The following is a 72,089-nucleotide window of genomic DNA, read 5'->3' as shown; positions in this document are numbered from 1 at the left end:
CTTTTGGTGAGATATTCATAAATCCATTACCTATTACAAGGTCCTGTAGATGTTTCCCTACACTGCTTTCTAAGGTTTTTATGGTCTTGGCTCTTATATTTAGGTCTTTGATCCATCTTGAGTTGATCTTTGTATAAGGTGTGAGATGGTAATCCTCTTTCATTCTTCTACATATGGCTATCCAGTTCTCCAGACACCATTTGTTGAATAGGCCACTCTCTCCCAGTTGAGAGGGTTTGGTGGCTTTATCGAATATTATGTGGTTGTATATGTGAGGTTCTATATCAGAGCTTTCAATTCGATTCCATTGGTCTATATGTCTCTCCTTATGCCAATACCATGCTGTTTTCACCACCGTAGCTTTATAGTATGTTTTGAAGTCAGGTAGTGTGATTCCTCCAATTTCGTTTTTCTTTTTCAGTATGTCTTTGGCTATTCGGGGTCTCTTTCCTTTCCAAATAAATTTCATAGTTAGTTTTTCTAGTTCCTTAAAGAAGGCTGCATTGATTTTTATTGGGATTGCATTGAATGTGTAGATCAATTTTGGTAGGATAGACATCTTAATAATGTTCAGTCTTCCTATCCATGAACAAGGAATAGTCTTCCATTTATTTAGGTCTTCTTTGATTTCCTTGAACAATCTTGTATAGTTCTCAGTGTATAAGTTCTTTACCTCTTTAGTTAAATTTATTCCTAAGTATTTGATTTTTTTATTTACTATTGTGAATGGTATTTGTTTCTTGATTTCCTCCTGATCTTGCTCATTATTGGTGTACAGAAATGCTACTGATTTTTGCGCATTGATCTTATAACCTGCGACTTTACTAAACTCATTTATGAGTTCTAGAATCTTCGTTGTAGATCTCTCAGGGTTTTCTATGTATAGGATCATGTCATCTGCAAATAATGAAATTTTGACTTCTTCCTTTCCAATTTGAATGCCTTTTATTTCTGGTTCTTGCCTCAGTGCTCGAGCAAGTACTTCTAAGACAATGTTAAATAGGAGCGGCGACAGTGGGCATCCTTGTCTTGTTCCTGAGTTTAGAGGGAAGGAGTCTAGGATTTCTCCATTGTAAACAATATTGGCTTTAGGTTTTTCATATATACTCTTTATCATGTTCAAAAAATTTCCTTGTATTCCAATCATTTGGAGTGTTTTTATCAAGAAAGGGTGCTGTATTTTGTCAAATGCTTTTTCTGCATCAATAGATATAATCATGTGATTTTTTTCCTTCAATCTGTTTATATGGTGTATTACGTTGATTGATTTTCTTATGTTGAACCATCCTTGCATACCTGGGATGAATCCCACTTGGTCGTGGTGTATAATTCGTTTAATGTGTTGTTGAATACGATTAGCAAGTATTTTGTTAAGTATTTTTGCGTCTAGGTTCATTAGAGAAATTGGTCTGTAATTTTCCTTTCTTGTGATGTCTTTGTTTGGCTTTGGTACTAGGGTAATGTTGGCATCATAGAAGGAGTTGGGTAATGTTCTTTCTGTTTCGATGGTTTGGAATAGTTTCAGCAGGATTGGTGTCAGTTCTTTCTGGAATGTTTTATAGAATTCACCTGTGAAGCCATCTGGCCCTGGGCTCTTCTTAGTTGGGAGATTTTTAATAACTGATTCTATCTCTCTGCTTGTGATTGGTTTGTTAAGATCATCAATTTCTTCTTTCGTCAATATGGGCTGCTTATGTGTTTCTAGGAATTTGTCCATTTCCTCTAGATTGTCATTTTTGTTGGAATATAGTTTTTCAAAATATCCTCTTATGATAGTCTTTATTTCTGTGGGGTCAGTGGTGATATCGCCTTTCTCATTTCTTATTTTGTGTATTTGCATCTTCTCTCTTTTTTTCTTTGTTAGTGTTGCTAAAGGTTTGTCAATTTTGTTAATCTTCTCAAAAAACCAGCTCTTGGTCTTGTTTATCTGTTCAAGTGCTTTCTTATTTTCTATTTCATTTAGTTCTGCTCTTATCTTTGTTATTTCCTTCCTTCTTCTTCCTGTTGGGTTACTTTGTTGTTGTTTTTCTAATTCCTTCAAATGTGCAGTTAGTTCTTCAATTTTTGCTCTTTCTTCTTTTTTGATATATGAATTTATGGCTATAAACTTCCCTCTCAGTACTGCTTTTGCTGCATCCCATAAATTTTGGTATGTTGTGTTATCATTATCATTTGTTTCAAGGTAGTCATTGATTTCTTTTGAGATTTCCTCTTTGACCCACTGTTTTTCTAAGAGTGTGTTGTTTAATTTCCAAATCGTGGTGTGAAATCTGGGCTTCTTTCCCTTGCAAATCTCCAGCTTGACTCCACTGTGGTCAGAGATAATGTTTTGTATGATTTCAATCTTTCTGAATTCGTTCAGCCTTTCTTTGTGGCCTAGCATATGATCTATCTTGGAGAATGATCCATGTGCGCTTGAGAAAAATGTATATCCTGCTGTGTTTGGGTGTAGCGATCTATATATGTCTATTAGATCGAGCTCCTCTAATATACTATTCAGATGTTTTGTTTCTTTGGTGATTCTCTTTTGAGATGTTCTGTCCAGAGTTGATAGTGGTGTATTAAAATCCCCCACTATAATTGTAGATGTATCTATTCTTTCACTTAGTTTTTCCAGCGTTTGCCTGACGTATTTAGAGGCACCCTTGTTAGGGGCATAGATATTTATGATTGTTCGATCTTCTTGACAGATTTTCCCTTTGACTAAAATGTAGTATCCTTCTTTGTCTCTCACAATTGTTTCACATTTAAAGTCTATTTTGTCTGATATTAATATAGCTACTCCTGCCTTTTTTTGGTTATTGTTAGCTTGTATGATTGTTTTCCAGCCTTTCACTTTCAATCTCCATGCGTCTCTGGGTCTAAGACGTGTCTCTTGTAGACAGCATATGGATGGGTCATATTTCCTTATCCAGTGTCCCAGTCTGAATCTTTTGATAGGTGAGTTTAATCCATTGACATTCAGTGTTATTACTATCAAGGAATTATTTGTGTTAGCCATATTTTGATTGGATTTGTGTTTGTCATATTTTGTTTGTATATTTTTTTTTTGTCTGTTTTGTTGTTGTTGTTGGTCTTATACTCTCCTCCAACTTTGCCTTTCCTGTTTTTTCCTTTCTTCCTGCAGAACTCCCTTTAGAATTTCTTGAAGGGGAGGTTTCTTGTTGGTATACTCTTTCAGTTTCTGTTTGTCTGCGAATATTTTGAACTCTCCATCATGTTTGAATGCTAGTTTAGCTGGATAGAATATTCTTGGTTGGAAATTTTTTTCCTTTAGTACCTTGACTATATCATACCACTGTCTTCTTGCCTCCATGGTTTCAGAAGAGAAATCAGCACTTAATCTAATTGAGCTTCCCTTGTATGTGATGGTTTTCTTTTCTCTTGCTGCTTTTAGGATTTTCTCTTTGTCTTGAGCATTGGATAATTTGACAAGTATATGTCTTGGGGTGGGCCTGTTGGGGTTTATGACTTGTGGAGTGCGCTGTGCTTCTTGGATATGTACATCTGTCTCTTTCAGTAGATTTGGGAAGTTTTCAGCCATTATTTCCTGCAACACTCTTTCTGACCCCTTTCCCTTCTCTTCACCTTCTGGAATGCCTATAATACGTATGTTTGAGCGTTTTGCATTGTCATTCAGGTCCCTAAATCCTAATTGGATTTTTTCTATCTTCTTATTGACCCCTTCTACTATCTGTTTGATTTCTGATGTACTGTCTTCCACATCACTAATTCTCTGCTCTGTCTCTTCTAGTCTGCTGATATTTGCTGCAAGTGTATTTTTGATTTCTTGAACTGTGGTGTTCATTCCCATCATATCTGTTATGTTTTTGCGTATGTCTGCAATTTCCCCTCCAAGTGATGTCTTCATGTTGTTAACCTCTTTCATTACTGCATCAAATTTGTCGGTGATAAATGTTCTGAGATCTTTCATTGCTTGTGCCAAGTTTTGCTCCCCTTCGTGATTGTTGGTTTGTTGATTGGATTCAGCCATGTTTTCCTGATTATTGGTTTGGTTCGTAGATTTTTGTTGCTTTCTGGTCATCTCTTTATTTTGACGAATTTAATCAGTTCCTTAGCTTCTTTGTCTGCTCTTGGAGGTTAATTAGTTGTTATTTTTGCACAGGTGTTATATCTTCTCTTTGTCACTTTTTTCTTCTTATTCTAGTTACTTGTTGTTGGTTAAGTTCACTTTAGAGGAAAGTATTAGTGTTGGGGAAAGGCAATTGTGTAAGCAAGGGAAAAGTGTAAAGTTGTATTGGTGATGTATGTTAATAAAGCAGGAATATGAGATCTGGAAGGATGGAGGTTAGATTCATGTAGATTGTATAGAGTTATAGCTGTAGGTAGAGTACCTTTTATGAAGTTGATGACTGAATTTGGGAGGAATATGGTATGAACTACACAGCTATTGTTTTCATGAGAGAGGGAAAAAGAAAAGAAAGGTAATAGTTTCAAGAGTGGATAATAGACAGAAAACAGAACAAAGGTATTAGAAATTAAGAGTTAGACACTTTGTGGATCAAAGAACGGGAGGTGGGGGGTGGAATATAGGAGAGACAGTAGATGATAGTGGATATCAAGATGCAGGGGAAGGGGGATAGTGTAGGTAGCCTAAATCAGTTCACACAGAAATGAGGCAGTGGAGGATGGGAAAACCCAGCAAATGTGAGGTGTTCCCTGTAGCACCTATTGTATACTTGAATTAAAGTAAAAATAAGTGGAAGATGAGGGACAAGAGGGAAAGAGAAAACCGAAAAAAAAAAAAAACAAACTAATTATAATAAAGAAAAAAGAAAGGCAAGAAGAAAGGAAGAAAGAAAAAGAGGATGGGCAAACAGTGGGGAACGGATAGGGAGAAGAGAGATACAAGTACACACGTGTCACAATTGCAACACTATCTAAAACAACAACTTCCCCCCACTTTGCCCTAAAACCCCCCCGTCTGTCTGCCCAAATGGGTCTGCAAGCACCTCCCTTCCCACAAACCCCCAATAGGCCGCCCAGGGCCCACGAACTCCCCAGTACTGCAGAAGCTCAAAAAAAAAAAAAAAAAAATTAAGTAAAATTAAAAAAAAAAACAAAACAAAAAACAAAAAACAAACAAACAAACAAAAAAAAACAGAAACACCTCCGCAGGCCCGGCTCCGCCCGCCGCGGAGGCTTGGACCGGCTCTGCCCGGCTCCTCACGCCGCCTTGGCCTGGCCTGGCTCCACCCAGCTCCGCTCGCTACAGTGGCCCAGCCGGCTCCGGCGTCCACCTCCCGCCACCGCGGCCTGGACCGGCCCTGCCCGGCTCCGTACCCGCCGCGGCCTGACCCGGGCCCGCCCGGCTCCAAACGCTACCGCGGCCCGCAGCCGGGGCCTGCACCGGCCCCGCCCGGCTCCAAGCGCTACCGCGGCCCGCAGCCGGGGCCTGCACCGGCCCCGCCCGGCTCCAAGCGCTACCGCGGCCCGCAGCCGGGGCCTGCACCGGCCCCGCCCGGCTCCAAGCGCTACCGCGGCCCGCAGCCGGGGCCTGCACCGGCCCCGCCCGGCTCAAGCGCTACCGCGGCCCGCAGCCAGGGCCTGAACCGGCCCCGCCCAGCTCCAAACGCTACCGCGGCCCGGCTCGGCCTGGCTCGGCCCCGCCCGGCCCCGCTCACCGCAGGCACAGCGCTGCCCGGCTCCGGCGTCCGCCGCTGCGGCCCGGCCTGGCTCAGCCCCACCGAGCGGGGCTAGATGCCTCGTCTCCGCCTACCCAAGAAGGGAATCCTCTACAGGTAGCTGGGATCTCCGTGTATATTTCACAAACGAATCCTCTCTGTTACCTTCCCTCCAAATCGATGTCCAGACACCTCCGGACCAGCAAAAATCCCGAAACAATCCGGTCCCAAAGAGTCTCCAACGCCGCCCAGCCGATTCCCTGCAGAAGACTCTAACAGGGATGTTCACTCAGCCGCCATCTTGCCCCCTCAAAAAAAAGTATATTTTCACAATGCTCAAATATCTCTTCTTTTATGTATGTTTGGCTGTGCATCAAGCCAACCCCAAACTTACTTGTTAAACAAGACTTGTTTATTACATCATGAAACTGGTGGCCAATAGTGTGATCTGATTCAGTTGTGTCATTCATATGAAGGGTTTGTCTTACTCATACAGTTGCAGACAACTGGTAGTTTACCTGGATCTTTATGGTCTAGATGGACCAACTAAGTAGTAGTATTGATAGGCTAACAGCCTGAGTTGCTCCAGCACAACAGCTCTGAGTTGTTCATGTGGGGGCAGCTTTCCAAGAGTATAAGAACAGATGCTGCAGGATCCTTTAAGGTCTGGGTTCAGATGATCTACAATGTGCCATATAATAATGGTGAACCAAGTCACAAAGTCACACTGGATTCAAATGATTGGAAATAAGATTCCACCTCATTGTGGAAGTTGGCCCTTGTAATACACAAATATATTACATGTAGTACCCTTTTCTCACTTGACCATTGAGCTTATCATGACTCAGTAAGCCACTTCTACTTCTTCTTTAAAACAGCTTTATTAATGAACCATTGACATACAATAAATTTCATATAACATGTGCCCTTTACAGGCATTCACCCTTAAAACCATCATCAAAATAAAAATTTCTATGTTCATCATGCTGAAAAGCTTCTTATTGAGCCCCTTTGCCTTCCATGTTCCTCCCCATCACTAGGAAACCCTTGATCTAGCTAATGACATTCTAGACTGCTTTGCATTTTCTAGGAATTCATAAAAACTGGATGGTATAATTTGAACATGTTTGTCTCTTTGATCTCAGCATAATTATTTGGTATTTATCCATGTACTCATGTCTATCAATATATGGTTGTTGAGTTTTATAAGCACCATTGCCACAATTCATTTGTCCTGATACTCACTGATGGATATTTATGTCCAGTTGTGGGTATTACAAATGATGATGGAATGAAATTTCATTTACAACTTCCGGTATATATCTTTCATAATAGCTTTATTGAGCTATGATGCATACATCACATAATACACCATTTTAAATGAATATTTCTTTTAAAAAGTTATATTTATTTTCTTAAACTTACTCACATGTTCAAGTATCAACACAGCTAATTTTATTTTATTTATTTGTTTTTTAAAGATTTATTTATTTATTTATTTCTCTCCCCTTCTCCACCCCCCCTCCCCCCACTGGGTTGTCCGTTCTCTGTGTCTATTTGCTGCGTCTTCTTTGTCCGATTCTGTTGTCGTCAGGGGCACGGGAAGCTGTGTTTCTTTTTGTTGCGTCATCTTGCGGTGTCAGCCATTCCTGGGCAGGCTGCACTTTCTTTCGCACTGGGCGGCTCTCCTTACGTGGTGCACTCCTTGTGCATGGGGCTCCCCTACGCGGGGGACACCCCTGCGTGGCATGGCACTCCTTGCGTGCATCAGCACTGCACGTGGCCCAGCTTCCACGGGTCAAGGAGGCACAGGGTTTGAACCGCGGACCTCCCATGTGGTAGACAGATGCCCTAACCACTGGGCCAAGTCCGCTGCCAACACAGTTAATTTTAGAAACTTCACATCAAAATTAATTTATTTTCTTATTTCCATTCATACACATATTCACTCTCACAACAAAAAGCAAAGCAAACAGTAAACTAGTTTCCAATTCTCTAGGTTTATTTGTACTATATATTTCAATAAAATGGATTCAAAGAACATAATGTCATTGAGGCTTTTTTCTCTTATTATATTTCTGAGTATAACATTTTTAACATATCAATATTATTGATACATATTAATAAAGAAAAAATCCATCCATAGTGTACAATCAAAGGTATCTGATACAATCACACAGGTGTGCATTCACCACTACAATCATATTAGAGCATTATTATTATTAATAATAGTAACAAACAAAAACCAACCAAACAGACAAATCTTACCATCTGTCAATTTATATTTTACCTGCCCTACACAGTTGCTATTCTCTTTTCTTCTTTCTAGTATATTGGTATTTATATTTTGTAAAATTTGCTTTATATAGGTAATATCACTCACATTCATATTTACATGAGGGTTAACTATGTTATATAGTTGCATGCTAAATTTTTAGCTTTCATTCTAGTAATATACATGGTTTAGACTTTCCCTTTCAACCACTCTTATACCTATATAAGAGCTTTTCAAATCACAAAAACCATAATAAGCTCTCACCATTTACATTCATTTACAAAGATTTACAAATAAACTTTTTACCAAATAGGCACAGATTAACACTCAGTCTTCCATTCTCTATCCACCCCTATTTTCTGGTGACCTGTATTCTATCTATTAACCCCATGACTTTACATGATATATTAATTCATAATAGTGCAATCATACAGTATTTGTTCTCTAGTGTCCGGATTGATTCACTCAACATAATTTTCTGAAGCTTTATCCATGACTTCGTTTTTTCATTTCTTTTTACTACTACATAAAATTCCATCATGTGTATACCCTACAATTTGTTTGTCCATTTATTGTTTGAGGGACACCTGGGTATTTTACAACTTTTGGCAATCATGAATAATGTCACTAAGTACATCTGTGTGCAGATAACTATTTATCTCAATTCACTCAGCACTTCTGGGTATATAACTAGTATTGATATTCCTTGTTTACATGGAAAGTCTATATTTATCTTCCTTAGGAACTACAAAAGTCCTCCGCCGTGGTTGTTCCTTTTCTACATTCCCACCAACATTGAATAAGCACTCCTATCTCTATATATCCTTTCCAAAGTTTACATTTTTTCTGACATTTTAATAGTGCCTGACTAAAAGTTGTGAAATGATACCTTTTCATAGTTTTGATAAGTATTTTCCTAATTGCAAGTAATGTTGAACATTTTATCATGTGTTTCCTCACTATTTGTATTTCTTCTTGGACAATTGTCATTTCAAGTCTTTTACCCAATTTTAGTCATGTAGTTTTTATTTTTATTGTTGAGTATAGTATCTCTTTACATGTCATGGATATTAAACCCTTATCAGAGATGTGATTGCCAAACATTTTGTCCCATTGTGTTGGCTGCCTTTTCAAGATATTTGCTGAATTCTTCTGCCATTTCATCTTAAAATCCACTGATTATCTAAGAATGCATTCTTTAATTTCCATATATTTGTGAATTTTCCCTTGTCTGCCCACTATTAATTTACAACTTTATTATCATATGATCTAAGAATGTGTTTTGTATAATTTCAATCTTCTAAAATTCAGTGAGTCTAGTACTGTGATGCAACATATGTTCTAATTTGGAGAATTATCCATGAGCACTTGAAAAAGAATTATATCCTGTTATTTTGGGATATAGTACCCTGTAGATGTCATTAAGTCTAATTCATTTATTATATAACTCAACCTCTCTACTTCTTTATTTACCAACTGACCAGATGTTCTCTCCATTACTGAGCATGTTGTATTGAAATCTCCAACAATTATGGTAGAAACATCTATTTCTCCCTTCATTTTTGCCAGTGTTTGCCTCGAGTATTTTGGTGTTCTCAGATTAGCTTCATAAATATTTGTTATAGTTATTTCTTCTTGATAAATTTTTCCTTTTATTAATGTACAAAAACCTTTTTCATCCCTTATGACATATTTTCACTTGAAATCTATTTTATCCAATTTCAGGGCCACTACTACATCCATTTTTTGGTTACTATTCACATGGAATACCTTTTTTCATAACTTTTCACATTTGTCATAGTTATTTCCTTCCAATGGTGTGACACTTTATTAGACAAGATATAGAAGACTCATATATTTTGTAACAATTTTTGTTTGTCTCTGAAGATTTTGAGCTCACCGTAATTTTTGAAGTTGAGCTTTGTTGGATACAGAATTCTCAGCTGGCAGATTTTCTCTTTTGGTACCCTTAATACATCACACCACTTTCTTCTTTCCTGCCAGGTTTTTGATGAGACATTGGCACTGAATCTAATTGAGGTTCCCTTATATGTAATGCTTTGTTTTTCTCTTGCTTCTTTCAGAATCCTCTTGTATTTCTGTAATTGTCATTCAGAATGTCAATATCTCAGTGTAGGTCTAATAGGATTTATTCTGTTTGGGATGTGTTGTCCTTCTTAAATATTGATATTTATGTTTCATAAGGGCTTGAAGTGTTTTGTCCTTATTTCCTCAAATATTCTTTCTGCTCCTTTTCCATTCTCTTCTCCTTCTGGGATGCCAGTAATGTACGTATTTTGTGTTGTCATTCAATTCCCTGAGAAATTGTTCCATTTTTTCAATTCTCTTCTCTTTCTCTTTTCCTATCTTATCAATTTCAAATAATCTCTCTGAAATAACTAATTCTGACTTCAAGCAATTCAAATCTGCTATTATGTTTCTATAATATAGTTTAAACTCATCCGTTGAATTAGCCAGCCAAAGGAGTGCTGATGAAAAATACCAGAAGACTTGGCTCCTATAAAGGGCATTTATTTGGGGTATGACCTTACAGATATCAGGCCTTAAAGTATAAGTTACTTCTCTTATCAAATTCTATTTTCACTTGTTGGAGAATAATGGCTGCTGATGTCTTCAATGGTTCAGGTATTGAGTGTTCCTCTCTTCCTGGTTCTTGATTCTCTTTAGGCTCAGGGTTGCTCTCTTCCTTTGTGTGCTTATATACTGGGGTTCCAGCTTAAGAATTCAGCATCAAACTTCAAATCAAAACTCAAACATTAAAAACCTCCAGCATTAAAAAGTTCCAATTCTATCCTTTGCCATGGCTTTTATCTGTGAGTCCTCACCTCCAAGGGGTGGAGACTCAACACAGTACTGACATGGCCCAATCAAAGCCCTAATCGTCAAGTAATCATTCCCAGAAACAGAACGGTTTACAAACATAATCCAATATCTATTTTGGGAATCCATAACTATATCAAACTGCTACATCCATCATGTCTTTTGTTCCCATAGGTCAGTTACTTTTCTTTGTGAGCTTTAAAATTGTTCTTTATGTTCACCCTGTGTCTTCTCTATATACTTGACCACTTTAGTAATATGTTCTGTCAATTATTTTAATTGATTCCAGAGAGCTGTGTGATAATCACTGATGATTGTCTCAAATCCAGCATCCCTTCAGGATATTTGTTCATTTTCTTGGCCTAGTCATTGGTTCCTGTTTCCAAATATGACTTGAATTTTTTTTCTGATGTCTAGGCATCTGATTATCATGGTGTTTATACTCTGATGGGCAATTTCTCTCTGTTGCTTAACGGTTTGTTTGCTTTTTTCCTCAGCTCTTCTTTGATATTTGGTTCAACTTATTTTAAGTCTTTAAATTTGCCCAGTTTAAGCTATCAAAATTGGGTGAGAAATCACTAAGAAGACACAGGTTTTCCATGAGGAATTAGGGAATCGAAAGACCCAAAATCATTTTTTGCTTAAAAGATTCCAGACATTGCAGCAGATGACATTCTTCAGTGCACCTTATGACAGAATCCTTTGTGTCCATTTTGCTATTGTTTGTTCTGGCTAGAACCGAGGCTCAAAGAGGGATCTGCTGGCTGAATTCACTGAAGAGATGACCCCTGACTCCAACTCCCTTTTCCCAAGTAACAGCTGTCAGGGAGGAAGATGTTTTCTCCCCTATTAGTCAGCTGCAGTAACCAAGGACTTTTATCCAACTTATTACCTTTGGGGTAGGTGAGAGGAGCCCTTCCCAGCTGCCACAGTTTTGGTAACTCCTATTTGCTGGTTTGGGTTCTTCATCTCTCTGAACCTCTCCCTTTTGTGAGCTGTGTAGCACTGCCCTGTACTGTTGACCTCCAAAGCATTTTCTGAGATAGCTTTTCAGCTTTCTCCATTGTTTCTGTGAGGAAGTTGAGCCCTGCCTTGATGCTCCAAAGCCATCTTCCTGGAACTCCTTTCTTAACAAAATATTCCCTTGTTTTCTTTTTACAGTTCACTTCGTTTTGTTTTACTTATTAGAGATTTTGTAGGCTCTCAGAACCAACATATATACAGTCTAAATATAAATGATAATGTAAACCATAATGGAACCATGGTTGGTAGCTATGTTTCAATATCTAGACATCAGTCACAGCAAATGTAACATCCACATGTAAAAAGATCTTTGCTGGTGAAGGGGGAAAAGAGTTTGATGTTGGGTACATTGGAATTCCCTATAATCTATGTGTGACTTTATTGTGACCTAAAACTTTTTTGAAGGCACATATTTAAAAAAAGGATATAGACCCTGGAAGAAATGAAAGAGATTGCTTTATTTACTGAACTTACATTGCAACACCTGTTACAGTGATGAAAGGTAAAACATCAAAAATAATTTTTTATATTTTTATTTTTAATATCCCAATTTATTTAATACTTTATTTTAGTTTTTCTAAATTATTATGTATTCTATTTCTAATCCTAAAACCTATCATTGTTATTTCATTTTCCTATTAACTGAATTTTGCAATATATTAGACTTCATTTTTGAAGAAGTTTTGGATCCAGAGGGCTTCAACTATGGTGGGGAGGTGTCCTGATGTTCGGTGTCATTGTTGGGGGATGCATGAGCGTGAAGGAGTTCTCCAGGGCATGTATATTGAGTGTACAGATATGTTTGTATGTTCATTGGGTATTGGCATAGGGAGTAAAGTTTCACACCTCAACTGAAGGACTGTTGAGTTCCCATTAAGAGAAGCAATCCCCCAAGTAAAAGGGCAGAGACCAGTGAAGAAAGATGGTCCAATGATGTGCCATTGATACTGATGCCTATGGTTATAAGTCTGTGCACTTGAAATTTCAACTAGGCCTAGAGCTGCAGGGTGCCTAAGAGTTACCTCCTGAGAACCTCCATGTTCAAGTGTGGCCACTCTCTAAGTCAAACACAGCATATAAATGTGTTACATTCCTCCCAGCATGGTACATGACTCCTAGGGTTGAGCCTCCCTGGCTCTAATGGATTCCTACCAAGCACAAGCTGGTGATGAATGAGAAAAAGACCTTGAATAAAAGGGGGAAATGGTAAAGACAAATGAGTATTTTATGGCTCAGACTTCAAAATGTGTCAGGAGGTTATTGGAGAGTTCACACTTATGCACATCTCACCAGGATCTCAGAGACAGTCAAAGTAGATACAACTGTAGGTAGGGGTGATCCTGAGGGCTATGGAGACACCCAGGTGCTGCAGTTGTGACCAATGGCTCTGAAGTTTAGTGCCTTGTCAGTGGGCCCTACTTTGGAATTTGTGCTCCTGAGTGTGAAAGAGTTGGACTCAGCTATGTTCCTCTTTGCATCTCCTTCTGTCACTTTTACTAAACCTGTGGTTGGTGCTGGGTTTCATGTATGCTCATGAGGCTTGAATCTCTGGACTGTCTATGTGCCAGCTGGGCCCTGAGCCTCAGCAGAGTAACACCACCTCTCTCCAGTTCATTGGACTTACCCAGGTCAGCTATAAGTGAGGTGAGGATGGTCAAATAACACACTAGGGAACTGAGAGAGTCTACAGGTGCCAACAGTAGAATTCCATCCAACAGCCATGTGGACCTAAGCCCGTGGAGTGGACATAACAATCCAAGGGTCTTAGAATGGAGGCATAAAATATGGCTTAGAGTGGTCTTATTTATATTCTACTATGGAATTATTGTAAATTGAATATTTTCTGATTTCCTCCTCAGATTGTTCAATATTAGCTTACAGAACCATTATGAATTTTTGCATGTTGATTTTATATCCTGTCACTTTGCTGTGTACACTTACAAGTTCAGGTAACTTTTTCATTGACATTTTAGAATTTTGACTAACAGTTGTGACAGTGGGCAACTATTCTTGTTACTGATGTTAGAGGGAAATCTTTCAACATTTCCCCACTCAGTACTGATATTGCTTGTGGTTTTTTCATATATGCCCTTCATCATATTGAGGAATTTTCCCTTTAATCCTATCTTTCAAAGAGTTTTTCTTAAGATAGGACACAGGATTTTGCTGAATGCTTTTTCTTTATTTATCAAGAAGATAATATGGTTTATTCCCTTCAAGATTTTAATACAGTGTATAATGTTAATTTATTTTCTTATCTTGAAATTTCCTTCCAGACCAAGAAAAAATTCCACTTGTTCATGGTGTATAATTATTTCAAAATTTTGTTGGGTTCCGTTTGCAAGTTTGTTTAATTTTGAGAATTTTTTTTGTCTATGTTCTTTAGAAGGATTGATCTGCAGTTTTCATTTATTGTAGTAACTTTATCTGGACTTGGTATTAGGGTGGTGTTGGCTTCATAATATATATTGGGTAAATTTTCCTCCTACTACATTTTTAGGAAGGGTTTAAACAGAGTAAATGTAGGTTGTGAATTTCTGGAAACTTGTCCATTTCAACTAGGTGGTCTAATATATTGGCTTACAGTTCCCACAATATCCTTTTTGATGATTTTTATTTCTGTAGATTCTGTCATAAGTTCTTTACTTTCATTTAAGGTTTTATTTATTTGCATCTTCTGTTTTTCATTTTAATTTATTTCAGGGTATTTCAATTTTCTTGATCTTCTGAAAGAAATAGCTTCTGATTTTGTTTTATTTTTTGGTTCTCAATTTCATTTATTTTTGCCCTATTTTTCAAATAATTTCTTTCTTTCTGTTTGCTTTGCAAATCATTTGCTGTTTATTTCCTATTTACTCCAGCTGTCCATTTAGATCTTTGATTTTAGTCATTTATTCTTTTTTAATATAATTATTTAGGGCTTTAAATTTCCTTCTCAACACTGCCATCACTATATCCCATAATTATTAAGTTGTTTTCTGATTTTCATTCTTTTCAATGTATTTCTTATTTCACTTACAATTTCTTCTATGACTTGTGTGTTTTTAGGCATTGTATTGCTTAGGCTTCACAAATCTATGAACTTTCCACTTTCCTATTATTGATATTCACTTTTATTGTTTATACTCTTGGAAGACACTTTGTACAATTTCGGTCTTATTATATTTACTGAGACCTGATTTTAACCCAAGTGACTTTCTATCAAGTTGTTCTATCTAATGATATGAGTGACATGTTGAAGTCTCCAACTCTTATTGTGGAGATTCTATTTCTCCCTTCAGATTTGCCAGAGTTGTTCTCATGTATTTTGGGGCACCATAGTTAAGGGCATAGATATTTATGAATATTTCTTCCTGATTGATTGTCAATTTTATTAATTTATACTGGGGTTCTGCAACTCATAAGTTTTTTCATTTAATGTCTGTTCTATCTGATATTCATATCGCAACACTCACTTTTTTTTGTTTATTGTTTCTGTGGAGAATCTTTTTCCAACCTTACAGTTTCAATTGGTTTGTATCCCTGGAATTAAGTGAGTCTCTTGTAGACAGAATTTGGATGGCTGATTTTGTTTTTGTTCTTGTTTTTAATCTATTGTGTAAACCTATATATATATTTTTAGGATGTACCAGGGATTGAACCTGGGACTTAATACATGCAAGCAGGAGCTCAAACACTGAGCTACACTCACACAGATCAGGCTTTATTCTATTTTCCTCTATTTTTAAAAGAGCTTTAGATTACATAAATGTTCCATAAAAAATATGGGGGAATCCAACATACTCTTCTCTCTCCCTTTCCCTCTCCCACATTGTTGCCCATTCACAATATCTTTTATTAGCATGTAACATTTGTTACAATTAATGAACACATATTGAAGCATTGCTTCTAAGCATGGTCTTAGTTTAGATTATAGTTTACCCTTGCACCACACAATTTTAAAACTTTTGACAAAATGTATCATCGACTATCTGTCATTGTATTAACATGCAGAACAACCTCAATTTCCTCAAAATGCCCCATAATACACCTATTATTCCCTCTCCATTCCCTCATTACCTCTTCACTGTCTTATATCAATGTTACAAGAAATTCATTACTAGAATAATAATAAGTCTACTTTAGACCTAGATGCATTACTTCCTTGTGTTTGTTCATTCTTCAGTCTTGAGGATTTGAGGATAATGAGGCCCACTCTGTTTCCAGTTAACAGGTGGCTTAGATCTCATGGGTCAGATAATGGAATTGTGCCTTGCACATGTAGTAATAGATTCTCTCAGTTCTTGTGATGGTTGTTGCCCATCATCATCCATTTCTTAATTTTCTTAGGGGAGTCTGCTGAATGGGATAATAGGGGTTAATTGCAACTATGCTGAGTTTCAAATCTTAACTGGAAAATAAAAAATTCAGAAGATTTAATCTTTGGGACATATATTTAATAGGTATAATGCTAATTATAGGTTCCAATAAAAGGGATAGAAGAACAATGTGTAGGAAAATTGTACATGATTCTCAATCCGATACATTGGGGAGATAAGATATCATATATTGCATGGTGAGGCCCACTGAAAGGATGCCAATTTCTTAGGTTTGTCTGCCCACCGAAAGTACCTGGAAGCCTCTAGTGTCCTCAGGTGCACCTGTTTGATGCACTTTTTACTGTAGCAGTCAGTGAGGTCCTCCTGAGAAATGCATAAAGGTAACATATTGAATGAAGTCCTGACTCACTTTGGAGTCTCTTGACTTTGAAATTTATTTTTATTTAATATTTCCCCATTTGGTCAAGATCTTTTTCCAAATACATCCTTATTTGGTGCTTGATAATAGTCCCTCAATGCCAGGGAGTCTCATTCTTGGGAGTCATATCACACATCCAGGGGAACGTAGTAAAATTATTTGCTGAGTTTGACAGAAAGATGCCAAATTTGAGCAACAGAGAGGTCTTCAGGAGGTAACTTTTAGACAATATATATTCCTAGGTTTAGTTTCAACTGCCAAGAACAAACTTCATAAATACAATCATCAAAATCAAGGGCCTGGGGTGTTGGTCTTTGGTCCTTCACTTGATACTGCTCATGTACTCAAGAGATTCTTTCCACTCTATGAGAGAATGTATTAGAACTCCTAAGGATGGAAATTTAATATTCCATCAGTTATTCTGCAGGTATTCACCTGCTGAGACAACACCATATGCCTTCATGAACACATTCACATTCATGGGGTACGCACCTTGTGCACTTCTCCCCATACATCCCCACAATGCTGATGTCCTGCACCAATGATCCACCCTGCCAGAGTTGCAACTCTTCTGCAATACATAATCTCCCCCAAAACAAAGCAAACCAAAAACATAAACACATACATACATATATACATAATTTTTTTTGCTTATATATCTCATCGCTGTTGGTCTGTTTTCTTTTCATACATTGACAATTTCTTCTGCATGTTCTCCCAGGGTCTTATTTATTTCACTTAACTTCCAAAAATTTTTGGTTACAGAAAGTCACATAGAAATATAGGGGATTCCTATATTTCTGCCACCCCACAACCTCCCATACCAATAATATCTTGCATGAATAAATTTCAGTTATTACATTTGATGAACAGATATTGAAGAATTGTTACTAACGATGGTCACTGGCTTACATTTGGTTTTATTTTCCCTTTTTCATTTTATAGGTTCTGACAATATGTGTAATGGCCTGTATCTATCTTGGCAAGATCATATAGATCAATTCCATTGCCACCAAAATGCCCTATATTCCACCCATTCTTCTCCCCACTCTCCTCAGAACCTATAGCAGCCATTATTTTTTCAATTTTTGAAGAATTAGGTTCATAGTTACATAAATTCATATTGAGGGCTTGATATGCAGGTCTGTTTTCTATTATTAGGTACTGCTTAAGTTCTCAAGAGGTTCTTGCTCCTCTATTTGAATCTGTAACAGTACTACCTAGGATGGGAATTTAATATATTCTAGTTTATGGCATGGTTCTTCACCCACTGAGATAATCCAAGTTGAGCACACTCATAAATTATAGGATCTTGCCCCAGGGGCACCCTTTCACACACACACACCCTCAACTGATGCCCTGCAATAGCAGCCATTCTATGCCATAGTTTTTCAAATATAAAATATTCCTACCATTGTAGTTTCATCCACGGATCTATAAATCAACAGAGTTCATGTGTTCCTTCTTCCAACACTCCCATCATTTTCATGGATAGTTCATCCCAATACTCCCATACCCTGCTCACCTTCACATCCCTGAAATACCAACCCCACTCACATTCCTGCACCACTATCACTCACTTCCACTGACAAAACACCCCCTTATATCTTACCATGGTTTTTCCCCATATTGAGAATCATCTGAACACACTCCACCAACTTTCTTTCTCCTGATAACCTATCTTCCAGACTCTACCTCTGTAAGTTGCCCAGTAGGCTTAGGTCATATCACTGACATCATGCAATATATGTCCTTCAGTGACTGGCTTACTTCACTCAACATAGACCTTCAAGATTAATCCATGTTGTCACATGTGTCCATATTTCATTCCGTCTTGCAACTGAGTAATACTCCATTGAATGTATATACCATATTTTGCTTATCCATTCATCTGTTGTTGGACATTTATGCTGCTTCCAGATTTTGACAATAGTGAATATTGTTGCAATGAACATTGGCATGTGCATATCTGTTCATGTTTCTGCATTCAATAATTCCATGTATATATCCAGGAGTGGGATTGCTAGATCACATGGTTATTCTATAGTTAGCTTCTGGGAGGAACTGCCAATTCTCATCCACAATTGTGGCACCATTCTACGTTCACACTAATAGTGTGTGTGTATTCCCATTCCTCCTCAACTTCTCCAACACTGTAGTTCTCAGTTTTTAATAGCTGGCCAGTCTAATAGATGTAAAATGAAACTACATTGTATTTTGGATTTGCATTTCTTGAATATCTAGTGTTAAGCATTTTTCCTGTGGATATTTTTAATATATTTTATTTTTTAAAAGACAGAGATTACAAAAATATTACCCATAAAATACAGGGGATTCCCATGTGCCCTACTCCCTAGCCCTCCCACATTTTCTCATATCAACATCTTTCATTAGTATGGTACATTTGCCACAACTGAAGAACAGATCTTGCAGCATTGCCACTAAGTGAGGACTATAGATTATATTGTAGCTTACACTCTCTCCTGCACATTTTTGTAAGTAGTTACAAGACACACAATGGCCTGTATCTGTTATTGCAATGTCATTCAGGACAATTCCTCAGCCCCAAAAATGTCCCAAAATTACACTTCTTTTTCCTTCACTCTCCCCTTAGAACCTCCAATGGCCACTGCCACCATATCAGTGATAAGAGTTCTTCCATTGCTAGGATCACAATAAGTTTATTGAAGGATAACAGGAAGTCTATTTTAGTCCATTGTTTATCCCACAATCCTGATGATTCTGCTTTGATGATGCCCACCCCAACTCTAATTGAGAGGGGACTTAGATCCCAGGGGCAGATGGATGGGCTGTCTTGCTTGCAATTGCAGACTCTCTCTGTTTCTTGAGATTGTTATTTGAATCATCATCTCTTTGTTATTTGTCCTGAGTGAATCCAATATTCTGGAGAGTAGGTCTTGCAAACCTGTTGAGATTCTGGGTTCAACTTGTATGTAGACAACCCAAAGATTTAAGTCCCTTGGACAAACATCTATCAACTCTAGTATTATCAGTTCAAACAGAAGGAGCAGAAGAGGTATAGTTAGGGAAACCACCACTGAGTCCAACTTATCCATGTGTATTTCTTCTTTGGAATTGTGTCTATTCAAATCTCCTGTCCATTCTTTAAATGGTTTGTTTGTCTTTTTATTTTTCAGATGTAGGATTTAAAAAATATATCCTTTATATTGGGACCTTATAGGCTAAATGGATCCCATATATTTTCCCCAATTGGGAAGGCTACTTTTTCACTTCCTCCACAAACTCCTTTGAAGCACAAAAGTTTTAATTTTTTGGAGGTTCCATTTATTTATTTTTTTCTTTTGTTACTCATTTGGGTGTAAAGTTTTTGAAAGTTTATGAAATCATTTCCAACTACTAGATCTCATAGTGGTTTCCTATATTACCTTCTAGTAGTCTTATGATCTTGTTTTTACATTTAGGTCTTTGATCCAACTTGAGTTAGCTTTTGCTTACTACATAAGACAGTGTGTTACTTTTTGTTTTGGATATGCATATCCAGTTTTCCCCACACCATTTGTTGATGAGGCCATTCTGTCCCAGTTCAGTGAGCTTGGTAGGCTGGTCAAGTATCAGTTCATTTTCTAAGTGAGGATCTATATCAGAACTTTTAATTTGGTTTCATTTGTCAGAGATCTATCCTTGCAGATTTGACTACTGTAGCTTTGTAGTATGGTTTAAATTCAGGAAGTGTGATTCCTCCAATTTTGTTTGGCTTTTTATTTCAATATATATTTGGCCCTTCGGATTCCCTTGCCCATCCAAATAAGTTTCATAATTAGTTTTAAGAATTCCATGAAAAGTTCTGCTGCAATTTTCATGGGATTGCATTATATCTATAAAAAAAAATTTGTGTGGGACAGATATCTTAATGGTGTTTCATCTTCCAATGCATAAACATGAAGCATTCTTCCCTTTATTTAGATCTTAGATTTCCTTTAAAAATTTTGTGAAGTTCTCTTTGTACAACTCCTTTATGTCATTAGTAAAATTAATACCTGACAATTTGATTTTTCTATTACTATTGTAAATTTAATTTTTTCTTGATTTACTCCTCAGATTGCTTATTTTGAGTGTACAGAAAAGCTGCACATTTTTGTCTGTTAATCTTATATCCTGCCAATTTTCTGAACCCATTTATCATCTCTAGAAGATTTATTGTTGATTTTTCAGGGCTTTCTATGTAGAGGACCATGTTATCTGCAAATGGTGAAAATTTTACTTCTTCATTATCAATTTGGATGACTTTTTTTCTTTTTCTTGTGTAAGTGCTCAAACAAGTAATTCTAATACAGTGTAATGTAAGAGAAATGACAGTGGGCTTCTGTTTCTTATTTTGCATCTTAGAGGGAAATTCTTTAGCCTTCCACATTGAGTATTATGTTAGCTGTGGGCTTTTCATATATAAGCTTTATCATGTTGAGGATGCTTTATATTTTGATTGGGGAGTTTAATCCATTCACATTGAATGACATTACAGTATATCCATTATTTACTTCCATGATTTTATTCTTTGATTTTATTATGTCATATCTTCTCTGAGTCCAAGTTTCTCCACTTGTTGTTATCCTTCCCAGCCTTCTACACTCTTCTGCAATACTCTTTCCCTGTCTTTTCTTTCATTCTCTAAGACTCACTTCAATAATTCCTGCAAAGGCAGACTCTTTTTTATGAATTCTCTTAGTTTCTGTTTATTTGCAAATATTTTAAAATCACTTTCATATTTAAAATACAATTTTGCCAGAAAATGAATTCCTGGTTGTTAATGTTTCTCTTTGAGTATCCTAATAATATCATTCCACTGCTTTCTCTTCTCCATGACTCCTGACGAGAAATATGCACTAAGCATTTACTGGACATCAATTATGTGTGATGTTTTGCTTCTCCCTTGTTACTCTTAGATTTTTCTCTTTATCTTTGAAGTTTAAGTAGTGCATGTCTTGGAATAGGTCTATTCTGTTGGGATACACTGTGCTTCTTGAACATTTCTTTAATGAGAGTTGGGAAATTTTCAGCCATTATTTCTTCAAATACTCCAACTGCTCTCGTCCCTTTTCTTCTCCTTCTGGAACTTCCTTGAAAATTATTTGTTTTTGCTTATGCTATGCTTCTACTCCCTGAGCCCTTGCTCAATTTTTCACATTCCATTCTCTATTTTCCTTCAATTTCAGTTGATCTGTATTCTTTCTTCCATCATTTTAAGTAAACTGTTGTATGCTTTTAATGTGTGTTTTTGTTTTTTTATTTATTGAAATATTATCACTCATATATATACAATAAATATATAAACAATAAATGTATAATAGTTGTGAACTTACAAAACAAACATATATAACATCAAATAAACATATATAACATCTCACCCTACCATCAACAACTTGCATTGTTTTTAAACCTTACTAACTAATGGTTAAAGGGCATTGTCAAAATATTACTACTAAACAAAGTATTTTTCCCTAACCAATCCGATTACTATTATCTTTATATCATTTATATATGAACATACATAAACAATTAAGTGTATAGTAAAAGTTGTGAATTTACAAAGCAAGCATGCCTAACATCATACAGGGGTCCCATACTTCAACCCTCCACCAATACCTTGCATTGTCATGAGAAGTTTGTTGCAAACTATGAAAGAACACTGTCAAAATCTTCCTACTAATCATAACTCTTATCTTACATTTGGTGTGTTTTTCTTCCAACCCACCCTATTATTATTTTTTAAATAAATATTTTTTATGACAGAAGTTGTAAACTTACAAAACAATCATGCACATGTGCAGGATTCCCAAACAACACCCCTCCATCAACACACCACAATATAGTGTGTCATTTGCTACAGATAAAATAATATCATATGATTATTGCCATGTCCATAGTGTACATTTGGCTCACATTTTCCATACTGCCTCAGTATCAACACAATACATCTTTTGCATAGAGGCAAGACTATTATATTATTACCACTAACCACAGTCCATAGGTCACTCCAGCTGTATTTTTCCCATGCTTCTCCACATTCCCAACACCCAGCAGTAGTGATATACATTTGTTCTAGCTAACAAAGGACACTCTTTCATCTGTACCATCAACCACAATTCTCACCCACCTCTTAGTTTACTGTGCTATCCAGTTCCTAGATTATTCTCAAGCATTCTGTCAATTGGCATTTACATAACTAGACTACCATTTTCAGTCACATCTCCATTTATAAACTAGCTCTTATTCTATGTTACTATCCACTCTATACATTTCCACAATTTTACAGTAAAGCTAATTAAAACTTCTACATACATTAAATATCAGTCCACTCAGTCCTTCTCTTATCTCTTTTAAGATCCACCACCTACCACCAGGTCTTGAAGATATTTTCCAATAATTTCTTCTAGAAGTTTTATGGTTCTTGCTTTTATTTTTAGTTGTTTGGTTTTTTTTAATCTATTTTGAGTTAGATTTTGGATAAGGTGTGAGATAGGGATCCTCTTTTCTTCTTTGAGCTATGGATATCCAAGTCTTTCAGCGCTATTTGTGAGTGGATTGTTCTGTCAGAGCTGTGTGAGTTTGACAGGCTAGTGAAAAAATCACTTGACCAGACCTGTGAGGTTCTGTTTCTGAACCAAAAATTTTTTTCCATTGATCTATTGTGTCTATCTTTAAGCCAGTACCATGTTGTTTTTACCACTATAGGTAGGTATTATGATTTAACGTCTGGAGATGAGGGTTCACTTTTCCTTTTTATGACGTTTCTGGCTATTCAGGACTCCTTACCCTTCCAAATAAATTTAATGACCAAATAAATTTAAATAAAAAATTTCAATTTTTTCTTTAATGCTGCTGTTATTTTTTTATCAGGATTGCATTAAATCTGTATATCAATTTGAATAGAATTGACATCTTAATGATATTTAGTCTTCCAATCCATGAGCATGGAATGTTCTTCCAGTTATTCAGGGTTTTTAAAATTTATTTTAACATTGAGTTGCAGTTTTCTGAATACAAGTATTTTACATCATTAGTTAAGTTTACTCCTGACTATTTGAGTTTTATCTGTCATATTTTATTTTCACCACTCTTTTGACACTTTTAGTTACTTTTATTGATACAATCTTCATTTCTAGACTCTCTTCCAGATCTCTCTCTGCTGTCCTTTCTTTTCAGGCTCTAGCACACCCTTTAGTATTTCCTGAAAATCTGGTCTCTTGCTTAGAAATTCTCTCAGTTTCTGTTTATCTGTGAATATTCTAATTTTGCCCTCATTTTCAAAAGACAGTCTTGCTGGATATAAGATTCTTTCCTGGAAGTTTTTCTCTTGTATTATCTTAAATATATCAGACCACTGTCTTCTTGCCTCCTTGGTTTCTGCTGAGAAATCAGCGTTTAATCTTATTGGATATCCCCTATATGTTATGCATTGCTTTTCTCTTGCTGTTCTCAGAATTCTCTCTTCATATTGGCCTTTGACATTCTGATGAGTCTGTGTCTTGAAGTTGGTCTATTTGGATTTTTTTGGATGAGAGTACGTTGTGCTTCTTGGACATAGGTATGTATGTCCTTCAAGAGGATTGGGAAATTTTCTACCATTATTTCTTCAAATATTCCTTCTGCCCCTTTTCCCTTCTCTTCTCCTTCTGGGACACCCATGACATGTATGTTTGCACATCTTTTGCTGTCATTTAGTTCCCTAAGACCTTGGTCAATTTTTTTATTCTTTTTTCATCTGTTCTTTTGTATGTTCACTTTCAGAGGCCATTTCTTCAAGCTCCTCAATCTGTTCTTCTGCCTCCTCAATTCTGCTATTATATGATTCCAATGTCTTTTTAATTTCATTGATTGCATCTTTCATTACTATAAGATCTGCTATTTTTCTATGTATGGTTTCAAATTCTTCTTTCTGCTCATCCAATGTCTTCTTAATATCCTTAATCTTTTTAGCCATCTCATTGAATTTATTAAGGAGATTTGTTTGAACATCTATAATTAGCTGTCTCAACTCCTTTATGTCATCTGGAGATAACTTATTCCTTTAACTGGGCCATAGCTTCCTGGACTGTAATTTTTTGTTGGTGTCTTCGCATCTGGCTTACTAGAGTATTTTTTCTGGGTGTGGTTTTTTCTTTAGTTTAAGGCTTCCTATCTTTTCTCCCTTGCTGATTGTGTAGTAGTTGCCAAGCATGTGGTTGGTGCCATAAGCTGTGGAGGCTCAAGCTGCCCTCATTGCACTAGGGACCAATGAAGCTTCTTCCAACTTTCTCCTTTGCAAGGGGGACAGAGTCACAGCTGTGTGGAATAATACAAGTCATGCAGACCTAGACTGTAGTTGCCTGGAGAGAGAGATGAAGCTTCACATCCCTTTCTCCCCTGCCTGGAGCCAGGATGGAGCTGCAGGTGTGGGTAGCAATCTATGCATTGCAGGTCCAAGATGACTGCAGTTGCCCTGGTAGACCTGATTTTCAGTCTATGTCAGCCAAAGTTCCCTGTATAGGCTAATGCAGGGCTCCTCAGCCTCCTCCCTGCCAAAGGATGGGCTGAAGCCTAGGCAGGCTGCATGCTGATCTGCGTGAAAGAAACTGGTTCCTGCCAACACTGAGAGTGTCAGTCAGCCTGGCTTCCCATCAGGCTCAGGTGGAGTCAAAATGGTGGCTACTGGCCTCTTTCTGACTTGGGCTGGTTCACACCCTCTTTCTGACTTGGGCTGGTTCACATCCCAGGGTTATCTCTTAGCCAGTCAAGTCTACCAATCAGTAAGTGAAATCATCTGCCAACCATCTCCTCCTCCCCTGTTTTTGGGAAATGGAGCTTCCAATTCCAGCCACAGAATAGCTCCTGAGCCGGCTCATGCCACCAGAATAGGATAATCACTGGCCTCTGCAGCTTGGCTGGTAATTCCCCAGAGAGGCTGGTGCAGGTCCCTGCAGCTTCCTCCCTGTCAGAGGTGGCAATGGTCCCTAGACTAGAGCTGCAATTTGACCTGGATGGAAAGAAGCCAGTCCCCACTAGCACTGGGATTCTCAGTCCAAACCACTTCCCCCCATGCCAGGTGTGGAGTTAAGATGGCAGCTCCTGGCCTCTTTCTGACTTGGACAAGCTCAAACCATAGCTGTTCTCAGGATTATACTGCAGCCTGCTGAATTTACACATCAGTATCTGAAACTGGTGCCCAACCGTCTCTCCCTCCCCCATTTTGGGGAAGTGGAGCTTTCGGTTCCAGCTGCAGAACAGCTCCCGAGGTGGCTTGTGCCTCCAGTGGAGGATGGGCACCAGCCTCGGGGGCGTGGAGCACTCTACTTACAAGTCTTTTCTGCAGATAGACAGTCTCCTCCTTCTATTCCTTCAAAGATGTTGCAGGATACTCTTCTGGCCTCCTGGAGCCCCAAACAGGTGCTTCAGCTAGCTCCAGGGAGCTCTGGGTGTTTGCTAACTGCCCTGTAGCAGGAACTGACTCTAGGAGCACCTTACTCTGCTGCCATCTTGCTGCTTCTCCCAATACTGTTTTTGAGGTGGAACATTTGCCTTTTCATGCCTCCTTGTCTCATTGTGCTCATCTGCTTTTGAGATATTAACCCTGGAATGTAGGATTTTGTGTATTTTTCTCCCGAAATTATCCCCAAGTCTTTCAATCATTTCTTGGTGACTGTTTTCAAGATTGTCTCATGATTTTTTAAAGAAATTTATCTTCATTCCTCAGTACTCTGTCAGAGGAAACAAAGCATCAGCAATTACTTTAAGCTTTAGATTCAGAGCTCACATTATGCCAGTACATTCTTTTTACTTTATATTCCATGTTGTCACTTTTCAATTATATTGCATAACCTCTGCCATTAACTTGGATGATTTTATGACTATCAAACATTTTATTTCAATTCATGTGAGATGAGAATATTGTTTCTGTTTAATTTCACAGTTTTACATACATTATAGATATATTAATTTCATTTCATAATTTATGTACCTCTATGACACTTTATCTTGTTCTCTAAAGGTTATTGATCCTATTACCATGGTACAAGGACTCTAACATACCATTGAGCAAACACTAATGCTAAAACCATTTTTTGTGAATTTGTGCTTTCTCAAACTTTACAAAACCCCTAGTCTGTGTTATGTGTCAAAGCAAAATGATGTTAATCTAATTAATCTTAAGAGATTATTTAAAATATCTATGGAAAACAAGGCATTGAAGGGCCTTCAACTGCTTTAGAGCCTGCAATTCCTAGACCTGCTGAGAATTGTGAGAGTTCTAAGTATCACAGTGTTCCTCCAGAAAGAGATTACCAAGCATAATAGAAAAAGTCAATGCACATTTCTTTATAAGGTTTGGAATAAAAATAGTTCTTTTTGAGAAAGGAGTCTCTGGATCATGCTCAGTGAAGATAACTGAAGGGGCAGGGAGAGGGGCTTTAATTTTTGAGTATTTATGAGACGTACTAATGTTTATGAAGTCAAACTTCATATCTCAGTGTATTAGTCAGGATTTTCTAGGGAAACAGAATCAACATGAGATATCTGTCAATAGTAAGAGCTTTTATCATAGTTTCTCATGTGACATGGGGATACACAAGTCTAGGTTCCATGGGCAAGCTGCAACCAGGAGATTCAGTGAATGTCCAATGAAGGTCCTTGATGAGTTTCTGGGAGATGTTGGGTGTCCAAAGATGAGATGGGAAATGCTCCCTGAATGCTGGTATCACTTCCTCTTTTAATGCATTCAACTGATTGGATTAAGCATCACTCATTGCTGATGGCAATCTCCCAGATTGATGTAAATGTAATCAGCTGTTCATGCAGTAAAGTCACTGGTGATTAAAGTTCATAATGTCCTTGTATTTCAATTAGCCCAGTGCTTGCTAGACTAAACAAGTGGGCACAATTACCTGGCCAAGTTGACGTATTAGCCTAACCATCACAGGTATTATGTCTATAAACATACTAGGCTTCCCCCAGTGGGCAAAGTACTGCATAAAAAGCCTATATGCCATTATTTACAAACAGGACTTCTGAATTTGTTTCTTAGTAAATTGATGCCTGGTTGCATATTATCCCTGAGAAAATCCAAGCTCTATGTGGATCATCCATTTGCCCAACAAGCAAAGGAAATTTTTAGATATATTATACAAGAAGGAGAAAAACTGAGTGTCAATTTACTGATCAATAGTTTAGCCAAAGAAATCTTGGAACTTTTTAATAATTTTTTTTATTTTAATTTTAATTTTTAAATGTATTTCTCTTCCCTTCCCCCCCTCCCCACCCCTCTGGTCTGCTCTCTGTGTCCATTTGCTGCATGGTCTTCTTTGTCCACTTCTATTGTTGTCAGTGGCATGGGAATCTGTGTTTTCTTTTTCGTTGTTGTTGTTGCATCATCTTGTGTGTCAGCTCTCTGTATGTGTGGTGTCATTCCTGAGCAGGCTGAACTTTCTTTCACACTGGGCAGCTGTCCTTATGGGGCGCACTCCTTGCACGTGGGGCTTCCCTATGCGGGGACACCCCTGCATGGCACGGCACTCTTTGCGCACATTAGCACTGTGCATGGGCCAGCTCCACATGGGTCAAGAAGGCCTGGGGTTTGAACCACGGACCTCCCATGTGTAGATGGATGCCCTATCCACTGGGCCAAGTTCGCTTCCCTCTTGGAATTTTTTTATCTTAAATCACCTTCAGTTCAAACATTACAAAAGTCATGATAAGTGGGAAAAATCCTACATATTTTAGTTTAGAATTTGACAGGTGTTCTAGATAATGCCACTAACACCATAAACTCTCCCTTGATAAGTACATGAAATTAGACGGTCCTGGTTTGAAATATCAAAACTCCAGATATAACTTGGTTTCTGATGGTGGGACATGTGCAATCTTAGAAAATCTATTTACATCACTGCAGAATTTCTTTGGTTTCTTCTATATTGGCTGAGAATATCTATATTTCAGTTCAGTCTGGCTACACTGAAAACTGAGTCCTCTGCATAAACATAACTATGTGTTCCTGTAAATCTTAATCAGGAAGTTAAGACTGCAAACAAATAAATAACTTCATTGTTTCCTTCAGGAAATTCTCTTGACTCAGTATATCTATACATACATTAGGTTCATTTGAGCAAACAGACATTTTTATGAAGCAAAGTGTTTGCTTATTAAGACTTTCCATTCTCAGGGTATGAATTTTAAGGGCTGATCTCAAGATATTTGACTCCTTTGTCCTCCAATATTAGCAAATTATGCTGTTAATATTACACAATCAAAAACAAGTCTCTACTTTGAACATCTTCTGTACATATAGTTTAATTCATTCATGAACAAAACAAGGCATAGCAAGTATGCTATGTAACATCTCTTTTTAGTTATGTTCCCTATATAATTGTCTAAAGAGAATGCTAATTTTTTGCCCATTTTGTGAAAATAGCACATAGAATCATCCAAATAGTGAAGCAGACTTGGCCCAATGGATAGGGCATCCACCTATCACATGGGAGGTCTGCAGTTCAAACCCTGGGCCTCCTTGACCAGAGTGGAGCTGACCCATGTGCAGCACTGATGCATGCAAGGAGTGCCGTGCCACACAGTGGTGTCCCCCATGTTGCAGAGCCCCACATGCAAGGAGTGCACCCCATAAGGAGAGCCACCCAGCATGAAAGAAAGTGTAGCCTGCCCGGGAATGGTGCTGCACACACAGACAGCTGACACAACAAGATGATGCAACAAAAAGAAATACAGATTCCCAGTGCCACTGATAAGGTTTGAAGTGGTCACAGAAGAACACTCAGTGAATGGACACAGAGAGCAGACAACTTGGGGCGGGGAGGAGAGAGGACTAAATAAAAAATAAATCTTTTAAAAAAAAAAGAATCTTCCAAATAATTTGAGCTTGATGGGGCAAGGGATCACCCACAAACATGAGTTATGTTGCTTGGTTGTAATCATTGCTGTTGTAAGAGTTACTGCTCATAGAGCCTTGAAAGCTTCTGCACAATCACTGGCATGGCAGTTGGCTTGTCAGAAGCAGACTGAAAGGTCTTGGAAAAAGCATAATGGAATCCCTTGAAAATGCCACTTGAAACCAAGATGGTAGTGTACACCTGAATATCTAAAATTTATGTTTCCACTGTGAGGTCATCCTGTCAAATCTTTTTAAGGGAAAATCAAGAGAACAGTTATAAAGAAAAGAAAGCCATTTATTTAAACACTCTCCTAAAAGATGTAAAATCTGACCATCACTTTTCATCAAAATTTCTAACCAACAGAAGCAAACAGAATTATGCAATTTGTGTGATCCCAGGATCCAAAGCCATTAAAAGACTTAATTGAAGGCTCCTTTGCTGAATGAATACAATAGGATTTGTTTTAACCCACTGTGAATGAACCTCTGGAATCAATACATTTTATCAAGGAAGGTGGTTAATTAGAATGAACTCCATGTATAACTCAGTTTCTTGACTCAATTATCTCAGAAATTTTCTCACATTAGCCATCACTCAGTAAATTTCTTCACTGGGAAGTGTTTCCTTGCCTGAGTAGTCTCAAAATATATTTATTTATTTTTCCTTTATTGAAGTTTTCTTTTAATTATTCCTAAATAATAAATTTAGTGATTTTCCTCATTTTTAGATATTTATTGCATTGAGTGACAAATTTCTTTCTTTAAACTAACATTTCTTATGCACTTATTACTTTATATAAGTTGGTTTCTTTCTCATTTACTTTGTGATATGAAAATTTCATATTTAACTGGATCATGAGTATATATCTCTTTTAAAGTTGTTATGAATTAATTAGGTAAAAATGTATTCAAGGTGAAAAACAAAATTTTAGGGTGAGTAAACTCTACAATCCAATGCAAGGAAATATTTACACAAGACTTTAGGTCACACAGGTGTAACATAAAATAAAATTAAATATTGGCATGGATTGATATTTAGGTGAATAATTGAAGGACCAGATTTTCATAATGTCATACATAACACCTAATTTCTTAAAAATGTTTGAGAAATAACATATGTAAGAAGGAAATAATGAGATAGCTGTACCCAGCAGCAAGACTTCAATTTCTGAAAGTGGATCATTCAACCTGTAATTTTAAAAATAATGACAAACTCAATCAACAGAGTTATGAAATGATTCATCTTAATGAATAGAAAATTCTTTCACTGTGCAAATAAGTAGGCTTACACAATTTTTTCCTTAGTTCCCATTTTTGTGAAGTATTTATTTATTTTTCTCACTTTTTAAGAATTATAATATTAGTTTTGTTCCATCACTGGCTTGGATTACCATTTACTTAGATTTCATTTTTAATTTTAAGTACCCAAATTGCTTTAAATGATAACATCCCCATTTTCCAGGCCTGTTATGACAAACTCCACATGCTGTCTTACAACCAGAATTTATCACCTCAACTTTTGGAAGTTAGAAAACTAAAATCAAGGTCTTTAATGGCCGTGTTTTCTCTCTGATATCTATAGAGTTCAAGGTTTGAATAGCTACAAAACTTGGGGGTCCTTGGCTTGTATCTCTGCTATCACATAGTTACATCTCCCTCCCTGTGTATGCTCTTTAACTTTCTACTGAATTCTGTCTTCTATTGACTTTGACTGGCTTTTTACTTCTTTTAAGGATCCAGCAATATGGATTAAGTCTCACCATGACTAATTTGCATATTCTAAATGTAATCTTCAAAGGTCCTATTCATAAATGAGTTCACACCTTAAATAGTGACAATATCTTCAAAAACCCTATTTGCAAATGGGTTCACTACTCCAGGAAAACAGCTGAAGACTTGAATGTGTCTTCATGTGAGACATGATTCAATCCCAACTGTCTGCCTCTGGTTTCCAAAATGACATGTTCCCAAAAGCAAAGCAAATTCACCTTGCCCCAATATCCCAAGAAAGCTACAGAGAAAGCTAAGCCAGGTGCTCCAAGGAGGGCTATGGGACCACCAGGTAGAAGGGCCTGGAATTACACATTGATGTGACACATTGTGACCAGAATGACAAGAGGGAGACAACCCTTGCCACAGTGTGGGAAGATGGAGCCTGGGAGAAAGCTCAGCAGGGGAAGAGTGGGAGGTAGATGGAGTTTGGCCAGAGAAGAGACTAGGAAGGCAGCTGCTGGGGGCAGAGCCTCAACTGAGGATTAACTGGGGGAGGAACTACCTCCCAGTCCTATTGTGTTGATCTGCAGGATTCATATTAAATGGGAGCTAGACCAAAAGAGGGAGAGTTCACTCACAGGGGAGAGTAGTGAACACAGAAAAGCATTTAGTGTAAGTCTTAGGAGGGGTGACCTGATATTTAGCCATTTTATTTTGTTTAGCAGCAAATCACTAGGCCAGGACTCAGTCCAAGGAGGATTATCTGAGGCTGCTTGTACGTGAAAGCAGAGATGGCAGCGACTCAGGGCACAGGCAGCCCACCACAGAGGTTGAGAGGAGGCACTTTTATCTGACTCTAAATACAATTGGATGACTCTGGAAGGATTCTGGCACACACACAAAAATGGATGGATTTCATCTCATTTTAACCTCATCATGGTATAGACTGAGACAGCAATCCAGGAGTGAAAGTGAGTTTCTTAAACTCACACAGCCCTCCCCAGTCCTGTTGTGAATTTTATTGAATGCTACATCCATCTGTTTATTCCATGTTTGTCTGTGTATTATCTACATGGGAAACAAGACTGTGGAGTTTGCAGTATTCTCCCCACTTAGGCTTGATTTTGCCATTGGGAGCCAGATGCTAGAATGATTCCAACTGTGTCAGTTAGGAACCTGGGGAGGCCTTGGTGACTAGTCTGGGGTCACAAAACTGAAAAGAAGGAGTAGCTGGGTCTGAACCAGACTGGATCTCCTCATAGCTGGGGACTGAGCTGCACACAGGCCTTCCCAGGTAGCTGTGGGGAGGGGCGTGTTGGCAGAACTGTGTCCAGTTAACAAGGTGATCTAGGTGAGGAGGATACACAGACAGACATGCACAGGGACTTTTGTAGAGTTCTTACAGTTGAGGGACCCAGGTAAAGGGACCAAAGAAGGTGACCTCACTTCCTTGGTGAGAGACCCCAACAGAACTTGGAACTCTGGTAACCAGGCACCCAGATTCCAAAGGCAGCCCCTTCCCAGCTCACTTGGCAGGAGACACCCAAGAAGGAACCATGTTCTCCTGCTGTATTCCTAGTTCATGAGGCTGCAGCCTCAACCAAGTCAGGAGTGAGTCCCCATTGTTTTCAACATTGGCTCAGGTCGCAGTCACAAATTCCTTGGCCATCATACAGGAGGTACCCAAAGGTAATGTGGGGTGAGTGAGGGACAGCTAATTCAGCACATGCCACCTACTCTGCTTTTGCTTAGGCAGCTCCATGTCCCACCAACCTCCCAGTGAGTAGAAGACATGAGCAGTGGGACCACCTGGGATGGAGCAGACTGTCAGGAATGGGAACCCAGTAGGTCCTTCCCTGTCATCTGCCAGATCATGGCTGGAAGGGTGGGAAGTCTCATCTTGGGGTGACTCCCATGTGTACCAGTGTTAACCCTGAGCTCTCAGGTGTCATCTCCTCTCCAGTGGAGCTGGAGAGGGAGCAGGCACCCATCTGTGTCTGATCAGGGTCCCAGCTCAAACAAGGAGAAGCTTCCCTTGTGGAGTAGGGCAGTCCACTTGCTGATGTCTCTTGGCCAGTCTGCTGGGCACTGTATTCACAGAGCTCCATGCAGGTGGCTGTCGAGGAGCTGGAGGGTGGCCTCATCTACACCATCTCTCTGTAGAAGATGCAGGTCCATCACGGTCCCAGCATTGGTTCTAGGTGGGAGCAGGTGACAAATGAGGTCCTGCAACAGTAGGGGAGCACCCCAGGTCCTTTTCCCCACCCTAGCCTCTCCCTTGCTTTCTTCCAGGAATTTCACACCTGAGTGACCTAGTATCCTGCTTCCTGAGAAACCTGGGTCCCCACCAATCACCCACCACAGTGCCATTCCACAGACCAGGAGGCAGATCTCTTCAAATGGTTAAAGGAATAGCAGAAAGGAGTCTTTTCCATGGGGTTCCCCTCAAAGTAGGTGGAAGGGTGGGCTCACTTCACATATATGTGTTTTTTGCTGCTGTATTTTTGTTTACACTCCCTAGCCCCATGTCCCCAGCAGCAGTCTTTGTGAGCTGCTTCAAGCCATACAGCTCTCTCACTTAGGTTCTTGCTGTCACCAATAACTTTCCCCTTCTCCTTCTCCTTCCCAGGTCAGGAGCTGAGACCTGACTTGGCTGCCCAATATTCCAGAAGGGAGGCAGCTTAGAGCAGTGATTTGGCCTTTGGTGCTGCTGGACCTTGAACTGTCCTCCCCTGTGGCCCTGTCAGCACTGCTGCTCTGAACACCTCCCACTTACCCTGATCCCTCCTGCCCCTGGTAGAGGTTCCCAGGAAAGGGATGACTGAACAGAGGACACGCAGACATCACTTTCAACAGTGAAGGTTAAATACCTAAGGCTGGAGCAGTTCAGTTATCACCAGCTGGCTCTTTGGGTAGGAGAGTCCCTGCACCCTGCCTGGAACAGGCTCTTTTCATTTTCCTTCATTTTCCTGATCTGGGGTCAGTGTGGCAAATGGCATAGTCTTGTGGTTCTAGCTCCGTGAGCAGTGAAGTCCTGAAAGTTGTTTACTAACCAGGTGGGTCTGCTGTTCTCTGAGGTGTCCGTTCATATCCTCTGGACTGCAGGGGCCTTTCTTTCCCCAGGGCCACTCCAGCTTTCTGCCCCTTGCTGAGTCTAGAATCTCATCTTTCAATTATTTCCTCACATCAAATTCAATTTTAAGGCTGAGGACCTTTCTCTGCCAGAGGCACACACATTCCCCCTTGGCCTCAAGTCACTGAGGGTTTAGGTGTAGCAGGTCTGCCCACAGCCCCAGCATCACCTGGGGGTCTACAATTCTGCCTCCGACCACTTGTGCCTCTTCTGTCCCACCCTAAAGGAAGAACAACTCAATCCTCATGGGGAGGAGAGCCACACGCTGCGGATGGTCAAGGCACTCAATTGGGAGAAGCTGGTGGATCACCTGGTGCCCGCCTTCCAGGAGGGCAACCTCATGTATATCAGTATCTTTGTAACATACTGGGTCTTCACCACCACTGAGCAGGTCCTAGACTGGTTGTTCCACAGGTAAGAGCCAGCCCCATCCCTGACCACTTGACTGCCCTGCCCCCAACTTGCTTGTGTCTCAGAAATGTCATTTCACCCATTGGCCTCGTGTTCCTCCTTGGGACGGGGAGTGGTTAAAGAAAAACACTTCAAGGTTGATTATAAGGTCTAACTGGGAGAATCCATGGAAAGTGCTTCCCAGAGCCTGACTCAGTGGACAGGGTGGCTGGAGCGGCAGTGCTGTTCCTAGGCAGGACTTTCCTCTTCCCAATGAAGACGCTCTCAGTCTCTCCCCTTTACTTATCCCAGTTTTCTCATTTCTAAAGGAGGTTTGAGACCTTTTCAGTGCCTCCAACCTTGGTGTGGTCAAAGTAGGGATCTTTGTAGGCCAACAGAGGGTCCAGACTCACCTTAGGTCTGAGACGGTGCTGCTTAGGACTCATTGCTTCACCAAAGAGTGTCTATTAGTTGCAGACACTTTCTGAAGCATGTAGCTCCATGAAGTGAACAAAGTGGACAAATTTTCCTGCTCTTCTGGGTTCTATTAGAGTTGGAACTGCAGGCAGTAACACGAGTCATCTTAAGCAGGGGTTGTACTTAGTAAGTTAGCTGAGACACACTCACGGTCTCCCCTAGATATGGACGTAAACGCCATGTCAGTGGCAGGCAGGACATATGCCTTGAAATGAAAAAGTGAGTGCACTTTGGGAGAGGGGGAGGGGCTTTCCTCACCTGAGACCAGTGTGGGGAGTTGGGTGGTCGGTGGCAGGGAAGGGCTGGGCAGAACACTGGGCCCCACTCATTCTATGATCCCCCTGGAGGGCTGAGTCTAGAGGCTTCCCCCTCCAGTTGGAAAGGAGTCAAAGGAAGCTGTGGGTGGGGTCCTGAGGTACTGGCTGCAGAGGACCCTGGGAGCTCATTGTCAGTCTCTGAGAGAATCCTTTCCTACCACAGCACCAAGACCCCAAAACATCATTTCATGCAAATCCACGATAGGAGGTGGTTAGGAGCCTGCTCCAAATCTGCCTTGGACCTCAGTCCTGTCTGCCTCTTGCACGGATGGCAGGGCCAGCTGTGCCCCTATCATTAAGGAGGGCAGTGTCAGTGGGAAGAGGAGACACGTGACACATGGCAGAAGATGAGGCAGCCCCTCAGGCCAGAAGTTACTGGGTGGGGGCCAGGAGGGCCCAGGACAGAAGGACAGACCCTGTCCTCTCATTACTCACATATTGATGAAACTTCTACTGTGTGTTAGTGCCAGGCTAATAACAAACCAGTCAAAACTCTTCCCTGTCCTTATGGGCTTTATGTTCCAGTGGGAGGGTCCCTGTGGGCAGTGTGGAAGAAAGGCCATTTTCTGCCTCTACTGCCCACCCACCTGCCCTCAGCTTCCTCTCCTCCCTCCTGAGCACCTGGTTGAACCAGTACTCTGAAGATTTCCTACAACCTGCAGACTCTCCCTGCCTCAAGCTGCTGGTGGCCCATGGCCAGGTGCATTTACCTGGCTCTGCCCTGGAGCACCAGGCCATAGTTCTCTTTCAGAGAGGAGTCATCCTGAACCCTTTGAGGCAGACACCCTGTGCTCAGGGTGGTAGCACAAGAGCTTGTAGGGTGGGGGCCAGGACTGGACCACATAGACAGGACCTACCAGAGATTGCCCTTGGGCCAGGAGCAAGGAGGAGCCTTAGACAAGTCACCTGGGAGACTGCAGTCTGGGAACACCTTTTCCGACTGGATATTGCCCTTGAGATTGTGAGATCTTCTCTGTATTTGAAAGACACTTAGAGCAATTCATAGTGTGGGACCTACCTCTTCTCCAGTTCCTTTGTCAGCTCCAGAGCTGCAAATGCCTCCAGTGCAACCTGTGTCACCAATTCCACCACCTGCAGCAAACACAGGGGTGGTTCCAGAGGTTGATTTGGCTCCATTGCCACCTCTACTGCCAGCTACTGAGTTTGCACCAGCGCTTGCTCTGGAAGTAGTTCCTGATGTATTACTTGTTGTAGCACCTACTCCTGAGTTGAAGGTGGCTCTAACACCACCACAACAGCCACCCAAAATGTTAGGATCCATGTCTGTCCTGAAACAAGACCATCATATATGTCATCAACTGGAGCACCTTCTCAGGAGGTAGAGGCAGCTACATCACAATCAGCACATGTTCCAGAGCCTGGGTCTCCAACAATGCACCAGATGCAGTGCAAGAGGCAAGCCCAGTTCCACCTACCTTGCGACCTGGAGGTAGAGCCTGCTCCTTCAGCATCAGAAGCACCAGCTTTAGTGCTTGAAGAAGCTTTGATGCCACCTCCACTGCTCCCTATGGAGGTAGCACAAATAGCCACTCTGAAAGTAGAGCCACATGCTGCCAGACTGGAGGAGGTCACATCACCATCTGCATCACAAATTCCTGAGCTGGAGGCAGTCCCACCACCACCTCCAGTGCCACCTGCAGTCTATGTCAGTATGCATTCTGGAACTACAGCCTGTTTACTCACCTTCAGTAGCACCAGCTCTTGAGGGGAACGATTGTCTGGCAGCATCACCAGAGCCACTGCCAGAACTAAAGTCAGCAGCAGGGCAGGTTACAACATAAGAACCTTCCTGCCCTTGGCCTGAGACCTCAGACCACCAGCTGAGTGAGGAGAAGGCTAACCTCCTGGCTTTCTCTCCTCAGCTAGTGGCAGAGCAGTTGACATGGATGGATGTGATGAATAGTTGTGATCAGCAGGGTGAATCTGGGCAGATCTTCCTCCCAGGATCTGCCACCCCAGCCTTAGCATCCTCTGATCCAGAATCTTAGGATCTTGTTCCAAAGCCTGGCTACACTCCCAGCATTGTAACCTGAGCAAGTTTATTAATCCTTAAAACTGCACTTCCCCTCTCTAGAGAGGAGCTATAGAACACTAAACATACCTGCCATACACACCAACTGTGAAGATCACATGAGAGCAAAGAAATAGAAAGCCTGAGGAGGCTTGGCCATTGAGGGTTGAAGGGAGCTCACTGAGGTGCAATCAGCTCCACGGGTGGCCCGCTCTGTTCTGGGGTCTCCATAACATTGACACTAATAAGACCCTGATGTGCACTGGATCCTTTGACAGTCACCCAAAACCTCTGCCCACCCAGGGACCCAGTACCTGACTGCTAGCAGGCCCAGGGGGCATTATCAGGAGGGACCATGGTACCATCTGAGCCTGTGGAGGCATGAGGCACCTCCCATGCTGAAGTTCATGAGAGGGACTTGAAAGTGCAGCTTTCTCTTCCCCAATAGGCTTGTGCTCTGGGTCACTTGAGTGTTAGGGCCCCTCAGGGACAGAAAACACCCCTTGTCCTCACCACTGGACCCTGACCTTGGCCTTTAGGGCCTGCATTATCTGAGCTGCATGGATGTGGGACCTGCTGACATCTCCTCTTCCCAGGAGCTGTTCAAGAAGGTGGTGCCCTATCACTGGGCACCACGTGGTCCCAGCACAACAAATAGGACAAGGAGTATATATAAACCCCCATCTGTGACATCATCACCCAGTTCAACCAGTGTAACCAACTGTGTCATCACAGCCTGCCTTGGGGACCAGAGTATGGTGGCCCTAGACAGGTCCAGGGTGGTGGATTACTGGATCAAGGTGGCCAGGGTATGCTCAAGGGGCCCTCTCTGGAGTCCTGGAGCCCTTCTGTGATCTTATTGGCTCTCAGTCCTGCAGGTCCTCTCTGGCCTATAGCACAGCCTTACACTATCTTCACCTATCACTGAGGCTACTGTCTCAGGTTGAGTGTGGTTGTCCCTCTCTGGGTCCACAGCATGCCCTCAGGATCTCCCTGTGTGTTTGTCTCATCCTAGAGGAGAGATGTCAGCTGAGGGGCTGAAGCTGGAGCAGGGGGCACTCAGACCACATCTCACTGCTCATTCTTTCTCCCTTCCCAGGAGTGCCAAATCCTCAAAAACTTCTCATTCTATGCCATCTTCTCTCCTCTTGAAAGCCATTCAATTCACTGTCTTAAGACATGGGAGGAAGTTTCCAGATGGGCAGGGTACTCCTGGGACGCCAAGTTGGACCAGGGACCTTGTGGGGGCTGGACATTGCCCTTCGGGGAGCCTAGGAGGCAGTGGCTCCTGGGCAAGGACTAGGTGGCATGCAGCTTTAGGTTGATGAGATCAAATGTTCTACCTCAGCACTGGTTCCCGTCACTGTCAGTTAGAGTTGAACCAAACGGGAGCATGTTAAGTGTTTACTTCTCAGCACCACTCTCTGTCCATTGAAATCTACACATCAGAACCAGCTGCTCAGCTCCAAAGTCCCATGATGTCCTGTAGCACTCAGAGCTCCCAGTTTCAGTACCACCCACCCAGGCAGCCCAAGTCCCAGGTGGCTAAATTAAAATGGATTAACCTTTATACACTCCTACCCACTCCCACCCTTCTCCTTCCTTCTTGCCTTCCCCCAGGGACAGCTTCCACCTCTTTCAGATGTTGTCTGCCATTTTCTCACAGAGTTGGGAGTTGATCATCAAGGTAAAGAGGAGGCTGGAGGGTCAGGGCTCAGGTGGTGGGGATGTTAGTTTTTCACTGAAAGTTGCTTTGAAAACATCCTTCTGGCCTTTCTGGTTGAAGATGTAGAGGGATATGCTTGATTCATGGGCAGGTGAAGGGTCATGTAGGGCAGTAGGCTTGTAGTTCTTGGGTTCAGTGGAAGTGGCTGGGATGTTCCAGGAGGAGATGATGAACTGGCAGGATGAGAAGTCTCCATCTGAGTGGGAGGGCCTCATAACTGCCTTGTTACTAATGATATGTGTGCCAGAGAGCTACGAGAAATATATGGAAGACAGGAAACCATGGCTGTCCTTCCTGACCATAACCGGAAGCTTCTACATTAAAGTGGAAGCAAAATTTCAATGCCCAGTGCTCCTGGCAGCTCCCACCTTACCTGGATAATCAGACCTGGCACCTTGGAGACACATTCCTGAGTGCATGCTGGGACTTGTCTGCACACAGAATATTCTAAGTGGACCCCTGGAGAGGGGATGCCCTTGGTATGGCTTCAGGCAGAATTTGGGGTCTCCACTCCTCTTGGCTGGGGCTGGCAGGAGCTGCTTACCTGAGCATCCAGAGAAATCCCATCCTCAAGCTCCATGGTTGGGATGACACAAGGCCCCAAACTACACTCAGAGGCCAAGAAAACCAGACACCAGTTACTGGTGGTCTGTGGTGGGGTGAGGTCAGCTCAGATGTGACCACTGTCTGAAGGGAACAGATGGTGTCCTCTGAAGCACCTGAGTGAATCAGTCCAAGTTGATATCCTCTTGGGGCTCTGTGTCCTCATGTGGAAAGGAGGCATGACCATCTAGTGTTGCCACCCTCACAGTGAGATGACAAGGCTCAAGGGAGAAAAGGAACATGGTTGAGCATTCTCATGACTCTGAGGGGTAAAGCATAATGGCCAGAGCACCCTTGGTGCTAGCATGCAACACTAAGGCCTCTGGACTCCCAATGAGGGGGTTTAGGTCTCTGTCCTTTCAACGGAGATAAACAGGTTCAGGGAGGCCAGTCTGCTTGTACAAGATCATGCAGGGGACATCAGGCATATGATGGCAGCAGATTTCCAACTTCCCACTTGATCCAAGTGTCCAAGACCACAGGGACAATATTTGAGGGATGGAGGGCCCCACTGACCTAGTCCTCAACCCTGGCAGGAGGAGATCTGCAAGTTCGCAACCTTGGAGTTGAAACCCACAAGAGCCCAGAAGAAGGTGCAGCAGCTGAAGAAGGTGAGTGTGCCTGAGGCCGGGAGCGTCAGGGAGGAGTGGCCCCAAAGTTAACATGGGGCCTTCCTCTAGCCCATCCCTCTTGGCCCCTACACCTGGAAAAGCCTCCCTTCAATGTCCCTGGAAACTTTAGGCCCATGAGCTGTGGGAATCCTGGGCGACTAGTTGCAGCCAGTCAGGGTAAGAATCTGGAAGAGCTGACACAGAGTGGATTGGATAAGGGAGGAATTAAACTTGGTGACTTTAGAAAACCCAGTGCTGGAAGGTGACTGCAAAGGAGTTTGTGGTCCTTGGAGTCTGGAAGGGGAACATAGGGAGTGAGAGTTAAGTGTCTGACACTGACCAGGGAAGGCTGTGTGGTCCTAGGAGTCTGAGATTGAGAAGTTTTCAGGGCATGGTCTGGGGCACATCTCAGAGTCTGTGCTCATCCCCACCCAGCCCACTCAGAGTCTGTGCTCATTCCTACCCAGTGCCACAGGGTGTTATCTGGGGCACTGTCCCATGCCTGAGGACATTTCTCACTCAGTTTTTGGTGGTGGGCCATGCAATGCAGGAGTATCTAGAAGTAAGTGAGTCTGGGGGCAGGGGCAGGGTGGGAAAGAGACCCAGAGGCTTGGGAGAAGAGGCCACTCCCTGAGCCCTGAACTCTCACCAGTGGGCATACAGGGTCTCCTGAAACCACACAACCTCCTGGAAGCTGGAGTGCCATGAACGTTTTGAAAATGAATAAAGGAGGCTTGTCCAGGGGCCCATCTCTTCATTGTCATCAGAGGCTGGGGCTAGAAGTTCTCTCTGTCTCCACTCTTAGTCTCCACACCTGGTGCCCATTGCCTGCCTGGTTCCATCCCTAGTCTGGGATGCCCTGTTTATGTTGAACCCTGCATTAATGCAGTGTGACATGGGCTCAAGGGCTATGGGTATGGCAATGGATGGGGGCCCTTCATGATGGATGTAAACTCTCCCTTCCAGGGGAGGATGGTCAATTTTGACAAAAGGAGGAAGATAAGCAGCTGTGGCCATCACTGCTGAGGTGGTGTTGGAATGGGGTGTAGGATGGAAAACAGACCTTCCTGGGAAGGACACCCCCAGGCAACATGCAGCTTCCTCTTAGTTTGATGGGGAGATTTTAAGGAGAAAAGACAGGGCCAAAGCCTTCTTCTGAACGGTGGGGGATATACTTGGATGAAAGACACCTTCATGGGGGATCAGCTGTATGAACTCAGCTCTGAGGGCAGGTAGAGACTGGAAGGGAGTGGAGATGTTAGGGACCCACAGGAACAAAACAGCCACTGCCCCCCTTCCCACCTTGCAAGCACACCCAGGCCTCGGCAGTGACTATTCCTTTCCTCTGGCTCCAGGAATACCAGATGATCACTGAGCTCCAGCAGCTCCAGGCAGGCTGCTGCTATGACTCTCTTATGACCAATGAGCAATTTGGGGCCTGGTTTGGAGACATGAAGCAGCTCAGCAAGAAATATAGGTGAGGCCAACACAGCATCAGGTCACGGTAGCTGTGGGATCACCATTGAGGTTCCTGGGTCATCATAGGATCTGTTGCCTGAGGACAACTGGGGTACCCAAATGCCAGCTGCTGTGCAGACAGTGGGAAGGAAACCTGAGGTGTGGCTCCTGAGACTCTACAGCTGCCACTCTGCCCTGCAGCTACCACCTGTTTTGTAAGCTGGAGCCCCCATCCCACTTGGACAGTAAGAACTTTAAGGACAAACACCACCTGGAAGGCATCAAGCCTTTGGAATGAAGAGTGAGTTCCCCAGCAAGGATGGGCAAAGGTGGGCTGGTTCAGGGCTCATGGAAGCTTAGGCTAAGTATGGTCTTGGGGGGCCTGACAATTTAGCCCAGGGATCCCAGCTCCACTCCGAACCAAGCCTGTGAGTTGGGTGAGTTGTCCCATCCCTATGCCTGTTTCCTCTTCTGTGAAATGGGGTGATGCTGCATGATCTCTAAGGGAGTCAGAGTCCCTGTCTACTATGAATGGAATGACCACTTAGCAGGGTGGTAGCAGGGGAGAAGTTTGCTTGCATTCCAGGGGAGGACCCCAAGGTAAGCCGACCTATCCATCCAGCTGCCAGGCCCCTGACACTGAGTCCAGTGGTAGCAGCACCCCCTACTTCAGTGTCCAGCTCCAGTGTGGCCCTGACTTCTGCAGCAGGAATGCAGCTGACTCACCTGACACACATGAGGCCAGCTTGTCAAGCTCTAAGGTGAAAATCCACCTGGACCATGTCCCAGAGTCCCCAAGATGGCCATGAAATGATGGTGAGTGCCCATCTCATCCCATGTCAGCCCTTGCCCTCACCCTTCTTCTCCTGTGCCTGCTTGGCCTTCTCTGGGTCCACAAATAGGTCAAGAATTGTTGACTCCTACAGAATTTCTAGACACTCCTAGAGATTCTAGAGCCACCCTAGGGTGCCCCAAGGCACCAGACCTTCTGCTGATCTTGCTATCACCCACGGTTGGGGCAGTCAACCTCTGCATCAACACAGAACTCCTCTGTTATCACATCAACATCTAGAGGAATGTCCTCCTCCTTCTCCACCATCAAACTCTGGGCCAGATGTTTCATCCCCAGGTGCCACAACCCATGGCCACCCTATAAGTGGCATGTGATTGACTATTGCATTGTCCATGTTAGCCTGGAGGACAATGGCCAGCAGTACAAAAGCATCATGGTGAGCTGGGTGTGAAGCTATTCCCTGGGGCCCATCACTGGACACATAAGAAATGACATGTTCCCTCTTTGCTATCCTGGAGCAGACTTCCCAGTTGTTGGGGATGGACAGACAGCCACCTCAAGAGACAGGAAGAGTGTGAGCTTGATGACAGTCAGGGCTCAGATGGTGGGCATAGGGGCTGAGCCTGGCATGCTGAGGAAGGCCTGGCAAAGGATCTCTGAGGCAGCCCTAAAGAGAAGAATGGAGGGGACAGCCTGCCAGACCCAAGGGGCACATGTGTTTGACCTGCCTGAGGAACAGCCTGGAGGCCAGGGTGATGGAGCAGAGGTCAAGGGGAAGAGTTGAAGTCAGAGAGGTTTTGGGAGCTGGGTCACATCAGGCCCTGTGAGCTGATGGATGAAGCTTGACTTTTCTCATAGGGGGAGATGGAAGTCACTGGCGGGTCAGAGAAGAACAGGGACAGCAGGTGATGTTTGGCTTCAAAAAGGAGATTGGACCTGTGGATGGAGACATAGGCCAGTGACGGGCTGATGCCATGACCCAGAAAGGATTATGGGTTCTTTCTCAGGCTGGTGGCCAAAAAGGTGTGAACAGGAGTCAGATCCTGGAAGGGATGTATAGATGGAGCCACCCCAGCATCCACTGCACAGAGGCTGGCTGAGCTGCCATGTTACACACCCTCCCTGGGCTGCACTTCTCTTGTAGAAAGGGGCAGGTGTGGTTTTACTAAGCTGTCATTTGTTGAATCCTTGACCTGAGCCCTTCCTGTAGCTAGGCCCTCATGGTCAAGGCAACTGCACCTGGACCTTGCTGACCACAGCTGCATCCTGGAGCCTGGGGCAGTCCTGGTGTGTTGTGGGTTGTTATCCAGCCCCTCCTCCTCTCTGGCATCTGAGCTTAGACTAGATGTTGTGTGATCTGACTGGGAAGTGTCCTGGAGAGGCAGGTCAGGGCAGGGGCACTTCCTGAGGGAAAGCCACCTCCTGTGATTGAGAGGCAGGAGGCAACTGAGTGAGGCCCAGAATTCACTCCTTAGTCCCCACCCTCTGCCTCATGGTCACCCTTTGTCCCCAGGGCCCTGGGAGTCCATAGCAGATGTGCAGGCTGAGGACCCAGAGGACATATTTCAGCCTACAGGGCAGGGGTTTGGACCCACAGTGGGAAACTACCAGAAGACAGAAGTTCTTGTAGGAGGTGGTCTGAGGAATGTTTGGAAAGACCCACCTCATTCCACGGAGGTGTCCCCAGGGGAAGAAGAGAAGACAGTGAGGGAGCTTTAGACCCAGGCCTGACCAGAGGTGGTTACATAGGGTTTCTGGCAGCTGCACTCTGGGGGAACCAGCTTCAGAACCCATGCCCTGAGGGCCTGTCCCTTGACCCACCACAGGTGACCAACCAGGAAATGGCTCCAGCTGTGATCTGCAAGGCCATGGAAGAACACAACCTGGATGGGGACAAGCCAGAGGACTACAAGCTGGTGCAAATCATTTCACAGGATCAAAGTAAGCCAGGGAGTGAGTTGGAGAGGGCAGTGGTGGAAGAGGTGGACCTGAACACCAGGTCCCCAGCCTGAAGGTTAGAGGCCATCTGGCCCCAGTGTACCTGACAGCAGGTGGGGTGGGCACCTTGTCCACAAACCAGACTGCCCAGAGCAGGCCTCAGTACCCTCAGCCTCTTCTCCCTTCCTTCTCCTTCTTCCTTGTGTACCCTTCCCCGAACATGAACCAGATTTTGGGAAACCAAGTTCAAAGCTAACAACATTGAGTACCCAGAGAATAGGCTTTTTGCATTGGATCATGAGAAAGATGCCCAAGCAGAGGGGCTCAACTTGAAAGGCATCCTCTGGGCAGGAAGGCATGACTGCACCATGACTGGTGCACACAAGCACCAAACAGGCTACAGGCCATACCTTTATGATAGTGACAACTAGACCAAATCTTGATCCCCTTTGGAGGCTCTAGGGAGCTGATTCATTATTCTAGAAAGTGGGAAAGGAAATAATCCAGAAGAACAGCACAGACCCAGAGCCAGGCGTCCTGGACTCTGAACCCTTAGATAGGATCCTCAAGCATCTGGGCTGGCTTGTCATACCCAAAGGGGAGAGAAAATTAACCAAGGTATGCACACATGGTATGTCTGTGCACAATAAAGTTAACTGGATTCTTGTCAGTGAGCTAATCACCCTCTCCCAGCCATTAGCCCAGGCAAATTAAAATGATTCCCACCATTCCTAGAAGTTGGTTCTAAATCTTCTCTTGTCTTTTCAATGGGAAATGGGAGCTGTGAGGTATGAAATAGAGCAGAAGGATCCATCCTACAGAACGGGAAGGCTGAGGATTGGATAGGTTGAGAAAGGAGATGAGTAGCCACACCACTGAGGCTGGAGCAGGAGTTCAGCCCAGTGTTTATGTCTTGCTGACCGTAGGCCAGGAAGAAAGGAGAAAGATGGGATCAGTGTAAATCCTTGCTGGGTGTCAGGCACTGTGTGGTCATGGAGGTCTTCAGGAACCCTGCTCGGGAGGTCTGGGCCAAGGCTGCCCTTCACGGGGCCCCAGAGTATTGTCCTGGGTAGTGCTGGATTTGGGAGCTGTGCACTGTGCTCCAGAAATCCAATTTCAGCTCTGAGATCCTGAGTTGTGAAGGCATTAGGGAATGTGGTGAGGGGGGAAATAGATGACCTCTTATGAGCAGCTCTGTTCTGAGTTTGGCAGTTATGAGTCACAAGTCACTTTTTTTTCTTCTTTATTTTCTTTTAAATGTTACATTAAAAAAATATGAGGTCCCCATATATCTCCCACCCCTGTCACCCCATTCCTCCCACATCAACAACCTCTTCCATCATCGTGGCACATTCACTGCACCTGGTGAATACATTTTGGAGCATTGCTGCACCACATGGACAGTGGTCTACATTGTAGTCTACACTCTACAAACACCTGCACATTCACTGATGGCCTTAAGAAAGCTCAGGGACTTTCAGAGATTAGGGGAATTGGGGCAGGGGGTATGTGGGTTGCTGCATCCCAGGTTCTGGCCTTTCACCTTGACCAAATCTGTCCATATCTCCCACCCCACCCTGGCTGGCCCCTGGGAATGGCATCTCCCCTCATATATTTTGGGGGAAGCTTAGAGTTTTCTCATTACCCTGAGCTTCTATGCAAGCTGTTTGATGCCATGAATCTGTCACAGGTAAGAAAAAGCCTTTGTGTGAACTTGGAAATCAGCAGGTGCTGACACTGCTCAAACACTGCTGTGCTGGTTGGTAAACTGCCATGGCCTTGAGTCCCCCGAGTGCTACCCTAGTGTCCCTGGCCCTTTCTTTGGGGCCCTAGAACCTCCCCATGATCTGGCACCTAAGGGGTTCATGTTTCATGGCAGGGGGCCTCAGGTCCCTGACCAAGACTGGTTTTCTTTATCTTGACCACACTGACAGCCTAGCTCCTCAGGTGCCCCCTCTTCCTCCCTCCCCCATCCTGACTACCTCAAAACTAATCTTGTAGCTGTGGTACTGCAGAGAAAAGCCACCCAGAATGCAGGAAAACAAAGGAAAGAAAACACTCTCAGACCCTAACATTTCTAAATCTCATACTCACTCCCAATCTTTCCCATCCAGGTCCCCCTCACTCAAGCGTTTAGGCTGCCCTGGGGCTGAGAGGCCCCTCACCAGGCACTTCCTTCTCTGCCTCTTCCTCTCCTCCAGCCTTTGAGAACTCCAGGAGGCCTTATCACAGCTCCTTGGCTGCCTGGGAAAATGCATGACCCCATGGCCCTAAGCTCCCTCTTCAGCCAAAGCTGATCAGCCTTTTCCTGCTCATTGTCTAGGAGCCACCAAGGCCTCCTGAGGTTGATGGGTTTTGTTGAATGGCTCCAGGAGAAGGGCCCCATGTGGCCAAGAAAGGGAGGCAAGGTAGATTAGGAAAGGAGCTTTCCATGAGCAGGTGGAAGAAAAAGCAAGTGTATGTGTGTTGGAGATGGATTCAAGGATCTATGGGATGGATCAGTGACAGTTACCCTGAGATTTTCAAGGGGTGTGGAAAGAAAAATGACCACTTCCACTGTAAAAATGTTTAAATGTAACATGTTTAAGTATATAAAGGAAGGACATGTCAAATGAAGACAGCCTGCTAGCTGAAGTGATGAGGGAGCAGATCTAGGAGTAAGCTAAGAAAGTCAGACAAAATAGACAGAGCAGAGCTGAGGTCCAGAGAGAAAAGGCACAGAGAGAGAGATAGGGAGAAGGTTGGGAGTGGGTGTGGGGAAAAAGGAGGTGAGCTGGGATCCAGGGGAGACAGAGAAAGAGAGAGCAGCCAGACACCAGTCCCCTCATCCCACTGTTATCTGCTCAATACTTACCCCATGGCTAAGAGAACTATTCTGCAGGGGCCACTACTTCTTGCAACCCAATTACTGAACAACACAGACTTAGCCAAGAGCAGGTGCCCAAGGACTGTTAGAACCCAAACTCATAGATGCATGGGCTTTCCAAGTGATCTTCTATGTGAGTGTCCAGAAAGCCATTGCTGACAATAAGACCATGGTGGCTTCTGATGTTCAGGAGTAGTGATCCAAAGGATGCCTGCATCCTGGAGGAACCCAGGGTCTCTAAAACAGTCCTAGTGTCATGTCTGAACCTGGATGCAAGAGGTCTGAGCTTGAGGCACAGAAGAACAGATATTCCTGGCTCTCCACTTTCTGAGATTTAGACAGTTCTTTGAAATGTCATCACACTTGTCCTCATTCACTACATGTCTACCCTTGTCTGGATCCCTGGAAAACAGTGAAGCTGTTGGCACTAAGATGAGCTTACTCCTAAGTGGGTGTGACCTAATATGATCCTCAAATAACCAGATTCACTGAATGCCAGTGTTGGAAGGATTGCCTTGTCCTCTGTCCTAATATGATCCTCAAACTATCAGCACAGGAATATTGCCTTGTCTTTCCTCCATTGGAGGTAAGAAATGTCCCCCAGAATATCCTATTGAGCACAGCTAACATATCACCTCTTCTAGAAAGTCTACCCTGGTGTTCCCCAGACAATATAAATAGTTTCCTCCTCCAAGTTCCCATAGAACTTCTCAGGCCCATTTACTATACTCATGAACTTGAGTTACAGATGGTTGTTTTCCTATTGTTCTCCTTTCTTTTGATTTCCAAGGGGTACTCATGTTTTATCCATTCAAACCCCTCTTAGTACTTCTGTGCACCAGGCACCAGCTGGGCTCTGGGATTCAGAAGTAAATGGGACTGGATCCTGTCTTGCAGAGCTTAGAAGACATTTTGGGAGAGATGATGATGGATGATTGCAGAAAGAGCTCTGAATGAGGACTCTGACACAAGCAGGGGCAACCCCATGCCTTGACAGCTATCCTGAATTGGTGCAGAGGAGCCTGCCTGGGAGCAGGAGATCAGCCATACCTCACTGAGTGTAATTGAGGAGGTTTGGTGGCAGTGGTAGCCCTACCTCTTGTTTATGGAAACTGAGATTTAAGTTAGTGGCAGGGATCAGATGAGAACCCAGTGGTCCTGACCCCCTATCTATTGGTTGTTTGACAATGATTGATATTGTTTAGTGAAGTTATGTCTAAACAACTCATTCATCATTCCTTCATTTCTTTATTCCTTCCAGGGGCCTACCATGTTACAGCCTGGAGATGGGGAGCAAAATCTGAGAGAGCACTTTCTCCACAGTGCTGACAGCTTAGAGAGTGGGGGAACTTTGATTGCATGATGGGAAACTTTGATTAGGTCACTTGATTAGATCACTTTGGTGCCTTTGCTTCAACTACCTCAGTGAGTTGTGACCCAAGTTGAGTCTCCACCCTCTTGCTGGGGGCTTACACAAATAGAGAACTGGAAACAGAAACACAGAAAAATATGGATGCCATTTTTGCACTGTCATGTGAAAGAGGACTCCAATACTAGCAAAGCTGAAAGAGAGGACAAGAGGAATCCCTGGGGCCTGAGAGAAATGCCAGAGGCTGGAATCAGTGGAGCAGGCCTAAAGCAAAGAGAAGTTACCATCTTGCTTTGTCATGTGGTGGGAGATCAGGATCTGACCAGCAGATGACCATTGATGAGAACGCACCTCTGGTGATGCCTTGATTTGGACATTTTAGCAGATTTTGGACTGTAAGCTTTTACCCTAGTATATCTCCATTATAAATGCAAACAGACTTTTGGTGTTTTTGTACTGGCAGACTTGGCATACTAAAATAAAAGGATTCCTAACAAACAGTAAAAGATAAATTAAAAGCTCATGAGATTTCTGTGTTTTCTATGTTTCTGTGTTCTTATTTCTGACTCATGGCTGGAAAATTTTAAACTTAAGCTCTAGACACTCTATTTGCATCTGTATGTATGTTTGAGATATGAGATTTTCATTCCTCTGGATGGTAATATCAAATTAACTATAAAACCTCATTAAAAGCCTTATTCTAATTTGCTAGAAAACAAATAAATGCTAATATATAAATCAATCATATAGGCTTAGAAATTAAGGAAACCAAATTTCTAATATTTCCAAAGAAAAAAAAGAATATGTGCAAAACTATACCAAAACTTAAAAACAAATCAAATCAACCTAATTCAGAAAAACTTACACAAATAGGATTAATTAGCTCAGTAAATAAAATTAGCTGTGTCTTTTGTAATGGTATGTATTATACAAGCATAAATTTTCTTTCTGCTTGGCCATGTTCTTAAATTTATGTAGGCTTACTTTTTTTTTTTAAACACTTTTACTTTTTAATAGGCAGAATTTTACGAAATGTCAGATTGACCCATGGAGCCAGAATCTTCTTTCAGACAGGAAGACTATGGTACCAGTGGATATTGGTCGGGTGGTTCATCATAAGTAAACTGCCGTGGGCCAGCTGAAGTTGGACCACCTCCACCCTCCACGAGGGGTTCTTCCCTCGAGAATCTTTATGTCGAAAGAAGAAGTCTCTGCAGGCGCCGAAGGAGACAGAGGCGATGGGGCTCCCTGGAGCCAGCTCTCTTTCATCATCTCGGTGTTCACCAATGTGGTCACAGCCATCTTTATATCTGTTGATAAGCACAAAGTTGAAGGTCCATCCAGTCACGTGTGAGACACGATCCCGGACATGCTCTAGGACTGGGATCCAGGGCTTTGGAGACAGAGTTAGGCCTGAAAACGTGTAGGTCATCCCAGCATCACCATATGTCACTTGCTTCCTGAGCTAACATTGAGCTCTTTAAGATGATAAAAAATGTAAATCTGTTTACACAAATTGAGTTATTAGTTTGACAAACTTCTTTTTGAGTAATTGTGTTTTGTAAGCTGTTGGTCTGAAGACAGTTTCCAGATATTTTTGGTAATTTAAATATGTAAGATATGCAGGATGTGTTTTGTTAAGGGAAAAGAGAAGTTTTATCCTAAAGTAAAATGACTGGTTGTTGCAGAGTGAGAAAGAGCAATGTGTAGGACAAAGTCTGTATAGATATAGAAACTTGTAGAAGGTTTGTGGGAAAGGAATTTTATTTGTCATGGCCAAGGTTGATTAAGATTTGATAGGTTTACGAGACTTTTAAGTGTTCTTACCAGACAGTACCCTAACACAAAATAGAATTTGTTTCCTTTTTGTTAACATAACAGTTTTCTTGGTTTGTTAGCCTGCTAAGATGTTTAAAATGGTTATCTTAACCTTCTGAGTAATCTGCCTACAAGGCAAACATTGTGAATCTAAACAGATAATGTTCTGTGCTTTATATTGACCATAAAATAGTTCATTGTCTTACAAAACATACCTTTTCACTTTTAAAAGAACTTAGTCTTTGAACCTTTGTTTTTCTGTGGCAGTTAGTGAGATTTGCCTGAGAACTGCATAAGCATAACTTCTGCAATGACCTTTGAAATGTACTTTGAAATCTCTTAGCTATAAAGCTCTTTTGTATTTAATGTTTTCCATTTCAGTCAAGGTCTTTTTCCAAATACATCCCTGATGGCTCCTGGTAATCCCTTGGCACCAGGAAGGCTCATCCCTGGGAGTTATGTCTCTCATTGTGGGAGTGGTAGTGAGTCTAGGCACTATAAGCAAGGCATACAGCTTCATGAAATCAACAACCCTTGACAGGCCCTATTTTTGGATATATGGTCATCTATTTCCATAATATAACAAAGCTAGAATCATTTTAATTTCCTTACTTATGATTCCTCTACCCCTTTTATCTGAACCTATATTTATCACTATCCGCATTAAAGAGCTGTCTCAGGGACTTAAATCTCAGTATGTTCATGTGTTGTTTAAGCAGAGTTGTGGCCAAAACCTACTCTCCAGTTCCCTGGACTTGCCCAGAGTAACTAAGAAAATGATGACGGACAAGTCCATTCCAAAAAACAAAGAATACCTACAAGTGTAAGCAAAACAATTCCTTCCATCTGCCCCATAATAAATAAACCCCTTTCAATCAGACGCAACCAGAATCCCAAATTCTTCAAGATTAAGGAATGAAAAAACATAAGGGGGGAGTGTAACCACAGAACAAAGATTTATTATTATTGTTTTACCATCATGTAGTAATGAAAGAAATTTTAACGATATAAACAGTGATTATCAGATGTTCTGAGGGCGAGGGGAATGGCTGAATAGTTGAAACACAGGACATTTGTAGGACATTGGAACTTTTCTGTATGATGCTTCAATGACAAATTCATGACACAATACATTTGTCAAAGCCTAAAAAAACTATACAGTATAAAATGTAAACCATAATGTAATCTACAGACCTTGGTTAGTAGCAATGCTTCAATATTGGTTCATCAATTGTACCAACTGCCTCACACTAATATAAGCTGCTAATAATGAAGCAGCCTAGTAAGATGGGGAATTAATACATGGACCTGGAACCTGGCAAAGGGTCCACATGGACATCAGCAACCCCCCAAGATGGCTGCTGGAATACCTCCACCCCCAAGATTCTGCTATCCAGAACAAGACTTCTTCCTGGGAGAAAGGAAAAGCCCCAGATGCTCCCTAGGAACTTTATCACTGAGTACTCACTAAGGGGTTGATGGGTGGGGTAATCAATCAAAATAGCAAACAGATGGAACCCCCTCTCCTGCCATTAGCAAAGGGGTGGAATAATTAACAGTTTAAAAGCTAGGCACAGGAGAGAGCATGGGCTCTCGCCCTGCTCTCCTGCCTCTGAACCCATCCTGTCCTCTGTGTGCCACTTTTACCATTTTTCCTCTGCCATGTGGCCATGCAAGTAAACCTGGGGATTTATAATCTATAATGAGGAATTGTAGCTTGTAAATCAGCCCTTTTTATCTCTTTTCACCCCCCTTCCTCTCTACCTGGGACCCCTGCTCTGTTATTTTCTCCCATTTCTCTTCCTTCCGTCCCTGAATAAATTACTGACACAACTCACCCAGTGTGCTCTCAAAATTCATTTCTGCAGCACAGCCAAGATACCTAGATAAAATCTAGGTAACAATAACAGTATAAAATATGTATATGGGTGATGTGTGTTATATGAGAATCTCTTATAATTTAATGTTTTTTTTTGTAATCTAGTACTTCTCTAAAAATAAATTTTACTATAATTTTTTTAAAGTTTATGAAAAATATTGTAAGAATGGAATATTTTTCTTATAATAATGTTAACTTCACTATGTAATTCTGAAATCTTAGTCACTTAGTTTAGAGAACTGTATTATTCGACCAAAGGGGTGCTGATGCAAAGTACCAGAAATCAGTTGGCATTTATAAAGGGTATTTATTTTGAGTAAAAGCTTACAGTCCCAAGGCCCTAAAGAGTCTAACTGAAGGTTACTTCCTTACCAAACTCTGTTGCCACATGTTGAAGGAAGATGGCAGGCTTGCCATTTTGTGAGGGTTTAGCCTTTCTCTTCCCTCTTAAGGTTCCCTGTGTCCAGCTTCTTCTGATCTCAGCTGTAGGCTGGCATAGGGCTCATTTCTCTTCCCAGGGCCCAAGTCTCTTCACAAGGTCAGCTGTAAACTATCAGGTGAATAGTTTGTCTGTCTTCCTGGGGTCTCTGCAGTGTCTATGGAGGTGTCGCTCTTCCTCTGGGTGTCTTCTCCTGTGTTTCTACTTCTGTGTGAGAGTCTGTTCTATGGGCCCACCAAGGGGCCAGGATTCAACCCTGCACACCCTAATGATGTGTTTGAATCAAAGCCCTAATCTTGATTTAATCAAGCAAATGTAAAGCCTTTGAATTTAAATCAATCAAAGGGTATCATTCCCAGAGAAACAGACCAGCTTAAAAACATGATCAGTATCTCTTTTTAAATTCATAAATATCAAACTGCTACAGTTACCAAATATCATTTCAGAGTGACCCATGATCCTCTTTAACAAATCGTACAAACCTGACCATTTTGAAATTTTGCCTTTCCAATATTATACCCTGGACGATAATTTCTTGATCTCAAAATGTTTTTGGGAATTTCAAGAGGGCCTCTGGAAAAGCACAATGGATTTGTTCTTTCAACTTATAAAAAAGAGGGGATAAAAAAAAGTTATGTTTCCTTGATATTTTATTAATTGCATAGGATGTGTTATCAAAAATTTAAAGGGTTTTCTAACCTTCTCTTGGTTAAGTCTGTATATGCGAAATACTATTAATCCAAACACTTCAGAAATTGTATAACATTTTAGATAATTGTCAATATCCTCACAGTCCATGAGTCATCCTAGAACTGATCTGCCTGATGTTAGACAGCAGTAAAATTATTTGACATAATTTCAGTTATTCTTAAAATATTGTTTAATGAACACTCAGTATAAAATATATTTTTGCAAAAAAGCAACAATTTAACCATTCTAATGTTTTGTCTTCTGCAGTTAGTTTTCATTCTGATGTTTCTCCGAATATGTTTGCCATCAACTACAGGCTAGGAGCCTTCATATTCAGCACAAACTCTCTCAGTGACCCATAGAAAAGACTGCCAAGTGCTTTTGGGCATAGACTACTAATCATATTGATAAATAATTATAAGACTGAAACACTGGATTGGGTCAAGATTCCAGAGCTCTAGTGAAGGAATTGATGTGTTCATGTGATTGTTAACATGAAATTCAGTAGAAGGATTATTACAGACTGAATTAAATTATAAAGCATGATTATAGTTTTGTTTAGATTACTGCTGATATTTTTATTATCTTTTATTTTTAAAGATACATAAATCACATAAAATGTTACATTAAAAATATGAGTTTCTCATATACCTCACTCCTCACAACCCCCCCCCCACTCCTCCCACTTCAACAACGTCTTTCATTACTATGGTGCATTCATTGCATTTGATGAGTACATTTTGGAGCATTGCTATACAGCATGTATTATAATTTATACTGTAGTTTAAACTCTCCCCCAGTTCATTCAGGGATTAGAGTGGATTTACTAGTATTCTACTATAGATTACTGCTGATATTTTAATGTTCTATTTTCTAGATACAAAGAATCCCTTACTCTCTTACCTTAAGATATCCAGTTCATTAACATTTCTATTTTCTTGCAAATTCTCTAGAACTTGGAAACTCTTATTAAATAATTTTATCTTTACAACACTATAATTATTTTCATAGGTTTGATCAGAATTGTACCCCTTATTAACAGGACATAATGGAAGACATTGGTGATATCACCAACACTTTGACTGGAATGTCATGTTTGAGAATGATGCTCAATTACTCACACATGACCAGAGACTTTTAAGGAACTAAGGCTGACTTTTTGGAGCCAATGCTTATAAAATTATCTTGGAAAATCTGGTACCTTGTTCTTAGGTTCCCAACCTTATAGGTCAGTAAAGAAAGTTACTTTCTGGCAAGTATTTGCTTATTTTCTCTGACTTTAAGAAACAGGATTCACCCAAATGCATTGGCAAACTGTAGGTGAACTCTGGTGTTGAATTTTTGTCTTGGCTTCCCAGCCTCAAGAGGCTTTCCAAAGGCCAATTGAAGTTTCCTTATGACAACTTCCAGGAGACTAGACTTAAAAAGGCCTGTATGGTAAATCACCATTCTTGTTGCTCATATGGAAATACTTAGGCCAAATCTAATGAAGCCAGCCTTACTTTATGATCAAGAATAATCATTTTTTTTATCTTTTATCAAAAGGAGGGAGACTATATAGAAAAAGTTTGGATTTCAAAAGAAAATTATATGACACTCTTATTGGTTATCAGATGCTGCTCCTGTTTATTTTATGAGCTATTTTATATCCCCTTTGTAAACTGCAGATAACTGCATGCTTTTGCTACCTACCTGTAAATTGGACTGGATCTGTGATCTTACATATCTTGTTCTACCCTAAATGCCTGTCAAAAAGCTAACAGGATCTTTTGTATATCAGGTCTCCAACAGACAAAAGAGGCATTATAGCCCCAATCCTTTGACCTACCTCACTATAGAGTCCCACTCTTCCATGTGCACCATCTCACCTTCCCTAAGAACACATGACCTGGAGTGAATGGTTATAAAGTCACCTAAAGTTATGAAACAGCTTTAACACTTTGGACTCTCAGACTGAGGTTAAGAGCCTAGCACCAGTGGCCTTGCTACACAGACAGGCTCCAGACACCTGGGCTGTCCACGAACAATGTTGCATTTATGTTAATACTTCTGACAACATATGTAAATAACCTAAATATTTTGAAGAACCAAGTTAAGGGGTTTTATGATATCAGTTAGGCTCAAATATTTCAATGCCATATCTTCCTGAACTAGGTTCTTAGTTTAATGGAATATGAAGGCAACTAGTTTGATTTGGATTTATGCTTTTAGTTCTGATTATTATTCTATATCAGTTAATTTCTTGTTGCATAAACTATTTCATAATTTTGTTCAATTTCCTTGTCATACTCAAGACAGATGTCCTCTCTTAAGATAGTTAATAAAAATGAAAACGAGATGGAAGTGGGACTCTCTAGTGGACCAAGACTAAAAGTAAAAAATAAAAATAATGGACCCTGACTTGGAGAGAGGATCATACCCATAAACTACTCAGCTGTGTAACCCACTCTAAGGGTATTATAAAAACTACTGTAATGTAATTGCCAGCCAATGAACCTCACTGCAACCAAGAAAAGAAATAAATTTGAAACATGAAAGGGAAAAATGGAAGAAAACAACTAAATAAACTTACTCAACCACCTGACAAGAAATCACTGGTAGTGATCTGAGTGTTTTGATCAAGTTGCAACCATATCCTAATTTGCATGATCTTTTCTTTCTTTAACAATAATACCCACAATTTTCTTTTCCTGATTTTAATAATAAAATATTCAGTGTCCTACAATAACAATCATCCTTACTCTTAGTATCATTTTGGAACTCTTTATGAAATTATTGAACCTACTTCCACTTCCTCAAGACAATATGTATGTCACATGCAAATGCTCAACAAAAGACATTAGCTCCAGGTATCACTCTCAGTAATCCTTCAGAATCTGATTCACTACTTTGTGTATGATGGTCATATCCCAGTGCTTGCTCAGCAGTCTCCTGAAGGAAAAACACATCGTGATGGCAGAGATAGAATTTGCCCTCTTCCCTATTTTGAATGCATCTACCAGCACTACCATCTGCCGTCTCTCACATTCTTTTTTCATAAGCATTACATCCTAAAGAACAGTTTCTGAAATATGAACTCATTTTTTTTCTAGGGAACTTCTTTAATATCTTTCCACACAATGTATAATTTTAAAACCATACAATACTAACAATAAGCAATAATATCAACATTTTACAATTATTACATATTGTTATTAACTGAGTATTACCAATTTGTATAAGCAGGGACTGATTTAAGGATTTTATAATTTATTATCTCCTTTAATTTTCTCACAACTCTTTTCTAAGATCACCAAATGCAGAGTAAATGCGACACTTGAACACAGATGTGCTGATTGCGAGTTGTATTTTAATGACTGCAAAATGCTACCTACTTAATTTGAAATATTTTTATGTCATGTAGATGAATTGTGGTGCTCATGTATTCCAAATTAGTTATGCATTGAAGATATGTGAATAATTATGACATATTCCTGAAACTTGATTTGTTTAATAAAATCTTCTTGCTTTTCAAAATATCTTGGTAAATGTAACTACAGCAGGTCAGAGGAAAAATCAAATTAGGACTAAATTATTAATCATATCAGCAATGATTATAATGATTTTAATAGATTTTTATCAAGTTTAAATGTTAAATACTGCTATAAAATTTTGAATTAAAATATTTTATAACAAGAGAGATGTGATTTTTAAATTTCATATTGTTATCATTCCTGTATCTTATTCCTGGATTTTATACTTTGCCCTTTTAAAATATTTCCTGTGGTGCCAAAGCACAGCTTAAAGTAAGGAAAATCTAGCTTTCATTGATTTAATCATATATTTTAATATGCTTATTAATATTGGTAATAGTGTTTTATCAAATCCACTGTGGGTATATATGGACAATATCATTTTGGTTATCATGAAACTATAAACCCAATCCTCAAAATTAAAATTTCCCAGTCTTTTCTTTTTTCTTATGCGTATAAATATTCATTAATAATCAAATTTATAAGTATGGAATTCATTGATCTATGTATCTATGACATTTGTCTGATGGCGTTTAAATATATTTATCACACATTCATATCAAGTTAAGTGTACGTGGCATTATTTTTCTGTAAAGCTGTACCTTTGTAGTTTTTAAAAAAAGTATTCTGCAGCTATTGTCATATAGATTTGTTAATTTTTTATTTTTTATTTTTTCAGGACCATTGGCGCTAATCAGCTCCTTATCTCCTGTTCTGAAGGCTCTTTGTCATGCCCCAAGTTTGCCACCCCAGAGGCACGGCCAGCCCGCAGACCTGGCTGCAGGAGTGCGGCCACCCTGGTCAAGTCCCTGTAGCCCCGACCCCAGGCCCGGCCGAGGGTGATGCTGCAAGAGCGTGCACTGGGCAGCTGAGGCCCCCAGCGGGGCTAAGGGGCAGGGGCGCGCAGGGCCAGGGGCGCGGGAAACCGATGCGTCCCGACCGCCTGCAGCGCCACGCGGGTGCCCCGGCCCCACTTCCTGCCAGAGGGGGCACCGGAGCCTGTCTTGGGGCAGGAAACGCGGCGCGTGAGGGTAAGAGGAAGAAAGGCACCTCCCTCCGCGCCCTCCCCGCAAAGTAAAACCCCAGAAAATAATAAAAACGGGGAGTCAAGGGACTAGACCCAACAGAGCCCAGCAGAGCTGAGCAGCCCCTGTGTGGGGGGAGGGCAGGCCCCGCCCTGGGGGCTGTGGAGGCGCGGCCGGGCCGGAGGTGGGGCGGGGGGGAGCCCCGAAACTAGGGCCCTGATCTGGCTTCAGCTGCAGCCGTGGTGGGATCCGGACAGATGGCGAGGTCCAGCCCAGCCCCTCACTTTTGGGGCTCCCCCAGGCTGCAGGGGTTTCCCGACCCCTGCTCCCTCACCTGCGGCTGCTCTCCCGGTCTCCCACCCCCAGCCCGGGCCGGCGCGAGCGGCCCCGCGCGAGGAGTAGGAGCTCCGCGGGGGCAAGACTCGCGCTCGCTGCAGCTGCGCGTCCTCCCCCCGGCGCTTTTCCGGGTCACGCCCTCCCGCTAGGCGCCCACTGCGGGGGAAGGGGTGCGGGCGCCCGCCAGCCCCACTGTGCAGCCCTCCCCCTCCAACCGCCGGCGTTGTGCCGCTGGGAATAAAGCCGGAGGCGGCACTGCATCCCCAGGGCGGCTGGCAGAAGGGACTGCGTATGGGCGCAGGCGCGGGCTCACCCCTCCACCGCGCTTGGAGCAAATGTGGATCTAGATTTGATTTTTTAAAAAACCATTTATAATTTATTCCATCCTACCAAATTCTCAACTTCAAAAAGTTTATATTTTCAAAATCGTAAACAGTATTTTCTTAATTTTAATTACCCGTCCACCACTATAGTTTATACATAAAAATAAAATTAACGCTTTTTTGAAATAAGATTTATAGGGAAGCGGACTTGGCCCAGCGGTTAGGGGTCCACCTACCACATGGGAGGTCCTGGGTTCAAACCCCGGGCCTCCTTGAAGGGTGTGGAGCTGGCCCATGCGCAGTGCTGATGTGTGCAAGGAGTGCCCTGCCACGCAGGGATGTCCCCCACGTAGGGGAGCCCCAGGCGCAAGGAGTGCGCCTGGTAAGGAGAGCCGCCCAGCGCAAAAGAAAGTGCAGCCTGCCTAAGAATGGCACCATGCACACGGAAAAATGACACAACAAGATGACACAGACTCCTGTGCTGCTTACAACAGAAGCGGACAAAGAAGACAGCAAATAGACACAGAGAGCAGACAACCGGGGTAGGGAGGAAGGGGACAGAAATAAAAATAAATAAATAAATAAATCTTTTAAAAAAAGAAATAAAATTTAGAAATGTTTTAAATCTACCTTACGGAGTTTGAAAATGTAAAGTTCATGGAATAATGTATATACAAAGCATAAAGTAAATCAAAACTAAAAAGGGACATAAGAAATACACAATACTAACAAGAAACCTTAAACCTACTTTTATTCATAGCTTTTGGAACACACAAACAAAAAATAATGAGTATATGGAAGATGTGAAAGGTATCCATAATATACTTTATCTAATTGGCATAAATATAACACTGCACCTAATAATGTTATAATTATCACTTTTTCAAAATCACGTGGAAGATTTATAAAAAATATACATTTGCTGGAGGTTAACGAAATCACCTACAAATTTCAAAATATTGAAAAATCCAAAGTATATATAAACTACAATGAGGGGGGCGGGGCAAGATGGTGTCTGAGTGAGTGCACCTTATAGTCTCTCCTGCAAAGAAGCAGCTGCGCAGCGTTGGAAATTCTTCAGGACCAGGCTGTTTCGGGATTTTGCAGGGCAGGAGGTGTCTGGACATCGATTTGGTGGGACGGTGACAGAGAAGACTTGTGGAAAAGGTAGAAATCAGGCTCTCTTTTACGGAGGTAGGGGCTGCGCCCAGGACGTTCCCCCCTGGGGCAGGCGGTGCAGCAGCTGCAATTCCTGGAGGCTGTGCGGTGCAGGGGAATTCATAAGCCTCTAGTGGGCTATTCAGGGCCTTGCAGGGCAGGAGGCCTATGGAAACTGATTTGGTGAGACAGAGACAGAGATTTTTGGGAGGCTGGAATTTTTGTTTTCTGACATGGATATCAGCACTTCCGGCTAGAGCCCCTCCCCCTAGGCCTGGCCCTCCTTAAAACGGCTGCAATATAGAGGCGCCCCCAGCAGGCTGTTTCGGGGAATTGCAGGGCGGGAGGTGTCCTGAAGTCGAATTGGTGACACAGCAGAGACCCTAGTGAGAGGGGGACTTTTGGGTTTCTGACACAGAGGTCAGAGTTTGCGGATGTGAACCCCACCCCCCCATAGGGCTGGGCACCCAGCTGCGGGGATCCCTGAAGGCTGTGTTGTACTGCGGTGCTCTCAGGCTCCCTGTTAACCAGATTTGAGGTTGCCAGGTCTGTGTCCCCTAAACCCTGGTGGCCCACACCCCAGAGACTCACACCTCTTGAGTCTGCAATATCACAGACTTTCCATCCCTGAATCCACCACGCCCTGAGGGCCAGCTGAGGTCCTTGATTGTCCTAGACCTCGACGTTTGCAATTTTTTTTTCCCTCTTTCCTTTTTCTCTTTTTTCTTTTTTTTTCTTTTCTTTTTTTTATTTTTTATTGTCCTGGTTGCTAATATTACATTATCTCCTAATCTTTACTCCCATTGTATCCCCCAAGGTCTTTTTTTTCATTTATTTAGGTTTTTGATGTTGTTCTCTTTCTTCTTTTCTTTTTCTTACTGGTTTCCCTCCCTTTTCTTTACCAACCCCCCCTTTTTTTCTTTCTTTCTTCTCTTTTTTTTCTTCTCTCTTTTCCCTCTTTTTCGTCTTATTTTCTTTTATCTTAATTATACAATAGGTGCTACAGGGAACACCTCATATTTGCTGGGTTTCCTCATCCTCTGTGGCCTCTGTGGCCTCACTTCTGTGTGAATTGATGTTGGCTACCTACACTATCCCTTTTCCCCCACATCTTGATATCCTCCATCATCTACTGTCTCCCCTATATTCCACCTCCCTTTCTTTGGTCCCCAAATTATCTAACTTTTGATTTCTAATACCTTTGTTTTGTTTTCTGTCTTTTATCCACTCTTGATGCTATTGTCTTTTTTTTCTCTTACCTTCTCTTATGAAAACACTGGCTTTTTAATTCACATTCTATTCCTCCCATATTCAGGCAACTACCTCATTATAGGTACTCTACTTACTGCTATAACTCTATACAACTTACATGAATCTAATATCCATCCTCCCAGACCTCATATTGTTGCTCTGTTAACATTTATTACCAATACTACTTTACACACTTTCCTTTCTTACACAATGGCCTTTCCTTGGCCCTAATATTTTCCTTCAAAGTGAACTCAGCCAGCAACAAGAAATTAGAATAAGAAGAACAAAGTGACAAAGAGAAGATATAACACTTACGCAAGAACAACAGCTAATTAATCCCCAAGACTAGACAAAAAAGCTAAGGAACTGATTAAACCCATCAAGATAAAATGATGACCAGACAGCAACAAAAAACTACAAACCAAACCAGTAATCAGGAAAACATGGCTGAATCCAATGAACAAACTAAAAACCAGGAAGGGGAGCAGAACTTTGCCCAAGTAATTAAAGATCTCGGAACATATATCAGGGATAAACTTAATGAAGTAAAGGAAGAAGTTAACAATATGAAGAAAACACTTGGAGGAGAATTGCAGACATATGCAAAAAGATAACAGATATGATGGGAATGAACACCACAGTTCAAGAAATCAAAAATACACTCTCAGCAAATATCAGCAGAGTAGAAGAGGCAGAGCAGAGAATTAGCGATGTGGAAGACAGTACATCAGAAATCAAACAGATAGTAGAATTGATTGATAAAAAGATAGAGAAAATCCAGCTAGGACTTAGGGACCTGAATGATAATGCAAAAGGCACAAACATATGTATTATAGACATCCCAGAAGGAGAAGAGAAGGGAAAGGGGTCAGAAGGGGTGTTTCAGAAAATAATGGCTGAAAAATTCCCAAATCTACTGAGAGAGACAAATATACATATCCAAGAAGTACAATGGACCCCAAATATCATAAACCCCAACAGGCCCACCCCAAGACATATACTTGTCAAATTGTCCAATGCTCAAGACAAAGAGAAAATTGTAAAAGCAGCAAGAGAAAAGAAAACCATCATATACAAGGGAGGCTCCATAAGATTAAGTGCTTATTTCTCATCTGAAACCATGGAGGCAAGAAGGCAGTGGTATGATATAGTCAAGGTACTAAAAGAAAAAAATTTCCAACCAAGAATATCCAGCTAAAGGAGCATTCAAAAATGATGGAGAGTTCAAAATATTCACAGATAAACAGAAATTGAAAGAGTATGCCAACAAGAAACCTCCCCTTCAAGAAATTCTAAAGGGAGTTCTGCAGGAAGAAAGGAAAAAACAGGACGGGCAGAGTTGGAGGAGAGTGTAAGAACAACAAAAAAAACATGAAAAGAGAAGAAAAAACAAACAAACAAACAAAATATGACAAACACAAGTCCAATCAAAATATGGCTAACATAAATAATTCCTTGAAAGTAATAACACTGAATGTTAATGGATTAAACTCACCTATCAAAAGATTCAGACGGATATTGGATAAGGAAATATGACCCATCTTTATGCTGTCTACAAGAGACACATCTTAGACCCAGAGATTCATGGAGGCTGAAACTGAATGGTTGGAAAAAAATCTTACAAACAAACAATAACCAAAAAAAGGCAGGAGTAGCTATATTAATCTCAGACAAAATAGACTTTAAATGCAAAACAATTGTGAGAGACAAAGAAGGATACTACATATTAGTGAAAGGGACAATCTCTCAAGAAGAATGAACAGGGAAACGGACTTTGGCCCAGTGGTTAGGGCATCCATCTACCACATGGGAGGCCCGCGGTTCAAGCCCTGGGCCTCCTTGACCCGTGTGGAGCTGGCCCATGTGCAGTGCTGATGCGTGCAAGGAGTGCCGTGCCACACAGGGGTGTCCCCCATGGGGGAGCCCCAAGCGCAAGGAGTGCACCCATAAGGAGAGCCGCCCAGCGTGAAGGAGGGAGCAGCCTGCCGAGGAATGGTGTCACCCACACTTCCCGTGCCGCTGACGACAACAGAAGTGGACAAAGAAACAAGACGCAGCAAAAAGACACAGAAAACAGACAACCGGGGGAGGGGAGGGGAATTAAATAAATAAAAATAAATCTTTAAAAAAAAAAAAAAAAGAACGAACAATCATAAATATTTATGCTCCTAACAAGGGTGCCTCTAAATATGTGAGGCAAACACTGGAAAAACTAAGTGAAAGAATAGATGCAACTACAATTACAGTGGGAGATTTTAATACATCACTATCAACTCAAAAGAGAATCACTAAAGAAACAAAACATTTGAACAGTATATTAGAGGAGCTGGATCTAATAAACATATACAGATCATTACACCCAAACACAGCAGGATATACATTTTTCTCAAGTGCACATGGATCATTCTCCAAGATAGACCATATGCTAGGCCACAAAGAAAGGCTTAATGAATTCAGAAAGATCAAAATCAGGGAAACGGACTTGGCCCAGTGGTTAGGGCGTCCATCTACCACATGGAATGTCCACGGTTGAAACCTCAGGCCTCCTTGACCTGTGTGGAGCTGGCCCATGTGCAGTGCTGATGCATGCAGGGAGTGCTGCGCTACGCAGGGGTGTCCCCCGCATAGGGGAGCCCCACGTGCAAGGAGTGCACCTGTAAGGAGAGCCGCCCAGCACAAAAGAAAGTGCAGCCTGCCCAGGAATGGTGCCTCCCACACTTCCCATGCCGCTGATGACAACAGAAGCGGACAAAGAAACAAAATGCAGCAAATAGACACAGAGAACACACAACCGGGGGAGGGGGAGGAATTAAATAAATAAATCTTTAAAAAAAAAAAAAAAGAAGGATCGAAATCATACAAAATAATATCTCTGACCACAGTGGAGTGAAGCTGGAAATCTACAAGGGCCAAGGGCCCAGATTTCACACCAAGATATGGAAATTAAACAGCACACTCTTAGAAAACCAGTGGGTCAAAGAGGAAATCTCAAAAGAAATCAATAACTACCTTGAAACAAATGATAATGATAACACAACATACCAAAACTTATGGGATGCAGCAAAAGCAGCACTGAGAGGGAAATTTATAGCCATAAATTCATACATCAAAAAAGAAGAAAGAGCAAAAATTGAAAAACTAACCACACATTTGGAGGAATTAGGAAAAGAAGAATAAAGTAATCTAACAGGAAGAAGGAAGGAAATAACAAAGATAAGAGCAGAACTAAATGAAATAGAAAATAAGAAAGCACTTGAAAAGGTAAACAAGACCAAGAGCTGGTTTTTTGAGAAGATCAATAAAATTGACAAACCTTTAGTGAGACTAACAAAGAAAAAAGAGAGAAAATGCAAACACAGAAAATAAGAAATGAGAAAGGAGATGTCACCACTGACCCCACAGAAATAAATACTATCATAAGAGGATACTTTGAAAAACTATATTCCAACAAAAATGACAATTCAGAGGAAATGGACAAATTCCTAGAAACACATAAGCAGCCTATATTGACGAAAGAAGAAATTGATGATCTCAACAAACCAATCACAAGTAAAGAGATAGAATCAGTCTTTAAAAACCTCCCAACTAAGAAGAGCCCTGGGCCAGATGGCTTCACAGATGAATTCTACAAAACATTCCGGAAAGAACTAACACCAATCCTGCTGAAACTATTCCAAAAAATTGAAACAGAAGGAACATTGCTTAACTCCTTCTATGATGCCAACATTACTCTAGTACCAAAGCTAAACAAAAACGCCACAAGAAAGGAAAATTACAGACCAATATCTCTAATGAACCTAGATGCAAAAATTACTTGCTAATCGTATTCAACAATGCATTAAACGAATTATACAACACGACCAAGTGGGATTCATCCCAGGTATGCAAGGATGGTTCAACATAAGAAAATCAATCCATGTAATACACCATATAAACAGATTGAAGGAAAAAAATCACATGATTATATCTATAGATGCAGAAAAAGCATTTGACAAAATCCAGCACCCTTTCTTGATAAAAACACTCCAGAAGATTGGAATACAAGGAAATTTTTTGAACATGATAAAGAGTATATATGAAAAACCCACCACCAACATTCTTTACAATGGAGAAATCCTAAAATCCTTCCCTCTAAAGTAAGGAACAAGACAAGGATGCCCACTCTCTCCCCCTTCCATTAAACATTGTTTTACAAGTACTTGCTTGAGCACTGAGGCAAGAACCAGATATAAAAGGCATTCAAATTGGAAACGAAGAAGTCAAAACTTCATTATTTGCAAATGACATGATTCTATACATAGAAAACCCTGAGAGGTCTACAACAAAGCTTCTAGAACTCATAAATGAGTTTAGTAAAGTCGCAGGTTATAAGATCAATGCACAAAAATCAGTAGCATTTCTCTACACCAATAATGAGCAAGATCAGGAGGAAATCAAGAAACAAATACCATTTACAATAGTAAATAAAAAAATCAAATACCTAGGCATAAATTTAACTGAAGAAGTAAAAAACTTATACACTGAAAACTACACAAGACTGTCCAAGGAAATCAAAAAAGACCTAAATAAATGGAAGAATATTCCCTGTTCATGGATAGGAAGACTAAATATTATTAAGATGTCTATCCTACCAAAGCTGATCTACACATTCAATGCAATCCCAATAAAAATCAACACAGTCTTCTTTAAGGAACTGAAAAACTAACTATGAAATTTATTTGGAAAGGAAAGAGGCCCCAAATAGCCAAAGACATATTGACAAAGAAAAACGAAATTGGAGGAATCACACTACCTGACTTCAAAACATACTACAAAGGTACAGTAGTGAAAACAGCATGGTATTGGCATAAAGAGAGACAATGGAATCGAATTGAAAGTTCTGATATAGAACTTCATATATATAGCCATATAATATTCGATAAAGCCACCAAACCCTCTCAACTGGGAGAGAATGGCCTATTCAACAAATGGTGACTGGAGAACTGGATATCCATATGTAGAAGAATGAAAGAGGATTACCATCTCACACCTTATACAAAGATCAACTCAAGATGGATCAGAGACCTAAATATAAGAGCCAAGACCATAAAGACCTTGGAAAGCAGTGTAGGGACACATCTACAAGACCTTGTAATAGGAAATGGCTTCATGAATATCACACCAAAAGCACGAGCAGCAAAAGAACAAATAGATAAATGGGACTTCCTCAAAATTAAAGCCTTCTGCACATCAAAAGAGTTTGTCAAGAAAGTAAAAAGGGAACCCACACAATGGGAGAAAATATTTGGCAGCCATATATCCAATAAAAAAACGTATAACTTTCATATATAAAGAACTCCTATATCTTGAAAATAAAAAGATAAACAACCCATTTAAAAAATGGGAAAAAGATTTAAACAGACACTTCTCCAAAGAAGAAATACAAATGGCTAAAAGCACATGAAAAAATGCTCCAAATCTTTAGCTATCAGGGAAATGCAAATCAAAATTGCAATGAGATACCATCTTACTCCCATAAGATTGGCAGCTATGAAACAAACAGAAGACTACAAATACTGGATAGGATGTGAAGAAATGGGAACACTCATCCACTGCTGGTGGGAATGCAGAAGGATCCAACCATTCTGGAGGACAGTTTGGTGGTTTCTCAAAAAACTAACCATAGATTTGCCATATGACTCAGCAATTCCACTGCTGGGTATATACCCAGCAGAACTGAAAACAAGGACACAAACCGATATGTGCACACCAATGTTCATAGCAGCATTGTTCACTATCACCAAAAGTTGGAATCAACCCAAATGCCCATCAACAGATGAGTGGATCAATAAAATGTGATATATACATACAATGGAATACTACTAGGCTTTAAGAACAAATACACTACAAACACACGTGATAACATGGATGAATCTTGAGAACCTTATGTTGAGTGAAACAACCCAGGCATTGAAGGACAAATACTACTCAATGATATAAAATAAGTAAACCAAGCTGCCTCAGAGAGCTAGAGACTGGAAGATATGCTTACAGGAAATCGGGGGGTAGAGGAAGGATATAAGCTGACATCTGCATGGGTGAAATCTATGATAAGCTGGAGGTAAGTATGTGTACAAGGAAGGGATAAAATGGGGGCATAGGGTTACCTTGGTTGGGGCTTTGTGGGATTGAGGGGGGCTAGGGATGGGCAGATGGGTAATATTGCCCAAGAAATTGGGGGGAGGATGGGGCAACATACGAACATAGGAGAATATCAGGTGTTGGTTGAGAGTATAATGCTGAGAAAACCTTTTCGAAATATAATTAGGAAAGTTACCTGTTTAAGATACTTAAAGGGGATAATCTGATGTAAGACAGTCTCCTAGGGAATATGTGGATGCTCATTTTGCCAGAGTGGGTTATACCATCGGGTAGAGACCCATATAATGAGAGTGAAGTAGACCCACATCCTGGGGAGGACTAACGCCATCAAATAGAGGGAACTGTATCTCTCAAGAGAAAGGGTGGCTCCAGGGCATTAGGGCAGTTGAGCAAGTCAAACCCTCAACATTGTTGCAAGTATCTCTGAACATGGCTCCTCAAGAAATGAAGATTGACTGTCATTATGGGCCCCAAGGGGAGGGGGAAATAGATATTGAATAGATGGAACCAATGTAACTGTGAGGGCAATAGAAGTGTTTCACAAGAGTACAGGAGGATGGATATAAAACATGTAATATTACACCAAAAACATATAGGGGCCAACAGACTAATAATTTAAATCATAATGTAAACCATAGGATAACTAAAATTTAGAAAATTGTATAGCCTAAAGTATAAACCACAATGTAAACACAAACGTTGCCTTGTTTGAAAGCTATTGTCTCAATATCTGTACATCAGTTTCAGTAAATATGGTATGAATATGTTAAAAGATTCCTGCTGTGGAAGGGAAAAGATTTTATATTGTATATGTGGGAGTACTGTATATTGTATATATGAATTACTGTGATCTATGGCTCTTATGAAGAGAAGCTCAATAATTAGGAAAAAAGAAAGAAAAAGATAGGATGTAGAATTTTTTCCAAATCAATATGTATCCTATATCTAACCTTTAAACTCATCGCTATATTCCATTTTACTATTAAGTGTACCTGGCATTATATTGGCTTCACTTTTCAGGAAGTTTTGGATCACAGAGTGGTTCAACAATGGCAGTGGAGGTATACTGGTATGGGATGTTATTGACAGGGGACATAGGGTTGACAGGGAGTTATACAGGGCATGTGTCTGGGGTGCATGGAAATGTTTGGATATACTCATAGTGGAAACAATTAGAACAACAGCTGGGGGAGGTGCTGGTTTCCTGGCCATGGGGGTTCTGTCGTGGTCCCTAGGGGAGCAGCAGCAGTCCCCCGGGTATAACGGCAAAGACCAGGAAGGAATGAGGGTCCAAAAGTGAGTCCCTGATACTAATGACTATGCTTGTGAGCCTATACACCTGAAATAAGAACAAGGTCTTAGGGTGCCTAAGGGTTCCCTCCTGACAGCCTCCGTGTTACTTAATGTGGCCAGTCTTGAAGCCAAACTCAGCATGTAATGCACTGCCTTCCCCCCAGCATGGGACATGACACCCGGGGATGAGCCTCCCTGGCGCCAAGGGTCACTACCAAGTACCAGCTGATGACGTAACTAGAAAATGGCCTTGAATAAAAGGTTCAACACAGACCAGCAGAATATCCCTGTCTACATATAATAACAGGAGTAAAAAACGCTGTTTGACCTAAAGTAAGGGGGAAATGGAAAGGACAAATGAGTTTATATGACTATGAGTCTCTAAAAAAGAGTCTGGAGGTTGTCAGAAGGATTGCCCTTATGCACACCTGAGCAGAGTCTCAGAGACAGATAAAGAAGATACAATCCCAGGTATTGGTTCTTCTGAGGGCTAAAGAGACCCAAGGGTTTTATGGTCATGGCAGATGGAGTTCACTGCCATGTCAGTTGGCCCTTCTTTGGAGTTGGTGTCTCTGAGTGATGGAACTGGACTCAGATGTGACCTCTTTTCACAAGCCTTCCCTGTTACTTTACTGGAATTGTAGTTGATGCTGAGGTTTAGATATATCTAGGGGATCTGAATCCCTGGAGAACTGACAATATGATAGCCAGGCCCTGAGCCTCAACAGACTTCAGCTCCTACACTCTGGTTTATTGGACTTACCCCACTCAGCTAACATGGAGTTGAAGAATGTCAACCACCACACCACGGAGCCTAGAGTGCCTACAACTGAAAGCAGAAGGATTGCATCCAGTATCCATGTCCACAAGAAGGAGGAGTACAGTAAGGATTAGAGTGGACTTACTGATATTCTATTCATGAACTATTGTGGTTAGTAATCGAGAAAATGTGGCATTGATGTGGGAAGGGTGGCCATGGTGGCTGCTGGGTGTGGGGAATGGGAGGAAGAGATGAGATGTGGAGGCATTTTCGGGACTTGGAGTTGTCCTGGGTGGTGCTGCAGGACAATTACCGGACATTGTAGATCCTCCCGTGGCCCACTGGATGGAACGTGGGAGAGTGTGGGCTATGTGGACCATTGACCATGAGGTGCAGCGATGCCCAGAGATGTACTCAACAAATGCAATGGATGTGTCATGATGATGGGGGTGAGTGTTGCTGTGGGGGGAGTGGTGGGGTGGGGGTGGTGGGGGTGAATGGGACCTCATATTTTTGGAATGTAATATTTTTACAAAATGAATTAAAAAATAAAAAAAAAGATAGGATGTGCAGGGATTTCCTTGCTTATCTTGTCAACTGCAGGCACTTTTGGACTACAGGAGCTTGATTGTTGAATGCCTGTAGTTCCACTCCCACCCCCTAATAAGTCATTTTTTAAATGGGTTGTTTGTCTTTTTATTTTCAAGATATAGGAGTTCTTTATACATGCAGGTTATAATTCTCCTCTCAGATATATGGTTACCAAATATTTTCTCCCATTGTGTAAGCTCTCTTTTCACTTTCCTGAAAAACTCCTTTGAGATGCAGAAGGCTTTAATTTTGAGGAAGTCCCATTTATCTATTTGTTCTTTTGCTTCTCGTGCTTTTGGTGTGAAGTTCATAAAGCACTTTCCAATTACAAGGTCCTCTAGATGCTTTCCAATTGCAGAGAGTTTTTTTTTTTTTTGCACAGAGTAGTTTTATTTTATTTTTTTATTGACTTTGTAAAAATATATATATATGAGGTACCATTCAACCCCACCACCCCCACCCCACCTCTCTCCCCCCAGCAACACTCATTCCCATCATCATGACACATCCATTGCATTTGGTAAGTACATCTTTGGGCACCTCTGCACCTCATGGTCAATGGTCCACATCATGGCCCATACTCTCCCCCATTCCATCCAGTGGGCTCTGTGAGGATTTACAATGTCCGGTGATTGCCCCTCAAGCACCATCCAGGGCAGCTCCATGTCCCAAAGACGCCTCCACCTCTCGTCTCTTCCTGCCTTTCCCCATACCCATCAGCCACCATGTCCACTTTTCCCAATCCAATGCCACCTTTTCTATGTGGACATTGGATTGGTTGTGTCCATTGCACCTCTATGTCAAGAGGAGGCTCAGATTCCATATGGATGCTGGATGCAATCCTCCCACTTTCAGTTGTAATCACTCTAGGCTCCATGGTGTGGTGGTTGTCCTTCAACTCCATCTTAGCTGAGTGTGGTGAGTCCAATAAATCAGATTGTAGGTGCTGGAGTCTGTTGAGGCTCAGGACCTGGCTATCACATTGTCAGTCCAGAGATTCAAATCCCCTAAATATATCTTAAACTCCAACACTAACTGCAACTCCAGCACATTAGCATGAAAGTCTTATGAAGAGAGATCCCTTCTGAGTCCAGATTCATCACACATAAACACCGGTTCCAAAGAGGGGCCCTTTGACCTGGTAGTCAACCCCATCTGCCATAACCATAACTCCCATGGGTCTCTTTAGCCCTCAAAGGAACCAATACCTGGGGGTTGTATCTGCTTTATCTGTCTCTCAGACTCCGCTCAGTTGTGCATAAGGGCAATCCTTCTGCCAGCCTCCAGACTCTTTTTTAGAGACTCGTAGCCATATAAACTCATTTCTCCTTTCCATTTCCCCCTTACATTAGGTCAAACAGCATTTTAAAGTCATGTTATTTTATGTAGACAGGAATATTCTGCTGATCCGCATTGAACCTTCCGTATAAGGTCATTTTCCAGTTGCATCAACAGTTGGTAGTTGATAGTGGTTCTTCGGTGCCAGGGAGGCTCATCACCGGGTGTCATGTCCCACGCTGGGGGGAAGGCATTGCATTTACATGCTGAGTTTGGCTTCGAGACTGGCCACATTTGAGTAACATGAACGCTGACAGGAGGAAATTCCCAGGCACAGTGCTGCTCTAGGCCTTGTTCTTATTTTAGGCTTATCAGCTCACAAGCATCAGGGGCTCACTGTTGAACCCTCACTCCCTCCCAGTCCCTGCCACTGCACCTGGGAGACTGTCGCTGCTCCCCTAGGGACCACAACAGAGCACCACTGGCCAGGAACCCAGTACCCCCTCTGCTGTGGTTTTTAATTGTTGCCACTATGAGTATATCCAAACATTACCATGCACCCTGGACATATGTTCTGTACAGCTCCCTGTCAGCCATATATCACCTGTCAATGGTATCCTATACCAGTATTCCTCCATTGCCATTGTTGAACCACTCTGTGATCCAGAACTCCCTGAAATTTGAAGCCCAATATAATGTCAGGGTCCCTTACTAGGAAATGGCATATAGCGATGGGTTTAAAGGTTAGATAAAGAA

At 41.6% G+C, this 72,089-nt stretch overlaps 1 long non-coding RNA gene across 1 annotated transcript; it reads left to right on the top strand.

The window, feature by feature from the left end:
* The first annotated feature begins 39,098 nt into the window (after positions 1-39,098).
* Positions 39,099-41,886, top strand: LOC131276577 (uncharacterized). Its single transcript, XR_011647737.1, has 3 exons — positions 39,099-39,162; positions 40,341-40,415; positions 41,771-41,886. It is a non-coding gene; the product is annotated as an uncharacterized lncRNA (long non-coding RNA).
* Positions 41,887-72,089: the final 30,203 nt, after the last annotated feature.

Source organism: Dasypus novemcinctus, chromosome 29 (assembly GCF_030445035.2).
Source record: "Dasypus novemcinctus isolate mDasNov1 chromosome 29, mDasNov1.1.hap2, whole genome shotgun sequence".
NCBI classification, from domain to species: domain Eukaryota; kingdom Metazoa; phylum Chordata; class Mammalia; order Cingulata; family Dasypodidae; genus Dasypus; species Dasypus novemcinctus.
Note: the sequence above shows the minus strand (reverse complement) of the source record. Positions and strands in the feature narration are given on the sequence as shown.